The sequence below is a fragment of the Danio rerio genome, chromosome 18 (assembly GCF_049306965.1).
Source record: "Danio rerio strain Tuebingen ecotype United States chromosome 18, GRCz12tu, whole genome shotgun sequence".
NCBI lineage: Eukaryota > Metazoa > Chordata > Actinopteri > Cypriniformes > Danionidae > Danio > Danio rerio.
The window spans coordinates 35762928-35835016 of record NC_133193.1 but is presented as its reverse complement, the minus strand read 5'-3'; the positions used below and the strand labels follow the sequence as shown (position 1 = coordinate 35835016).

The following is a 72089-nucleotide window of genomic DNA, read 5'->3' as shown; positions in this document are numbered from 1 at the left end:
GTAGCAATTGTACACTTCTGTTTATCTCCTCAATGGCAAAGATCAGGATTTGTGCCAGACGAAAATCTCTCAGGTACACACTGCAATATGAAATAAGAAAAGATATATAAGGCTAAATATATAGGCTTAACTAAATAATTTGAAAATATAATTAATTATTTTGTGACTTTCCCTATAGCATATTCACGCTTGATACACCAAATTCATTTGTGGGTATTATTTTAATCCTGAAAGCATTTTTGTTTAAAATAGATATTGGATCTGCTCTAATATTTGAAATGAAACAAACCTGGAGCATGATAGAAGCTGAGGTTGTTTTGTAAATTCAAATGAAGGCAATGTTTCTGTGCTGTGGACTGGAAAAAGAGCTCCAATAGTTATGTCTCCATCTGTGGAAAGCAGTGGATATTGAGGGTCTCCCATTATTCGGCAAAGAGTGTTTCCAGCCTTAGTGTGAAGGTGATGGAAAAGCAGGAGTGTGTAAAGAAAGAGAAGCATCTTCAAGGTTTAGCTCATTCGTGACAGCCAACTGCAAATGACCTGATTGAACACTTGTGCTTTTATAGTGGTAATCACTAGGGCTGAATAGTTCAGAACACATTAAATGATAAATAAAAAAAAATTAAAAGTTCAAACCATATTAAGAAACTCAACAAATAGCTAAACTAAGCAGATCATAGTATTGTTATTTAGTATTCACACATTGCCATTATAGAGTTGGATTTGCAAGGAATTTGAGTGTGTTGAAAACTATGGGTGTGTTCATTTCACTAAATCAATAAATATTTGTATGTACTGGTGTTAAACTAACTCAGGAATTATCAGTTTTGTAATACTGTTAAAAAATATTTTTTAAATATATTTTAGGGATGTAGACAGATGTTAGAAAAGGTCATCTTTTTTTTCTTTCTTTTGCAATACAAACAAAAACAAAGAACAACAGAAACAATCAGCACCCCTCCTATACAAAAACATAAATTTGTAAACTCTAGTTCCTTTTAATCTAAGATATTGTATATATTGGTGTTTGCTTGTTTGTTTCTGTTTTGATACTAATCACAAAATAATAATAATAAAGACTGAATTACTTTAAAATTTAATGACACTTTAAACCAAAAAACTACTTCAATTTGTAACTGCTAATGTTTCTTAAATTTAATATTTTAGACAAAAAATGTTCCCTTACATCAAAGTATATATATATATATATATATATATATATATATATATATATATATATATATATATATATATATATATTTTTTTTTTTTTTATATATATATATTAGTGCTGTCAATCGATTAAAAAAAAACTAATTAATCTCACTTTTTTTTTAATTAATCGTGATTAATCGCATTTAATCTGAAACTTGTAATTTTGGCTATTCTAATGTAGAATTAAGGTAATCACAAGACGGATACTATTTAAATCCAAAATATAATTTATTATTTGAATTTTTGTTTAACTTGTAACACAGATTTCTTCATGTAAACAACATACCCACAATAAACCATCAAGAACCTGGCTTGACAGCCATATTTATTACAGAAATTAAAACACAGGCATGTTAATGCCATTTAAATTTCAAAACAATCAATGCCAATAAAGAAAACATTGATTTCCATGTTGGATTCTAAGTGGACTGCAAAAAAATGCGGAAATACAGGCATTGCAGATATGGAAAATTAAAAATTATAATAATAATAATAAAGTATTGAATACAAACAATTGTACTAATTGCAGGGCTGGACTGGGACAAAATAATCAGCCCTGGCATATAGGAAATAACGAGAGTTGACAAATGAAAAAAAAATATATATATTTTATTATTAAAATAAAATTATAATTCACACTGGAAATGTGGGTGCCTATGGGTTTTGTGGGAGCCAATAAATAATGATCATGACAAAAACTGCCTGCTGATGCACACAATTAATGTTAATTAATAAAATAAAGATAAATAATAAAAGCAATGTATCAGAGACCCTAAAAAATGTTTAACTTAACAATGAAACATCAAACGTAGCTAAAAATATTTTACATTGTCAATCAAATGATCTTAAACAATTAAAAAATGCAACAAATATTTGTTTGGGCAGAACTAATAAACTAAGTGTAAAAAAAAAGTTTCTTAATTTGTACACTAGTTTGGTCATGTATAAATATTATTATAACCATATTGTATAAATATTATTTTCACTATAAGCCTACATCAAGCTGACAATCAAAAACACAATGTCATGATATCTCATGCACTTGTCTTCTGCCCGAGTGCATCTTAAAACACATGACTGACACCCCTCATAGAGCTTGAGTAGCAGACATTCTTTATAATTTGTAAAATAAAGACTTGCAGGTTAAGGAGGGAAGTTGCCGCGGGCCGTTGTGCAGATTAAAAGTTAAAAAAATTATTTTAAAAAAGTATATTTATATGGACAGATCGGTAACTAGATAGAATAGACAGGAATTGATCTGTGGTCCGCTGCACGCTGCAGAGTGCAGAGACGCAAAAGGCTGCTCTCCGCTTCTGCTCTCTCGTGCGTAACAAACAGGCGTGACTCTTGACTATTTTGACGAATACACACCTACGTTACACAAAGCCCAACATGGAAGTTTGTGATTGAGTCAGCCCAATGCCAATAAATAAAAGGACCAATGGGCTGCAGATTATGTCACATGGCTGCTCTGTCCGGAAAAGAAACATCTTACTTTCGGAGCGTGACAGCTCGTCAATCACTTTGGGAGAAAAACATGACAGTCTGCTAAGTGTTTTATGGGCCAATCAAATCATAGGAAGATGATCAGCCCGGCCCAAAAAGTACGTTGACCCAGAGGGAAACTGCCCGTTCTGCCCCTGGCCACAACAGGAAAAAAAAACTGCAACTGCGTTAATTTTTTTAACGCATTAATTATTTCTAATTAATCGCATGCGTTAACGCGTTAATTTTGACAGCACTAATATATATATATATATATATATATATATATATATATATATATATATATATATATATATATATATATAATTTAAAAACAATTAAGCATTTTTACGAGCCATGCCTTGTATATTTTCTCTCTAAAGATCTGTCGAAAAGCATATGTAACAATAGAACAGAGCTGTTAAAATAGTTGCACATTTTTACTGACAGCAAAAAGTGACAACATGTGTACTTTAATAGGGCCATTTTTTATTAAACTACAAAAAAAAAACAAAAAAACATCATGAACTATGTGTTTATTTGCCTTTTCACAGTCTATAGCAAATTTGAGAGGCAACCACTCGTCTGTGTAATGATAATCCACAAATATTTTATATGTACATATATTTTATTACATAACTACATATATTATCAAGCTTGAGCAATTGTTTATTTAAATTAGCTGTTTTTAAATATTTCATAATATGAATTAAAAACATTATGATTTGGCTTTGTAAAATGATGCTACATAGAACACCCGAAGAAATCATTTGAAAGGCTGAATAAAAATCCTAAATGCGTTCTCTGCCAGTAGACATGGTTTATTAATCTGCTGGTGCAAGTTAAATTTTCAAATTCCACAAAATTATCTACACATTTACAAAGCACAAGTATATTGATTTAAGCCCATGTAAAGAACATGTATAGTCATAGTTTTCTTTAACTTTCAGAAAAGAAGTAATCCAATCTCCAAAACAATAAAACAAAGCTATACATTTTTTTTAACAAAATATAACAATATATTTAAAGCTGTGTTTATTGTTGGACTATTAAGAAGTTAGAAAAAAAGTGCCGTTATAGACAGTGGAATATATCTATACATTTGAAATCAGAATTATTAGCCCCCCTGAATTTTTTGCCTCCTGTTTATTTTTTCCCCAATTTCCGCTTAACGGAGAGCAGTTTTTTTCTACGCATTTCTAAACATAATATTCTTTTTATTTTATTTCATTTTTTATTTCAGTTTTCAAATTCACAGACAGATAGGGTTTTCCACAATGTATTCACAAAACAATCAAAGATTCTCAAAATTGTTGATATAAATGAAATTATAAAATACAAAATATTTCCATTATAAAAATGGAAGTTACATTATTGATTTAAGGACATTATAAGAAACAAGAAAAAAATTACACTCATAATTGCTTTGTATATCATCAAAAAGAAACATAAGAAAATTAATTTGTTTCTTTTCTGTCACAATTCAATTGTGTACTTTTTTGTTATATTGTGACATGCACGCAGTCAATCTTTTTTTTTTTTTAATTATTATTATTATTACCTGAACTATGTACATTTGTAACTATGAGGATGGTACTTTTAGGATCTTAAATGTACAATATTTAAAATAGCTAGTGTTCTTCTTTCTATCTTTCTGTTATGTTTTCTCACATTACTAGAAATAATACACAACATAAACAAAATAAAATTCACATCTTTCTGACTATTCATGCATTCTATAATAAATCTGGTCTTAAGGCAGAATATATTTTACCTATTTTCTCCATGTCTAATTTAACTCCTCAGTCTGTAAACGACGGGTCATTGTTTGCCTCTCCAGCTTATAGATTTCCTAACTTATGTCAAACCAGTCACTAATTTGAGGTATTTCAAGCTGTTACCATTTTTTGTTATGGCTTTTTTACAGGCTATCAGCAAAATTTTCAGCAGTTTTTGTCAGATTTTTCTTCTAACATAGGATGTTTTAGGCCTAAGTATAAAGTTGAGAAAGAAAAATCGATGGGGATATGGAATACATTTTCTAAACATTTTATGAAACTTCTTGCCAAAATGCCTGGGTTTTTAACATTTCCAGAACACATATAATTGATTTGATTCAATTGAACCACATAAACTCCAGCAGACTGGCTTTTTGTTCAAGTATCTCTTTTGCTCAGGGGTGATGAAAAACGAATTATGTTTTTCCAACCAAATTCCCTCTAGAATGAAGACAAATATTGATTTCCACTGTGTTTTTAAAAAAAATCTTTTCCACTCTTCCTCAGTAATTTCAATATTGCACTCTTTTTCCCATTTAATTTTTATATGTGTTCTCTAATTTATTGTTTTGTAGACTTTTATATAGTTTAGTAATTATTTTGGTTATGTTGGCTCCTTTATAAGCTGAAATAAATACTGTAAGAAGACTATTATTTTAGTTTTTATTGCCGTTTCTAATGTTTTTAATTTTGTGTCTTATCTGTAAATTTCTATGAAAGTCATGATCACTAAATTAATTTTCATTTTTGAATCCTTACATTATGTATTTTTGAACACTTCCATTATGTAGAAAAGTGCAGTATGCTATAAGTCCCTGCTTATTCCAAACATTAAAACTGGTGTCTATTTTGTTTAAGGCGAATGTGGAGTCAAATGCTGACCATCTCAGTATTGATACTGATTCTGTTAAATCATATTTTTTAAATATTTCTTGCCAATTTTTAGTGAATTTAATTTCTTTTTCATAGATTTTAACCAAATTGTCATTAGCCATTATAGCTTGAATTGGGGGTCTATTTGCACTGTAAAAAATAATACCCCATATCTACTCAATAAATTTGAGGCAACAGATTACAAGCAATATTATTAATTAAATTCAACATATATGGATTGAGTAATAATTAATCAAATTATCTTATTTAAAATTAGTCATTTAAATTGAGTAACCACAAAAAGTACTTAAAGAAATTTAAGCAAATTTTAAACAAAAATATTAATTTAATTTAACAGAAAAACCGTCAGGATGTTAATGAAAACTACTCAATGTTTTTATTTAGATTTAACATGAAATGTGTGGAGCCTGGTAATCAGAAAATAATGCTTTATATCTACACAATAAAATTGAGGCAACAGATTACAAGCAATATTATTAATTAAATTCAACCAGTATGGATTGAGTAAAACTTAATCAAATTTAGCTCAAATTAGTGGAGCCTGTTCAGCAATGTGGAGACATACAGTAAACAGATTAACAACAATCTCACAATAGATAATACATCATATAATATACAATAGAACATGTACATTTTAACAAACTGATCATCTTAACAAGGACTTTGATAATCTTTTTTTAAACAGCAGTTTCAAACAACTGGGTATTAAACAATATTATTTAATACACTTTAAGTGAAATTTATGTGATTTAATGCATGAAAGGTATTATTTGCCAGAATAATGCAGATTCATTGAAGCAAAGAGGACGGGGGCCCAGGGGGCCCTAAGCAAGATTTTATTTGGGGGCCCCTTGGTGCAAACAATATGACAAATTATCATCAATCCTTGATAATTCGCACACTATAAATTTAAAACACACATTATCGATTTTATTCGCTGTAGCTATGTTGCTTACATGATAAAATATATGTTTTAAGACAATTCTAAATATTATTCTGCCGAAACAACTTCCTATTGATCCAACTTTTTATGTGACTACTTGCCACAAATCTAAATAACTAGACACTAGGGATGTAACGGTATTGTAAATACCGTCATACCGCAATATTAAATTTTTTCGATATTACCGAAGTCGCATGACTCGGTAAAACTATAGGTCTTCTGAGAAAATTTGCTCAGGCGAATGAAGCGAACGGGAGGTAGCTGGAACTTCATTTCCCATCAGCCCCGGCGTGGCCATAATCCTTTGCGGTCTGTTGTCGCTACAGATCCAGTAATGCGGAAATGGAGTGTGCTGCTAGTAGCGGAGATGAAAAAAAGATGGAAATGATCGAACCTAAAGCGGGTGTTGTCGCCGCGCGCGTGCTGAATAGCGGTGCTGTCGCGCGCGTTCTGATCAGCTGTGTTGTGGCGCGCGTATTGTAAAGCGCCGAGGGGGGGTTGAGCGCGCATACTCAAGAGAGGTGTTATCGCGCGCCTACTGAAGGGCTGGACTGGACGGAGGTTGTGTCGCGTCGCGGGGGCACTTTTGATCGTTTTGGAAGGGCATTTTCTATCCAAGACTAAAAAGGGCATGTGCACTGCACAGGTTGAGCCCTATGTGTGCACGTGCCAGCAAGTTGGGGAATACGACTAATAACAGTCATGGGGACTGCAGAAACACAGCACACTGTTCAGATTGATGCAGACATTGACTTGTACCGCAAAGAGATCTCTATCTCACTCATGGTTTGTCCTCTCAAGTGGGGGAAAGACAATGCACAACGTTACCCCACTGCTGTCAACATGGGCCAAGTCATATCTCTCTTGTCCCAGAATCCTCAGTCCCAAATGAGAGGGGTTTTTTCTGTTGCAGGGGACATTGTAAATACTCAGAGATACCAGCTTTTACCAGATTATAGTTATATGATAATTTTCCTTTAAACCCATCTCTATCTAAGTGAGTGATTAAATGTTAAATGTGATGAATTTTTAACAATACTAAATTGAAACTTTATTTTTTTACATGGTTTAATAATTTTTTGTTATTAAAATTGAAGTTCCTGTTTCAAAGCTAACAGATAGATGGCTAATTTGTATGTCATTGACACTTTTGGCACTTTTTTGGAGTATTTTCAAAAGTTTTTTTTTTCCTGTAAATGATTCAATAAATACCGTACCGTGACATTCATACCGAGGTATTACCGTACCGTGAAATTCTGATACCGTTACATCCCTACTAGACACAAAACAATAATATGGGCTGGCAAAAACAAAAGCAGCTGGAAGTAGCCAAAAACATACTTATTTTTATTATTATTCAGGCACAAGACGCTGCCAAACAGTCAAACATAGTGACAATAAAGATAAATTTTTTATTGGATATAAATGTAACACTGAAAAAAATGTCATATTGTATTTTGTAGTTCAAATAACTTAAAACATCTATTTAAATTAAAATCAAATTAAATCAAGAAGCATTTTCTAGACACTCGCATATCAATCAAATTAGTTAATATGTACAAAAATTGTTCAGTTTTCAGAAATAATTCTAAATTAAGTGATTTTTTTTTTTGTAAAACAAATTAATCTGCCAATGAGATAAGAAAAAAAATCATATTTAAAACCTAAAACAATATTTTTTATTTAACTAATTGGCAGATTATTGAGCTTTTTTAATGAAAAATTCACAAAATTTTGAATCAAGTCTGTCTAGAAAATGTTTATTGGTTTAAGAATTTTTAGATATTGGGACTAAAAATTACACAAAAACTATAAGAAAGAAAATCATTTTTGCAGTGTATTTACCAACTGTCAATTGTATAAATCAGAGGCTTATTTTTTATCATTAAGTTCATGAAAAAGCATTTTGCTGCTGTTCCGGGCACTGCTGCTTCAATCAGGATATCAGTGATTCTGCGATATGTTGATAGATTACAAGAAAACCAGCCACAATATATCACAATTTTGGTAAATGAAGGGGGAAAATGCATCAAAAATGTATGATGAATTTCTTTTATAAACACGAATTTATAGAATTGCAACAATGTAAAACAAGTGCACATCTGTCAAACAAGCTTAAAAATGCTGATGTGCAGTGAGGAGTTTATGACTGAAGAGCATCTACCACAGCAGCAGAATCCCAATTTAGTGCAATGTGCATTTAAGAAAAAAACTGTCAAAATAGTAATTTATTGCATTCTGTAAACTTAAAACACTAATTACAACTTGACCAACTAATTTTATGTAAACATGAAAACATTTTGTGCTTAGCCCTGGTTTATTTTTAATAAAAAATGTATGTATTCCCACTATTTTTCAACTGATCAGAATGCTCTGAGAGGTGAGCACAGACTCCTCTAAGCACGTATGTTTTCAGCTTTGCATGGAGAACATTAGTTATTTACTCATCTATTTAAGTTTTTTAATTTCCCTAATATTTTTTTGCCAAAATACCATCTACAAGCCTTTGACAAGTTCTGTAAGAGTCAAATAAACATAAGGCCCTTCTAATTAAATGTTCATGTCCTATTGATATCTTTATATATTTTGGCGGAGTTAAAAAGTTTGAGCACATAAGAAGTTGCACTGGCCGCGGGCACGCGCGAGCAATATAGCGAAGTGAAAGTGCGTCTGTAAGAAAGAAACTAGTGGCAAATTCGGGAGAGCTGGATGTCTGAAATACACAAATACCTTGGCCCAGCTTGGACAGAAGAAAGTGTCTGTATGCCTGAGATTTTCACCATTGCAATGGCTCATCTGCAGTGGTTTACATGACGCTGATGTATGTCTAATGATCCGCCATTACAGGAAGCGTCACCTGGTGGCGGCGGGGTGTACTGTAGCTAAAGCGGTTATCTGCTGCAGTCAGTGTGGAAAATTGATTAATTAAATCAGATCTTTTGTAAATTTAGGTAATATCATGGCGCCTGAGTATGTATCGCGGTCAGAAATAAAACTATAAATGGGCATATATTTTGTCCCACCACTAATCCACAACTTAAACTAAAACGAAAGTCACTCAATAATTTCAAGCACTCTTGGGGGGCCCCCTGGTGGCCACGGGGCCCTAAGCAGCCGCTTAGTTTGCTTATGCCTTGGGCCGGCTCTGATTGCAGTTCATGTGAATACTACCCTCTAATATCTTCCAGTGTTAACCAGACAGTCACTTGTAAAAACACCACTCTTTGTCACAGTTAAAATGCATAGGTCAAACCCAGGTGAACACAAGCTCTGGGAATGTAGTCAAGAGCTGTGTTTTTACTCTCGCAACTTATGTAAGCGTGCCAATGCGAACCAGGACCAGTCAAGTTTCCATAGTCACTTCCGGGGCCTGATCAGATACCCTGGGCCAAAACAGCCCAGCTTGGGTTTTGGGCGGAATGAAAGCAGAATTTGCCTGAGTCTGCTAAAGTCTATAAGAACTTTAATGCCTTTAATGATGATGATGATTCCAGTATCTTTAGGCGGTCACTTGTAGAAGGCCCCTGTTCAGGTCAACATTACTGCCCTCACAAGCCGTTCAGTTCCTTGTCGGATCTTCATTAGCCGCATTTCCACTATCGGGCCAGTGCGAGCCAGGGCTTTAATCGGGCCGGGCCGGGCCAATAGCCCGGGAGGTTTAGAAATGAGGCTGAAATCATGTCGCGTTTCCATTGTCGGCTAGTAGCTCACAGCGCGTCACACAAACACCGCCCACAGAACGTCCCCGAATCAAACGTCACACAACCCGCCCACTTGAGCGGGAATGAGGCAGACAAAGCACACCATAGAATCATCACGAAACGAAACCATTAAAATGAAGACAACCGAAACAAACAAATGACACGTTACTGTACAGCAGTATATGAAATGTCTATACGCACAGACCTGTGTATTTCCATTCATTACATTTGTTTACTCGCCGACCGACTGCATTGTGCATGGAGTGCTCTCGCCACTAACGCAGGGACCCAACACAGAGAGCGCACACATCCATAATATAAAGCCACAGAAATTCTCCTTTATAACTCAATATGGCATGTATTTTTTAACATCCTCGTTTTGATAGAAGTCGTGTAAAGTTTTCAGCACAAGAGCGAGTAGCCTAATAAAATATAGCCATATTTGTTGCGCTCGGCTATTCACTAAAACTCTTCATTTAAAGTTTCATTTATAAATTTAACCACGTCATATAAAAACATAAACAGTTGTTTGAGAATATAGAACACATTTTGTGTTTGGACTTTCCCCCATATGCGTTTAAAGCAGCGAGCGCTGCGCAGGACTGAGTGACAGAAAAAAGGTATAGGAGATTCTGCTTTCACTTACCCAAATAATGCTCTGTTTGCGCGATTTGATTAATATCATCGTATCCAAATACTTTATAAATATTTACTTATATAAATATTTACTTTATATAAATATTTCAAACCTTCTCCTGTGTTTATTGTTTTTAGAAAATATCGAAAATCTTTTTTTTCCAGACAGGTCTTTGTAAAATGAAAGTTAGGCTATATGTGGCTTTAAAACGTTTTGATTTATGTATTGTATATAGGCTACCTACATTGTTATAGCTAGCTTTTGTTTATTTTATATTGGTTAATTTATTTAATGTGATATTATATATATCCGATATTTGTAATTCTTTAAATTATATTTTAATATAGTTTATCAAGATATGACAATATATTGTTTAAAGTCTACGAAAGTAGGCACGTATTTTGTTAAGTTTTATGTCTTTCTGTTGTATTTATATTGTGTATTATCTCCAAAATAAAGAAAGAAAAAAGCCGCTCGCGGCATAACAGAGCTGTGAAGGAGCGCTCTTGCCCGGTCTCACACACATATACAGGCATCTAAACACGCACAAACAAACATTTTAAACTTGACAAAAACTCTCGAAAACCTTTACTGTCTGCTGTGTTTTTAATATGGTGTAAAGATTATTATGCGCTATTGAAACATAAAGGAGGACGCAGCAAAAAACGTCACTATAAATTAAAACTAGCTACTTTATTATTTTATGCAGCAGCCTTACATTTAAAAGGGAAACGTAAGGGTGATTATACGCAAAAAGACCCCAGACTATAAGGCCAGGTGTTTTCTTTCCCTTATTTCTTTATTTGTTTGGCGAATGTACTCATGTGCGATCAGAAAACTGGCCACCTCTCCTTTCACTCCCCCCCGAAGCCCCAGCTGGCCCTCCTTGGCCCAAGGTATTCGGCGGGCCGAAAAAGGCCGGCCGCTGGCCCCAAGAAAGCCCCGCTTTGGCCCGATTAGGCCCCGGAAGTGACAGTGGAAACCCCACTGGCCTTGGCTCGCCCGCTTTAGGCGCGATAGTGGAAACGCGGCTATTGTCCAACTCCACTGAGCAACAGTAAGAAAAATATGTTAACAATCTGTTATCATGTTATGACATACAGTCAGAAACTGTAAACATGATAAACATAATTGTGGAGAGGTAAGAGTGATGGAACACCCAATAAGGGGGGAGAGCATGCTAGGAGCCCGGCGGCTAATCAGCAGGTCCATCAGAAATGATAAATAACACCTGTCTTTCTAGTGATTGGGCCGGAGAGAATCCCTTCTTAAGCCTGATTTATACTTCTGCGTCAAACACCGGCGTATGCTACGGCGCTGACGCATAGCCCTTCGCCGTGGCCATCGCCGTCACTGACGTGCACCTCTCAAAAAATGTAACTACACGTCGCAACGACGCGTAGCATAAGCTCTGTGATTGGTCGGCTTGGTAGCGCTGACGAGTCTGGGCGGGACCGAGAGGCGCGCGAATGGCGCGACGCCGCGCGAGCGATTGTTTACAAGTGTGGAGTCCCGTGAAGGAGCTCCGGATGGAAAGTTTTGTTTTGTGTTTACCTCATAGTTAAAGTTGTTGCACGTCCGCCGGTTCCTGCCTCAAAATGAGCGAGTTTGAGCCACTTGTACATCCCGGAAGTGTTCAGGAAATGCAAAAAAGTAGCAAAGAAACTCGACACAGAGGAACATTTACACCTCACTGCCAACTAGCGTTTCGGAAGTGTTAATGCAGACCGGCAGAGACAGCGCGCAGAAGTATAAATGCACAGCCACGCGCGTTGCCTGCGCCGTGGGTTACGCCGGTCACCTGACGCAGAAGTATAAATCAGGCTTTAAGGAGAACGGGAGGAGCAGTCGAGAGAGGAGCACACACACACACACACACTGCTACATGTGTGGTGGCATTTAAAAATAATAAAAGTATTTGTTTACCTAAATTGCTGACCCTGTCTTCTTCTTCCCTCAACAACAACGAACATTATTACAATAATAAACTATACCTTTAGTCTCAGATCTCTGTCTTACTCCAAGAGCTCCTTAGCAGCTGTAAAGATCCACGGTGCACAGTGGCATCTCTCTCAAATTCAACGCTCACCATAAAAAACAGAATGACAAAAAAAAAATGTTTACCTGAGTTTTATTGATACACTGAAAAATATTTGACCCAAATTAACAGTAAATTATTGATTAATAATTGTATGACTTTCACAGTAAGCCACTGTGATTTGTTTTACACTAAATAACTGTGAAATTACAGCCATATGTGACTTCAAGGTAGATAGTAAGGCCCATTTCTGTGATTTCACTGTATTCTCTTGTAGAATTAACAATATTTTACTGTGATTTAACAGTATGTTGTAGCTGAAATACTTAACTGTAACATGTATGTCCTGCTTGCAACCTAGACAGTCATCCATTCATAGTCAGTAATTTTCCTGACACACACTTGCTGGTTGATGTGTCTCCTCTGCCTCTGACACTATGCAATAAGTTCTAATTAGTAAATAATGTTAGACAATATAATTTTTGTTTTGGTTCGATAATGAGGTTCATATTAAAGTGAAGGCCAGTGCTTACCTTGCTTACTTTATTTCTTAAACCTATGTGGTCACTTTAACTCAATGCTGTGCTGAAATAGAACACACTAAGTTAACAGAAAATTACCTTTTTAAAATCTCAAACACTCTCTAATACCTCAAAATTAGCATTAACGTTTTCACTCATTATAGCGCACGTGCTGCTGATGATTTGACAATAAAGTTATTTGGTAACTTGCTTTCTAAAATGGCTAAACAGCGTGACAAAAGAAGCTAAAGTTACTTGCTGAATTACATATTATACAGAAATATATAACAATCATTTAATTAACAGAGTTGGACATTTCAAAACTTACCGATAAATCCGTTTGGATGAGACAAGTTCACAATGCGGGCTCTCTGCGTTGTTTGGTGAAGCGAGTCGGCGTTGTTTACGACAACGTGTGACTTGGATCGGATCTAGGAATTGGCTCACTTACTGTAAGTGAATTGTAAGAGTCGGATCCCACCCGAAACCGATTGCCTTTTTTGTATAATTACCAACACAACTGATTAGCATTTCTCTATAACTCAGTCACACGCACTTAAACTATACACCAATTACATGTTGATGACTATAAACTTTTGAACACGTGCGATAAAAAGATTCCCGATCTCCCAGCAAACAGTTCAATCTAAAGACGGTTCAATCCGATTCAATCTCACACTGAACAGAGCCAATACAATAATCAAATACTGCCCTAAATGTACCATGAAATAAAGTTTTAACGGTTGTTCATGCGAGAATGTAGTTGTTTAATACTCAAATTTGTGGTTGGTTTATTTCTAAAGATTGTGATTATTTTAAATGTCCTTTGACAATTGCTGAGATGTCCACCTCCAGGTCCTGACGGGCGCTCATCACTCGTGTACCCGGAGAGGGCAGCTGGTCCTCAGCTAACATACTGACTTGGCTAATTTGAAAATGCTCATTTTAATCAAGTTGGATTTAATTATTATTTTCTCTTTCTGAAATTATTCAAAAACAAAAGCTAAATTCTTATAATAAAATTGATTACATTTTATTGCAGACATTTTTAATTTATTTCAAAGCAAAAAAAAGCCTTAAAATCAGTAAATTAATTTTATTAAATAAAGTGTACATATTAATATTAATGAAATCTACAAGGCCACAAAATTACTTTTTTACAGTGTGGGGTGGCATTTTCTATTTTCTTCCATCTGGCTTTAAAATTAGGGTTGCATAAGCACAGTAATGGTCGTATTTGGGCCGCTTGGTAATATTTTTCCAAACACGGCAATGAAAATCCTCCTTTGTTTTTCTTTAATTGTAACGTTTTAAATTTTGCCATATAAAACGTGAAATTAATCTATCCCATTCTGAAAAATGCTTTTTACTTATTTCTATAGGTATTGTCTGGAATAGATATACAAGTCGTGGGATTATATTCATTTTAATTGATTCTATTCTAGAATGTAATCCTAGGTATGGTAGTAGGTTCCATTTTACTAAGTCTGCCTTTATGTTTGAATACAGTGGCCTTATAGTTTAAATCAAACAAATATGTTAAATATTTAGGAATATTGACTCCTAAATATTTCAATGAATTTTCTTCCCAAATAAAAATGTATTTTTGCCTTAAAAATTGTGATGGTTGACAATTTAAAGCTAGAACTTTTTGACCATTTAATTTATATCCTGACAATTTTCCAAAAGACTGTAATGTTTCCATAAGTACTTCTAATGATTTGTGTGGTTTACTTAAATAAATTATTTAGTGCTGTCAATCGATTAAAAAAAATTACTAATTAATCAAACTTTTTTAAATTTTAATTGTGATTTATCACATTTAAAAGACTGAAACTTGTAATTTTGGCTATTCAGGTGTAAAATTAATATAAACGCAAGACAAAAACTATTTAAATTTCTAAATATAATTGTTTATTAGAATTTTTGTTTAACTTGTAACACAGATTTCTTCATGTAAACAACATACCCACAATAAACCGTTAAGATCCTGGCTTGACAGCCATATTTTCTACAGAAATTAAAACACAAGCATGTTAGTGCCATTTGAATTTCAAAACAATCAACGCCAATAAATAAAACATTGATTTCCATGTTGGATTCTAAGGTGACTGCAAAAAAATCCCAAAATACAGGCATTGCAGATATGGAAAATTATAATAACAATAAATTATTGAATACAAACAATTGCACTCATTGAAAGTTGTATTGCTGATAGTTGAGAACATTAATTATAAAGCAGAAAAAATTTAGCTTAGCCCTCCTTTACATTCAGCCAGTTGTTAAAATAGTCCAGTCTATTGACATTATTGGGGGACAATGTGGCCCTTTTCTTTTTAATGATGTGAGCTGAGAGTACAACGCAATCTCATTCATTACTTTTTGATTTAGTGGCTACGGACAACAAAGTTTAGGAAGGTTTGTTGCTGGTAGGCTTGTCATGTGCGCGCACAGACACAGACACACACACAAACACACATACACTCACAAACACACACACACACAACGCGTGCAGAAAAGGGCAGCTGGAGCGACTCCCTTCAGATTTAACACACACATAATAATTATATCTTCCAGTAATTATTCTTCATTTAGGCCTTTTTAAGATTTGGCCTTTTTAAAATTTCCATTTCGTTCTCGCCCAAACCGAAAGTCCCTTAAACATAATAGTTTTAATAACTCTTTTCTAATAACTGTTTTATTTCATCCTTGCCATGATGACAGTAAATAATATTTGACTAGATATTTTTTCAAGACACTTCTATACAGCTTAAAGTGACTTTTAAAAGCTTAACTAGGTTAATTAGGTTACCTTGGCAAGTTAAGGTAATTTGGAATAACTTGGTTTAATTGCAGCAGTTTTGTTTTGTTAAGTGCAACAGAAATGTCGCTTAGAGAGGCTAATAATTTGACTTCAAAACTGTTTTTTTTATTTTTATTTATTTAAACTGCTTTTATTCTAGCCGAAATAAAACAAATAAGATTTTCTCCAGAAGAAAAAAATATATAATATATATAAATATATATAAATATATATATATATATATATATATATATATATATATATATATATATATATATATATATATATATATATATATTATATATAAAAATAAAAAAAAATCAAAGGTGGGGCTAATAATTTTGACTCCAACTGTTTATGAACAGAAAGCTAAAGTGGCAGTGTGTCGATTTTTTTATTTTATTTTTATCTTTATCTACTGTTTATTTTTGATCGAACACCTGCCCTTGAGAATCTTAGATGTGCGCCCATTTCTGTTTTTTGTCAACACAATAGTGTCACATTATTCTAGATAAAATAGCCTAAAATATATTAAAGGCATTTAAATAAATACAAAAATCATATATAGTAAAAATAAGTAGCCTAAAAATAAACCTATATAAAACAAACAAAATCTATAACAATTTAATTCTAACTCTAAAGTAAATTAATAAGTTTTAAGCCATTTTGAAGTTTCATTTTACAAAGGTCTATCTTTAAAAGCAGTTTGAGCTTTGCCACTTTATACAACTGCTGTCCAGGGGTCCGTTCTTCGTACGTGGATTACTTAGCTGGATTTGGATGTTGGCGATTTGACACGATCCAGGATCGTTTCTTTCTCCAAAGCTGATCCGAGAGTTGTTGTCATAGCAACAGTTCAGGTAGATCAAACCTGCTCAGCAGCAGGCTCAATTCATATAACCAGGATTAGATCGACTCAGTTCATGCAAAGAAAATACTGAAAGTATGTACCAAATGCTGATATTTTCTTACAGTAGTAGTTATATGCACTTGGGAAAATAATAACTATTTTTACCAATATATAAATAAAGTTATAGTTATTAACAAAATAAATAAAGTTATACATATTAATAAAACGTATGCAATCTGCACCCTCGAAATGAAAGTACAAAGACTGCCACCTGATGGTGCAAATAGAAAACTTATTTATATGAACTTTTTAGATCGCTTTAGAACAATTTGTGTATAATAGAAATGCACAATATGTGACTTTTTTAAAAGCAATAATACATATGCAGTCATTATGTTTTGACAGTTAATATGCCGGTGATTTGATGGTCCACAAAAGTTGCAGGCACCTTTACCAATATCAAAATGCTTTTGTAAACATCCAGTTATTCTTTACGACGATTAAAAAAAACGGCTACTATAATAAAGAACATTTTTTCTAAATGAAGAACTAAATACACTGATATGCATTGAAATACATGATGAATACTCTTGACACATAAAAGTGTAAAGCCTGCAGCTCACAACAAATGTGGAAGGTTATTGCGTGTCATATTTAACAAATTGTTTACTGCTAATTTGATGTAATTTTGCTCACATGAATAATTGAATATTAATCAGATGATGTCATTACGCTGCCAATTGTTGCATTGCTGATCATGATTTAGAGGATCGATAGATCAGTCTAGAGGTCTGCATTCCCGCGGGACCCGACCAGATTTCTGTGGCGTGGAAATACATTTCCAGATAAATCGCGGGAGCAGTCGGTAACGGGTTTAATTTGGGACGGGAACGGGCTGTCTAGCAATATCGCGGATATTGCTATGCAAATGAAAGAGAGAAAGAGCTTTGCCTGTGTGTGTGCTTGGTGCTTGTGTGTGTGTATGTTAGTGCGCGCGCGCGAATGAGAGAGAGAGCTTTCCCAGATAGCAAAATACAATCGGGTCAGTTCCGGCTAGATTCTCGCCATCAATTGGGCCAGATGCGGCGGCCGTAAGCGAGCCGACGCTGCCGCATCCGCGCCGGAATCAGCCCAAGAGTAATGTGCGCTGCGGCCCGGAGCTGGCGTGACTCAGTATTTATATACCTTTATATAAAACTTTTTGGTATTACATTGGTACTGGATACACGGTATTACTAGCCTTTTAGTTGATATAACAGCAAACACCTGTGTGTCTGCTTGGTGCTTGTGTGTGTGTGTTAGTGCGTGCGCACGTATGAGAGAGAGAGAGCTTTGTCTGTGTGTGTGTGCTTGGTGCTGTGTGTGTTTATACAGACAGCTTGGCTGTCTGGACTGTATAGCTGGGTGATTTTCGGTTTTGTTCTCCCCCGATCTTTAGCGGGATCGGGTGCGGTGGCCAGAAAACGGGGCGGGTCGGGCAGCGGGACAACAAATTCTTAATATAAGCGGGAGCGGTCGGGTTCGGGCTAAAACCTGGCGGGTGAGGGCAGGAGCGGGATTCAAAATTTAGTCCCGCGCAGATCTCTAGATCAGTCCTTCACAACACACGCAGCAATCTCAGACAATTCAGACATTCTAATTTGATGCGCGAACTTGTTTGAAGAACCAAATTAGCGAGAGATCAGTTATCGAGATGAAAAGATCCATGATCTGCCAAATCATATTAGATCATTTATGGTATGAAGGTATGGAGGTATGAAGAACAGACCCCAGGGGCCTGCAATTGATGAAATTAAGCTACATAATTAAATAAATAAACAATAGATATCGCAACAGCATCAAGGGTCTGTTCGTACCTCGCTTAAATGATCTAAGATGATTTGGCAGATCCTGGATCTTTTAATCTTGATAACTGACTTCTGGTTAATTTGATTCTTCAAACAAGTTTTTGAAGTTTTAGATTCTTCTAAAGCGATCTAAAAGGTTGAATAAGTTCAATAAGTTTTCTCTTTGCACCACCAGATGGCAGTCTTTGTACTTTCATTTCGGGGGTGCAGATTGCGTAGGTTTTATTAATATATATATAAACTGATAAACTGATCTGAGATTGCTGCGTGTGTTGTTAAGGACAGATCTATCGGTCCTCGAAATTATGATCAGCAATTCAACGATTGGCTGACAGCAAAGCAGCGTAATTACATCATCTGATTAATATTCAATTATCCATGCGAGCAAAATTACATCAAATTAGCAGTAAACAGTTTGTTAAATATGATACGCAATAACTTTCCACAGTTGTTGTAAGCTGCAGGCTTTACACTTTCATGTGTCAAGAGTATTTATCATGTATTTCAATGCATGTCAATATATTTAGTTCTACATTTAGAAAAGATTTTCTTTATTATAGTAGCCGTTTTTTAATCGGTGTAAAAAATATCTGGATGTTTACAAAAGCATTTTGATATTGGTAAAGGTGTCTGCAACTTTTGTGAAGCATACAATCACCTTAATATTAGCTGTCAAACACTGTGTGCATATTATGACTGCTTATGTGTTATTGCTTTAAAATAAAAGTAACATTGTGCACTTTTATTATACACAACTTGTAATAAAGCGATCTAAAAAGTTCATATCAATAAGTTTTCTCTTTGCACCACCAGGTGGCAGTCTTTGTACTTTCATTTCGGAGTGCAGATTGCCTACGTTTTATTAATATATAACTTTATATATAGTTAAAAATAGTTACTATTTTCCCAAGTGTATACACTACTGTAAGAAAATATCAGAATTTGGTACATACTTTCAGTATTTTCTTTGCACGAACTGACCTGATCCAATCCTGATTATATGAATTGAACCTGCTTCCGATTAGGTTTGAGCTAGCAGAACTGTTGCTATTACAAGTCTTGGATCAGCTTTGAGGAACGAAATGATCCTGGATCGTGTCAAATCGTCAACATCCAAATCCAGCTAACTGAGTAATCCATGTACGAAGAACGGACCCCTGGGGTCCGTTCTTCGTACCTCGCTTAAATGATCTAAGATGATTTGGCAGATCCTGGATCTTTTAATCTTGATAACTGATCTCTCGCTTATTTGGTTCTTCAAACAAGTTCGCGAATCAGATTAGAATGTCTGGATGAACTGATCTGAGATCGCTGCGTGTGTTGTTAAGGACAGATCTATCAATCCTCGAAATCATGATCAGCAATGCAACGATTGGCTGACGGCACAGCAGCGTAATGACATCATCTGATTAATATTCAATTATCCATGTGAGCAAAATTACATCAAATTAGCAGTAAACGGCTTGTAAAATATGACACGCAGTAACTTCACATTTGTTTTGAGCTGCAGGCTTTACACTTTCATTTGTCAAGACAAGAGTATTCATCATGTATTTCAATGCAAATCAATGTATTTAGTTCTACATATAGAAAAGATTTTCTTTATTATAATACAGTTTTTTAATCGGCGTAAAGAATAACTGGTTGTTTCCAAAAGCATTTTGATATTGGTAAAGGCGTCTGCAACTTTTGTGAAGCATCAAATCACTGGCATATTAACTGTCAAAACATGTTTATGACTGCATAAATATATTATTGCTTTTAAAAAAAAGTCACATATTGTGCATATCTATTATACACAATTTGTACTAAAGCGATCTAAAAAGTTCATATCAATAAGTTTTCTCTTTGCACCACCAGGTGGCAGTCTTTGTACTTTCATTTCGAGGGAGCAGATTGCATACGTTTTATTAATATGTAAAACTTTATTTATTTTATTAATGACTATAACTTTATATATATAGTTAAAAACGTTCGAGGTTACTAAAGTAACCCTTCGTTCCCCGAGGAGGGGAACGGAAGCACTATAAGTGGATTTGATTGTAAAATCCACGCATTGGGAGGTTCGGTTCAGAAGCTACTCGTCTGAAAGAGTATTGAACGGGCCAATTAAGAATGAATTGGCAGCGCAAGCCTGCGCAGGTGAGCGGCATAAGCAATCAACTGAGTATATAAGCTCACCTGGCGCCAGCAGACGCTATCCTTTTTAAGCTGAAGAGACTTTCAACAGCTAAGGGACAGTCATTATGGCGACGGAGTATAGTGCTTCCGTTCCCCTCCTCGGGGAACGAAGGGTTACTTTAGTAACCTCGAACGTTCCCCTTCGGGGGGAACTTCAGCACTATAAGTGGATTTGATTGTAAAATCCACGCATTGGGAGCCCATTGAAAGCGCCATAATGACTGCACCTTACCAACACCCCCGATGAGGAGATAGTCAAGCAAGCGTGACGCACCCACATCATGGGGGGCGCGGTCCTCCAACGTGTCCCTGGCCCTAATTTATCCTACTTCAACAGAAGTTTTACGGATTTATATATATTTTTTGGGAAGTCGTGAGCATCTAGATAATTCTAGGAAAATACGACAGTACGTTGGGAAGCGTGCAATCCCGATAGGGAGGACGCTGCGGAGGCCATCCGTTACCCAAGGGGGGATAGATGGCAGAATTTACATATGGACTAGCCCTAAAAAGGGGGAGTATGCATAGCAAAAGAGTGGTTAGCGGGGAGGGAAGACACGGGTCCGCCCAGGGGGGGGACTTAACCGTGGCGGAATAAGCATATGGGATCGCCTAGTGGGGATCACGCATAGCACGCACCTTTACCCAAAACGCGGGCTGACCAGCGGGCAGACCTACAACGTAGTGGGCCAGCAAGTGACTCCTCTGCTGAGTCAGTGCTGGGGGCCACGGAGGAATCTGCAGGGCTCACCTGACGGGGAACTTTACTGACAGATAAAAAGGCGCACGTATCTCCGTGTTAGGGAAAATGGCGCAGCAAGCGTGTTTCAACACCCTACCGAATTGTTTCCTCAATCACCAAGGGTTACCTAATACCCTTGAGGAAACCGGCTCCACTCGCAGATTGTAAAACCTTGCAAATGTGTCGGGTGTCACCCAGCCCGCAGCTCTACAGATGTCTGTTAGAGGGGCGCCGCGTGCGCGCGCTCGAGAGGATGTGAAGCTCCGAGTGGAGTGCGCACGCGCTCTCGGGGGACGTGGCTCAGCTGCTCAGATGATCTAAACTCTGAGTGCGGTCCGGATAATACGCAAAACGCGAACTGGACAATAAGAAGGGCTGGGTCTGCCTCCTCCGAGGGCAGCGCTTGCAGGCTCACTACCTCGTATTAAAACGGAGTGGTAGGAACCTTGGGCACATATCGCGGGCGGGGTCTCAGGACGTGAGAGAAGCCAGCCCAATTACAGGCACGAGTCACTGACCGAAAAATGCCTCCGGGTCCCCGACCCTCTAATCGATATCAACGCGACCAGCAGAGCTGTCTTCAGGGACAGAAAGATACTGAGTCGAGGATCGAAGGGATCTGACGCGGCTTGTGTAGCGAGGGCGAGATCCTAAGAGGGCATGAGAGGGGGCGGGGTGGATTAATTTGCTTAACGCCCCTGAGGAACCGGATGATGAGGTTATGCGTTCCCACGGTGCTGCCAGCCACCGCGTTATGAGAGCGGAGATGGCAGCCACGTAACCTTGAGTGTGGAGGGCGACAGCCTGCTCTCCAACTTCTCTCGGCGTAAAGAAAGCACAACACTGATCTGGCAAATTACGGGGGTCTTCTCAGCGAGAGACACACCATTCAGTGAATAGACTCCACGTCAGGGCATAGGCGCGCTCGGGGAGGGGGCTCTAGCCCGAGTGACGGTATTAGCCACCGCAATCGGAGGTTACCTAAGTCTTCCTCGCGTCTAAAAATCTCTTCAAAGATCGGCGAGGGTGCCAGGTGGTGCCCTGTCCCTGAGAGAGTAGGTGCTCTCTCGAAGGGACTGCCAGGGGAGGGCTATCGCGAGGGAGAGCTCTGACATCCAGGTCCGGTTGAGCCAGAGGGGCGCAACCAGCAACCTGTTCCTCGTCCTCCCTGACCTTGCACAGTAACTGCGCGAGCAGGCTCACTGGGGGAAACGCGTATTTGCGCGTGCCCCGAGGCCAGCTGTAAGCCAGTGCATCCGTGCCGAGAGCACTCGGTCAGGGAAAGAACAACTGGCAATGAGCGATCTCGGGGGAAGCAACAGATCGATCTGGGCTTCCCCGAATCGCGCCCATATCAGCTGAACAGACTCGGGGTGGAGTCTCCATTCTCCAGGACGTAAGGCTGCCGTGAGAGCGCATCGGCTGCACGGTTGAGCTTGCCTGAATATGAATGGCGTGCAGCGATTTCAGCCGCGGATGACTCCAGAGGAGCAGACGGCGGGCGAGCTGAGACATGCGGCGAGAGCGCATACCCCCTATACGGCTGATATACGCCACCGCCGCCGTACTGTCCGTCCTGACCAGCACGTGTTGCCGCTCCAGCACCGGAAAAAAACGGTGGAGAGCGAGGAACACTGCCAACAGCTCCAGGCGATATGCCAATGCAACTGGGTACCTTTCCACAGGTCCGCAGCCGCATGCCCGCAACGCACAGCCCCCCAGCCCGTGTTGGAAGTGTCTGCTGAAACGACAACAAGACTGGACGCCTGTTCTAGAGACACCCAGGCCTGTAGGAACGAGGGGTCGCTCCAAGGGCTGAGGGCGCGGCGACACATCGCAGTAACAGAGACTCGGTGTGCGCGCGCGTGCCATGCACGTCTGGGGACTCGATCGTGAAGCCAGTGCTGAAGTGGTCTCATATAGATCTGAAATAGTTTCAGTGGGACCACTATTTTACTGTCGAGCTCTTTCTCAGACAGTACAGCATCAGCTGAGCGCGCTCTCCGGAGAGGCGCGCTGCCATGGTGACCGAGTCCAGCTCCAGCCCGAGAGAAGAGATCCTCTGCACGGGGGCGAGTTTGCTCTTTTCTCGGTTGACCTGAAACCCCCATAGGTGGAAGTGCCAGAGCACTTTGTCTCTGTGCATAATCAACTGCTCCGAGAGAGGGCAAAAATCAGCCAGTCGTAAAGAAATTGAGTATGCAGATGCCCGCGAGCCGAAGGGGCGCTGAGGCACCCTCCGCGGGCTTGGTGAGGACCCGCGGAGACAGAGAGAGCCCGAAGGGGAGGGCTTTGTATTGCCAAGCTCGACCTTCAAACGCAACCGCAGAAACTGTCGGTGGCGAGGAAGAGTGGAGACATGGAAATACGCGTCCATCAGGTCTAATGCTGCAGACCAACCCAGAGGACGAACGCACCGGAGGATGCGCTTCTGCGTGAGCATTCTGAACGGCAGCTTGTGCAGGCAGCGGTTCAAAACGCGCAGATCTAGGATTGGCCGTGACCCACCGCTCTTTTTGGGCACGATGAAGCGTGGGCTGTAAAACCCGCTCTCCATCTCGGCTGGAGGGAGCGGCTCGATTGCATCCTTCGCCAGGAGGACAGCAATCTCCTCTCGCAAGACAGGGGCTGACCCTGGTGAATACACACCCGTGACTTGGGGGGGCCGTTTCGCGAACTGAATCGCATAGCCGAGTCTGATTGTGCGTATGAGCCACCGCGAAGAGCTGGCCCGCGCTAACCAGGCAGGCAGAGCTCTCGCTAATGGACTCATCGCTACAATCGCTGACGTACCAGCAGTGGGGCAGCACGGAGTGGGTGTGCTGATCCGGGAAGCTCGCGGGTCCCACGGAAAAGCTGGAGGTGAGATATTTGCTCTCACTCCAAACCCGAGCTCCGGAGGGGAGGCTCGAGGGGTGGGAGAAAGGAAACCGTCCTCCCAGCGCTCGTGAGCCACTGGCGAAACGCACCGAATCTGCAAGCTAGAAAGCATAGCGTCCCAGACTGGCAGATTTCGGGCTGTCACATCTGGGGAAGTGAAAAGTGCCCTTTCATAATGTTTTCATGGCAGTAAAAAGTGCCGTTGGAAATGGGGCCCCGCCCTCCAGCGGGGAAAGAGCAAGTTCCCTCTTCTCCAGATGGCCTGTCCCAGGGGCGCTTCGCGGTCCGTTGCCGGACTTAGCGGCGTTCTGGGCAGGGGGGCTGCCTGCTTCCGAGGTGCCCGACGCGCTCGCTTCGCCGGAGGCGTGTGCGGGGGCGGAGCAGCTCTCGTAGGCGGGCGCCTTCGGCGAGGAGCAGGTATGAATGGCACGGCGGGCGGAGCGGGCTACGGACCGCCGATAAGACATCACCCACCAACTGCTCTCTCACCGCCTTGAATTCCTGGGTGAATTCACAGACAGTGTCGCCGAACCTGGCTGGGGATATGGGGAAGTCAAGAAAGCGGACTTTGTCGACTTTGCGCATATCAGCCAGGGGTGGCGCTCCTGGACCACTAATGTGGACATCGTCCTCCCCAATGCACACGCAGCGGACTCAGTAGTCCGAAGAGCTAAGTCGGCGGCGGTGCGAAGCTCGTAAGCCTGGGTTGGACCCACCCTCGTGCAGCTCGGCCAGCGCCTGCGCTTGGTAGCGCTGGTAGGTGGCTATCGCATGCAAGGCGGAAGCAGCCTGGCCCGCAGCTATGTAAGCTCTAGCTCCGAGGGAGGTAGATAACTTACAGGCTTTGGATGGGAGACGAGGCGGACCCTGCCAAGAAGAGGCGCCGCGCGGATTTACCGCCATCGCGCACTCAACCTGAGGAATCGCCACATACCCCCTGGCTGTTTCACCGTCAAGAGTGGTTAGGGTGGAGGAACACGCAGCACGAGCAGAAAAAAGTGCTTTACAAGACCGCGTGAGCCTACTGTGCACCTCCGGGAAGAAGGGAACGCCCCTCTAGTCGGTCCGGCCGCGGAGCTGGGGGATAAACCATCTCCAACCCACGGCCGAAGCAGCCCGGGAAAGCACGGCTAACATGTCCGTTTCAGGATCCGTAGTGACAGCGCTCACCAGCCCGAAGGGGGCGAGCGGGTCTGGATCATCATCGGACAATGAAAGCCCACCCTCCGATGCCGCGGTGGACATCTGGTCTCCGGTGTCATCGGGCGTAAGGGCTACCATCTGTTAGACGGATCGCTTCCCCCGCCCGAAGCTTGGATGGAGCGCATAGAGGAGCGGGAGGTCAGCGGGCCCGTGGGCGACGGATTATCTCTCGCTGAAACCCTCAGATCTGCCCGAGTGCCCGCTGCAGAGCAGGGGACAACTGGGGTGGTTCGCCCTTTTGCAAAGGCTAACCGCGATCTTGCGCAACAGTCATGGCATCGCAATGACGACATGAACTGCCCGCGAGCAGCGCATTAACATGCTGGACCCCCAGACATGTAACGCAGTGCCCGCGCCCATCATCCGAGGACAGGAAACCACCGCATCCAGAAACGCACAGTCGGAGCGCCGTCCTGATAAGGACGTGCTGCACGACTGTGTTGCTCTTTCTGTGAAGTTTGCAACTTTATACGCACCGCTCTGGAGGACCGGACCCAAAGAACGCCAGGCAAGGGAGAAACCCAGCTCGACCGTCTGCCACTGCGTGTACACACTCTGGACCGGGAGAATGCTCTCGTTCGCTCAGAATCGCTGGCACAGCAGGAGGAACCCTCATCGACTCGATCAGAAAGTCTCTGAAGCGAAAAGGATAGCGTCTGCTGGCGCCAGGTGAGCTTATATACTCAGTTGATTGCTTATGCCGCTCACCTGCGCAGGCTTGCGCTGCCAATTCATTCTTAATTGGCCCGTTCAATACTCTTTCAGACGAGTAGCTTCTGAACCGAACATCCCAATGCGTGGATTTTACAATCAAATCCACTTATAGTGCTGAAGTTCCCCCCGAAGGGGAACTACTATTTTCCCAATTGTATATAACTTTTACTGTAAGAAAATATCAAAACTCGGTACATACTTTCTGTATTATCTTTGCTTGAACTGAGCCGATCTAATCCTGTTTATATGATTTGAACCTGCTACCGATCAGGTTTGACCTAGCAGATCTGTTGCCATGACAACAACTCTCGGATCAGCTTTGAAGAACGAAACGATCCTGGATCGTGTCAAATCGTCAATATCCAAATCCAGCTAACTGAGTAATCCACGTACGAAGAACGGACCCCTGGATCGTGTCAAATCGACAATAACCAAATCCAGCTAACTGCGTAATCCAAGAACGAAGAACAGACCCCAGGAATGCAACAATTGGCTAACGGCAAAGCAGCATAATGACATCATCTGATTTATATTCAATTATGCATGTGAGCAAAATTAAATAAAAAGTTATAGTAAACGGTTTGTTAAATGAAAAGTCATCATTCGGTAAATACTTTTTTAATATTACCTTTCCTTTAAATGAGCCAATCTAATCCTGTTTATATAAAATAAACCTGCTCCCGTGCAAGTTTAAGCTACCAGAACTGTTACCATGACAAAAACTTTTTGGAGAACGAAACGATCCTGGGGTCCGTTCTTCATACGTGGATTACTCAGTTAGCTGGATTTGGTTATTGACGATTTGACACGATCCAGGATCGTTTCGTTCTTCAAAGCTGATCCGAGAGCTGTTGTCATAGCAACAGCTCTGCTAGGTCAAACCTGATCGGTAGCAGGTTCAATTCATATATACACGATTAGATCGGCTTAGTTCAAGCAAAGATAATACAGAAAGTATGTTCCAAATTCTGATATTTTCTTACAGTAGTAGTTATATACACTTGGGAAAATGGTACATATTTTTTAACTATATATATATAAAGTTATAGTCATTAATAAAATAAAATTAAGTTATACATATTAATAAAACGTATGCAATCTGCACCCTCGAAATAAAAGTACAAAGACCACCTGGTGGTGCAAAGAGAAAACGTATTGATATGAACTTTTTAGATCGCTTTAGTACAAATTGTGTATAATAGAAATGCACAATATGTGACTTTTTTTAAAAGCAGTAATACATTTCAGCAGTCATAAACATGTTTTTATAGTTAATATGCTGGTGAATTGATGCTTCACAAAAGTTGCAGACGCCTTTACCAATATGAAAACGCTTTTGTAAACAACCAGTTATTCTTTACACTGATTAAAAAACGGCTACTATAATAAAGAAAATATTTTCTAAATGTGGAACTAAATATATTGATTTGCATTGAAATACATGATGAATACTCTTGACACATGAAAGTGTAAAGCCTGCAGCTCACAACAAATGTGGAAGGTTATTGCGCATCATATTTAACAAGCCGTTTACTGCTAATTTGATGTAATTTTGCTCACATGGATAATTGAATATAAATCAGATGATGTCATTACGCTGCTGTGCCGTCAGCCAATTGTTGCATTGCTGATCATGATTTCGAGGATCGATAGATCTGTCCTTCACAACACACGCAGCGATCTCAGATCAGTTTATCCAGACATTCTAATCTGATTCGCGAACTCGTTTGAAGAACCAAATTAGCGAGAGATCAGTTGTCAAGATTAAAAGATCCGGGATCCTTCAATATTCACCTACACAACACATTTACAAAATGAGAGAAGTAACCTCGTCAACCACTATATAATTTCTTTGACATAAAAAGGACAACATAAATAGCAAATAATTTTGTATGAAGAGGCTAAACAATTTTGTCTACATTTATTTATTTATTTTTAAATTTTATTTTTGGCGTCTTTGCATTTTTTGTAGACAAGAATTGGAAAACTCTTTAGAATTCAGTAAAAATTGGATAAGATTCGAATGGTGTTCTAGAAATGACGCTGTACTCAAAAAGTGAAAAGAAAACTGCTGTACTTAAATCTAAAGTGATAGAATCAATTCAAATGATAGAATACATAACAAACATTAGAAAAATAAAATAAAAAGTTTAGCCTATTAAAATCAATTTACTGATCACATCTGTGTTATTCTAAGCATCAAAGGGTTAAAAGTGTGTTAATTTGCATGTCTTTGGACACAGAGGAAACCCACATAAACACGGGGAGAACATGCAAACTCCACACAGAAAAGACAACTGACCCAGCTGAGGCTCGAGCCAGTGACCTTCTTGCTGTGAGGCGAACGTGCTACTCACTGCGCCAACACGTTGCCACCATTAAGACTTAAATTTTATTTATATATTTATATAGTTGAAAAGCCTGCAGAACCTAGTTTTGAAATACAACTTTTGATATGATTTGTCTGTGCTTAAGTTGTTTGGATAATTTTATAGTCTTTATTTTATTTAGTTTATTCATATCTAAATTGGTTGGAATATTTTATTTATTTTTAAATACTCTGTATGGTCAAAACTGATTGAATTTGTTTCAGTATTACAATGTCAATCTTGCATACCACATTGCAGCCTGCAGTGAAACAGACAGAATTTGAAAAAGGTAAACAAAATCCTTTATTAAGTAGGTCATGCCCTGTGTTGTTAAAATTAATCCCATTACAATCTGTTTAATTCATTTATTTGTTTACATATTTTAAGATTATTTTTGTTATCCTGAAAAAAAAACTAAAGGATTTAGAAATCAAACATCATTTTTACCCCAACGCAATTTAATAGGGCACTATAAAGGCTGAAGAACTTAAATCCTTTATTTGCAGACCATGGGCTATTCTTTTCACCATCTATTGTAGACATATTTTCTTTTCTAAACCATGCAATATAGTGTAAATTACTTAACAACCAAACCAAATTCTATTTTAAGCAAACACATCACATCACCTGCAGTACCTGTGTATGTGATACATGTACAGTACTGTCCTATTTTGTATTGTGAAAGAGCAAAGTTGACCACTATGAAAATTTCATGTTGATGTTGTAGCTGATGAAGACTATGGTTAAAGCGCCACCCAGTGGTCAAAAGCTACAGGTACATTTTGCAGATATTACCACCACAAAGATGGCTGTTTTTGCAAAACATAAAAAAAAAAAATTTGGAACAGTACAGCATTTACCACTTTGTAATGTTTCCATTCCTTTTCACAACACTTAAAAGACGTTTAGGGACTAAAGACACCAAAGTAATGAAGTGTTTTAGGTATAATTTTGTCCCATTCATCCTGCAAACAAGTCTTAAGGTGGGCAACAGTACAGGGTCTTCGTTATCGCATTTTGCACTTCAGAATGTGCCACATATTCTCTATTGGAGATTGCAGAAAGGCCAGTCAAGTAACTGTATCCTCTTCTTCCACAGCCAAGACACTGTAATTTGTGCGGAATGTGGTTTTACATTGTGTTGTTGCATGAGCGTCTCTGGAAAAAAAGGCAGCATATTGTGCTTCAAAATCTACTGTCATTTTCAGCATTAATGATGCCATCACATAAGTGCAAGTTACCTTTGCCAAGGGCACTGACACAACCCCATACCATGACAGAGCCTGTCTTCTAAACTTGCTGGTAACAGTCTGGATGATTCTTTTCGTCTTTGGTCCAGAGCATATGGTGTTTTTCAAAGCCCGAAAAAGTCGATAGTGCTTCTGGACACTTTTAACATAGGGCTTTCTTTTGGCACATGGCAGTTTTCACTGGCATTTGTGGATGTAACTACATATTGTGGCACTTTATAAAGGTTTGCCAAAGTATTCCTGAGCCCATATGGTGATATTGCTTTTAGATGAATGAGGATGCTTGATGCAGTGCTGCCTGAGGGATCAGAGATCACCGTTTTTCAGCTTAGGCTTGTACCCTTGTCCTTAACACACAGAAGTTCCTCCAGATTCCTTAAACCGTTTAATGATGTTATGCGCTGTTAAAGGTGAAGAATCCAAAAGTCTTCCTATTTTTCTTTAAGGAACATTGTTTTTAAACATTTTAATAATTTTCTCACTTATTTGTTGGGAAACTGGCGACCCTCTGCCCACCTTTCTCGGATGCTGCTTTTGTAAAAATCATAATTACAATCGCCTGTTGATGTCACCAGTTTCAAATCACATCATTATTAAACCAATTTACCTCATTACTACCCCTAAATTACTCCTGGTTCAATTTTTCTTTTTCTTTTTTTTGCACGAACCAAAATTGGAATAAGTGTTTATTTTGAAATAAAAAAATAAATAATTAATTAATAAAAATCACGAGGAACACATTAAATAATGTTTTGTTGCATTGTCTGCAATAGAATACAGGTGAAAGCAAATTTGGAAATCACTACATTCTTTTTTTATACTGTCCCAACTTTTTTTTTTTTTTGCGGTTGTAGTTAAAAGCTAAACAGAAATTTATTCACAAAACAAAAACTAAGCTAAAACAAAACCATAATGAATCTTGTTATTGAACTAGCCTTAGAACATTTCTGTGACAATGCGATGAATGTCTAAACTTGATATTGTTTGAATACCCTTTTTTTTTGTATTTGAAAATAAATATTTTGCTATTACAGTACCAGTACAGATGACATTTTATTTTTTTAATATGACTTTAAAGTTTTTCCCATCATATGTTGCTTTGTATTTTGTTCAGGCTTAAGCAGGATGATGTAACATTTAGGTGCAAAAATGCAAAATAGTAAACCAAAGCTAGATGACAAAATGGCGAATATCTCCACAGCTACAGTCAATTTTCCAGGAGAACTGACATAAGCTGGTATAAAAGTAATCCATACAGCACAAAATATAAGCATACTGAATGTGATGAATTTGGCTTCATTAAAGTTATCAGGCAGCTTCCGAGCCAGAAAAGCCAGAACAAAGCACAAGACAGACAGTAGGCTGATATAACCCAAAACAGCCCAGAAGCCTAATGTAGAACCCAGATTGCACTCTATAATAATCTTTTCCTTATAATATTCCATATTTTTGTAGGGAAATGGAGGAGATAGTGTTATCCAAACCACACAGATAATAATTTGTATAAGTGTAAAGGCAAGAACACTGAGTCTTTGTTGGACAGGCCCAAACCATTTCATGACATTACTTCCTGGAAGCGTAGCTTTAAAGGCCATTAACACCACTATTGTTTTCCCAAGGACACAGGAGATACAAAGGACAAAAGTGATTCCAAACACTGTGTGACGCAACATACAAGACCACTCGGTGGGTCGACCAATGAAAGTGAGTGAACAGAGGAAACACAGACTCAAGGAAAAGAGCAATAGAAAGCTTAGCTCTGAGTTGTTGGCTTTTACTATGGGAGTGTCTTTCTTCCTGTAAAACAGGACAGTCACTAGTGTGGTTAGTACTACTCCAAATAGTGAGAAAAAGACTAGTATTATACCCATAATTTCTGTGAATGATAGAAACTCTACAGCTTTTAACACACATTTATTTTTCTCAGCATTAGACCAGTATTCCTCCAGACACTGCTTGCAGTTAATTGAATCTGTAATTGAAGTTGTAATAAAAGTTAGAAAGCAAATTAAAATGATTTCACTTATATGCAATAAAAGAAAAACTAACCAATTCGGCTGAAGATTACCTGTCTCATTGCTAATTTCTCCCTCTGCGCATGGAATGCAGTCATAACAGCAGACAGGTCTTCCTTTTTGTGCAGCCTTCCTAGTACCTGGAGGACAGCTCTCACTACATACAGAATTTGGCTTCTGCATGTAAAAAATATACATAAAGATATTTAAGCTGAGACTAAAGGATAAAGATTGTTTTGTCAATAATTTTAGTTAATAAAATTATTAAAATAACGTCATATTATATGCATGTGTTTTCCTGTGATACATCATTCACAACTGTTAATAAATAAAGCCATTTGGCATCACTAAAAATGCACAGAGAAGCAGAGTGACTGTTTAATGTGATGAAACAAATAATAACTGTCCTAAATGGTGCACCTCATTTGCACTTTCAACTTAGAATATTTGCATACAGTGGCCATCATACGATTTTAGAAAGGTGCTCACAAAGCAACTTTGTCACAGCTGTTGTAAACTATTGATGTGTATTTTGCTACAGCTATTTTGCTTACTTACATTGATTTTCTTACCAGCAGCTGGCAGCTTTCTGCCTCTAACACCCACATCATTATCCAGAACCAATTCTTTATTTTTTTTACCATGTGCGTAAGCCCTACTTAGGGTCAATACGATTACCTCACGTTACATTAAATGTGACGTTAGAATCATTATAAAGTGTTGACCTACTTATATGTAACTCATTTTCTCATTTCTATTTCTTTTGATCTTTCTACATTTCAGAAAAGTCTAAATACAAGTTGTGAATGTTTTGATTACACATTGTTTTAATTTAAAATCAAATGGCAGTATAAAAAGTTTAATAGGATTTACCTTCTGCTGTCCTCCAGCCCAAATTATATTTTTAGTATTTAGCATTAAGCGTTGCTGAGGGGGAAGTGAAGCATCATAGTATCCCACTGTTTTAAACTGGAATGAACCATCAAAGTCCTGCTGCCAGTTTACAACTTCATAATGGGCCACCGTACCACCAGTGCTGTCAAACCACACCTGATCTCCCATTTGTATGGTGAAATTAACCTTTTGTAGGGCTTCAACCATCTTTTTAAAGAAAGAGACAAAGACCAATTATTTTGAGAGAATCGAAATTTATCATACTTTCCGATACCGATGTTTTTTTTTTTTTTTTACCTGTTGCGGGCGTATTGGCTTATTTTTATCACACAATCCTTGGTTTTCGCACCCCAATAGACTGTGTAATGAATGAGCTACTGCATAAACTGCTTTATAGACATTGCTTGCATATCTTTGTTCAAGCACATCTTCAGTGTAGTTTTTTAGCTCAAGTAAGTCCTCAGATCTGGTGCAACTTATTGAATATTGAGAAGAATTACCCTCAGTCTTGGTGCATGGAAAAGCTGTATCCCAGAATGCTTTTATAACATAATCTATAAACCCTTCAATATTGATTTTTCTCACTGCAAATCCCAGTGATCCCCTCAGTGAGGAAAAACTATTTGGAGTGAAGTAATTTTTTGTAGTTATCCATGATTCCACACCAATCAGCTGGAAGCCTGTAATATTCTGAATACTCAATTGATCAATAAGTAAGCCCATCTCAACAAATGAAACAAATGCAACAATTACTTTCGCTGTGCCTTTTTTAATTTCATTTACCACTTTTTTGAGTTTATCAGACTCTGTTCGGTAGAATTTCACAGAATATTCAACACAAATCCCTTCCTCCTGTGCAATTTTTTGAAATATGGCCATTCCATTGTTTCCATAGTCATTGTCACTGCTCACAGCTCCCACCCAAGTCCAGCCAAAGTGCTTGACTATGTATGCAAGTGCTCTGCTCTGGTGGTAATCACTAGCAATAGTCCTAAAGAAAGAGGGGTAATCTTTCCTATTGCTGAGACATTCACATGTGGCTGAAGGACTTATCTGAAAAAGAAATCATGAATGATGAATAATGCACTCTTCATTAAGGTGATTTGTTAATTTTTGTTACTGTTGCTTATTACCACTGGAACTTTGAAAGGTCCTGTAGTTCTGGACAAAATTACTGTGGCAGAAGACTCTGATTCACCGAGAATAGCATGTAAAGGAGGCTGATCATTGCATCTGTCTCTTGGCCTAAACTCCTGACCACTCAGTACTGCCATTGTTGCACTCATAGTAGATAGCCTTGAACCACAGGTATCATAAATTCGATATCCAATATAAATATTTGGAAGCAAACTTTTACTTTTGTTTATCTCCTCAATTGCAAAAATCATTATTTGTGCCAGCCGAAAATCTCTCAAATTCACACTGTAAAATCAAAGATTACATCAGAGGGCTCAACAGCAACTAAATTAACAGATACTTAAGGTGGAGAAATAAGTATTAAACAGTTTTATTATTGTTGTTTTTAACCATACTATATTAATTATCTTAAAACTATATCATTTAAAAAAATACAAACCTGGAGCATGACAGAGGTAGTGGTTTTTGTGCAAACTCAAAAGAAGGCAATGTTTCCTTTCTGTGTATTGCAAAAACTCCTCCAATAGTTACATCTCCATCCTTCGAAAACAGAGGATCTTTAGGGTCTCCCATTGTTTGACAAGGGGTGTTTGTATTAAGTTGATAGAGAAGCGGTAGTGTGTGAAGAAAGAAAAGCATCCCAATAATTGAGCTCCACAGTGAATGCAAAATGCAAATTACTTCAAGAACTGCCCTCTTATACTCATAATGATGATGGTTGAATGATTCAGTACGTAGCCAATGACCTCATAGAACAGCAAATTAACCAAGTTAGGCAGGCCTGTAAAAGAGTTAAGCTAATTGACCCTTCACTAAGCCACACCCAAAAAACCTACATTCTCGGCTTAGCAATAGTAGCTAAGCGCAGGGGCTCTGTCAAGCTTTCGAGTGAAAGCAACAAGCCAAAACTTTATGCATGGATTGTGCAAATCGAATACCCGGTACCTTAAAGTTTGGACAGGGTCTTGGAATTTTTTTTCTTTTTAAAAAACCTTAAAACCCAAGGGGAGAAATGGCAGCTTGGATCAAGCTCTGTGAGGGTCGCTAAAGGAGTGAAGTGGGTTTTGTTTTGATATTCCTGACACATTTAGTGATAGACCGACAGCAATAACTCACACACCTCTTACCCTAAAAAGATCTAAACTGTGTTTCCTACGAAAATACAAAGCAGGTTATGCTTCCCAGCTATCTTTATCTTTTTTTTTTCACTCAATATTATGAGCACTGCTCCGTTTAAGCCTTCATCATAGTAGTCATACTAATCGCAGTCATATTTCCATCTGTTTCAAGCTGTGAATATTTGAAATTACATGTCAACAGAACAAAACCAAGATGCGATCACAGTCTAAGCACTTGCGATCAATATACTTTACCCACAGCTGTTTTTCAGTAATTTATAACCCTCATGCCCATGTCAAAGCTAAAATGCACCAATGTTTTTGTCAGTCTTTTGGAGATTTAGTCAGTGGTGACCTGTGGTTTTACCTGTGCAGCTGCTGGTGTCTCTGGAGCAGTGCTGGATCAGGACACTTCATCTTCTTTTGTCACATATTTCAGCATTAAACCTACATGTACAGAGTACATACAGAGGAAATTAGTCATTAAAAGAAAGGTTCATGACATACCATTAAGATAATGGGTTAGTCAAGCACTCTTCATAATGTGTCTAAGGGTGCTTTCACATCTGTAGTTCGCTTCATTTGGTCCAGACCAAGGGCAATAAATGATACATTGTTGCATTTTCTGCCGTCTTTGGGTCGTTTTCACACCACACTACTGGCTTTGGTCCGAACCAGTTGAAACAAACCAATATGCAGTCATCTGACAAAATCCACATCTCTTATTGGCCAGATGTTGTTAAACATATTTCCTAAACTACTTATTGATTGGTCAGATTTCACGTGCAGGAAAATGCCAATGAAACTCCCGCAAGTAAACAAAACCGGCAGACACAAAATGTCGCTTTTTACTCTCGAGCAGGCGTGTCCAAACTACGGCCAGGAAGTGTTCAGGAAAAGCAAAACAGAAGCGAAGAAACTCGACACAGAGGAACACTTACATCTCACTGCCAACTAGCGTTTTGGAAGTGTTAATGCAGACCAACAGAGAGCGCGCAGAAGTATTTATACTTCTGCGTCAGGTGACCGGTGTAACTCACGGCCCATGCAACGCGCGTAGCTGTGCATTTATACTTCTGCGCGCTGTCTCTGTTGGTCTGCATTAACACTTCTGAAACGCTAGTGGGCAGTGAGGTGTTAATGTTTCTCTGTGTCTAGTTTCTTCGCGGCTTTTTTGCTTTTCCTGAACACTTCCGGGATGTACAAGGGGCTCAAACTCGCTCATTTTGAGGCAGGAACCGGGGGACGTGCAACAACTTTAACTATGAGGTAAACACAAAACAAAACTTTTCATACGGAGCTCCTTCACGGGTCTCCACACTTGTAAACAATCGCTCGCACCATTCGCGAGGCTCTCGGTCCCGCCCAGACTCGTCAGCGCTACCAAGCCGACCAATCACAGAGCTTACGCTATGCGTCGTTGCGACGTGTAGTTACATTTTTTGAGAGGTGCACGTCAGTGATGGCGACGGCCACGGTGAAGGGCTATTTGTCAGCGCCGTAGCATACGCCAGCGTTTGATGCAGAAGTATAAATCAGCCTTAAATGCACAGCTGCGCACATTGCCTGCGCCGTGAGTAACGCCGGTCACTTGACGCAGAAGTATAAACCAGGCTTTAAGACTATTCCTGCCTCTATGTCCCATGTGGAGAACCCCCTCTGGTAACAATTTTCAGTGTGTGTTCTCCAATGTCTTGCTGGTCTATTTCCCCATTAGCATCCTGAAACAAAACAATACAACAAAATGTATATTTTACATAATTTCTTGAAAAAGTCATGCAGAGCCAAGTAAAAAAATAAAATAAAAACAATCCTAAGGGACAAGGTAGAACTTAGCTTTACATTTCAACATTGCTTCTTAAATGAATAGATAGTTCTCGGATATTTATACCAAAAGGGGTAACTATTCATTTGCATAATTACTTTGTACATGTGTTTCATTGTATTTTGAGGCTAATTGGAGCCATCCACTCAGTCATTCAAATGTAATTTGACACCATCAGGCCACCTAATGCCTGTTTCACACCGCAAGCGTCAGTAGAGCGTGAGCAGCGCATGCTTTTTTGGCATCCAAGAGCTTTCATACCGTACACAGCAGCAGCGTGTCAGCGCGAGCGTCGCTGAAGCAGCAGTGCAGCGATAGTTTTGGCGCTGGGTGTATTTTTGCCGCGCTGCTCACGCTCAATTAAAGTGACAATTCATTGATAATGACCAAAAACACAATGAATGACAGTAAAAAGTAGCAATTTAACCCAATAAATGCGTTAATAATGTCAAATGGTTTATATATTGTCATTCAAATTAACTTAAAACAATTAAAAACGGCAACAAACATTTATTTAGGCCAGAACTACAAAACCAAATGTAAAAAATTTTAGTATCAGTTTTGCTTTAGTTGCACGCTAATGTTTCAGGAGAGGGGAAATAAGAATATTTAGGGGAGTTGTAGTCCATAGCGGAGTGTGGGTAGTGAAGTTCGACATGCATGCTGGATTATGTGAGCTGTCTGTGTGCTGTGCAGCTCAAGCAGAGGAAGAAAGTTTTATTCGGCTTTGTTTTATGTTCACTCAAGTTATTCCTACCGGAAGCTGCTGGCACTGTAAACCTGACAACACGAAAATAAGTAAAAGAAGGGCAGAAATGAATTACTTATGTCTGTCTCATCCTCTGCACGAGCATGAATTAACGTGCTGTTACTCTGCCTACTGGACATCACTGAAGCGGAGAAAGTAACACTAGTTTGATCATGTATAAAAATCATTAGAACTATATTGTATAAATATTATTATAACTAGGCCTACAGAAACCTGACAATCAAAAACCAACTGAAATGATATCACAGGCGATTGTCTTCTGACTTTAGACACTTCTCATCCCAGATAGCACACATGCGTCGCAGAGACGTCTGCTGGACATCCGTGTTTTCATCTGGGAGACGTCTTATTCAGGGCGTTTGCTCATCTGGAAAACGTTGCATAGACGTTCTTGTCATACATTCAAACAACGTCTATGCGATGCATTACAGATGTTCATTTTTAGAATGTTAGGTCTGTGAGACATCTTATTTATGTAGCATAGACGTCGTTTTTTGATTTGTTTATTTAGACATTCCCTCATTCATACTGCTATAAATAACAGTTACAGGTACTTTGATTATACCTCCGTCTCCACATATATGATAAGCTCAAGTATATCCACTCAAAAAGAAAAACACAACGGCTGAAGAATCATTTGTAGAATTTTATTATATTATAATTGATTAGAATTCATATTTTTTGAAGCAAACAAAACCAATTGCAGCAAAAAAATAAATAAAAAATAGCAACTCGCTTAAGAGGCCATTCTTCCTGGGGCCAAGCGGAGAAAGTCTTTCAAATATTTTTCGGCTTCTGCCTCTGTTGGAGACGGAAGCACGGGGTTCCTCATAGCTGCACCTGTTGAAAAAGAAGAAAAAAAAAAGAAATTAAAATAAGGCGGTTTTAAGGAGGCTCAAGGGGTGTTTTATTTATTGTGAGCCTTTTATTTTTTATCTGACCAAAATTAATACACACCATGTTAATTATTGCATTTGACTACATAATAATAATAATAATAATAATAATAATAATAATAGAGTGGAAGAAATAATACTATGATTGTTTGAAATTCGTTTAGCTAAATTGTATATAGTCTATTTTTGATAATCGTTAACACCATTTTTTAAATCAGTTTAGCCTACCTTTGTTTGATTGCTGTTCATTTGTTTTTGAAATACGGCTTAGATTGCAAATATTTTTACTCATTGCTATTCGATCATGCACCGTCCTCATGTAATCAATATAATATTCTTTAAAATGTTACTCTCAAATAAATTAAGCTATAGCTTTAAAGATTTGATGTCAAAGAGAAACGAGAGGTGCAAAAGCTTAAATCCGCCATAAAATGAATAAAGAAAAAATAACAACAACAAACACAAGTGTACTTGCATTAGTATGCACTTGGACAAGTGGTCAAATTCAAGGAATCGACTCTTTTGTGTTCGAAACTTCATCACTATTGCGCATGTTTCCCCAAAGCATCACACTCAGCACATAGAAGACACCAGTCCACGTGGGAATACTGAGGTAAGCAGTCTGATTCATTGTTATTGATATGTGCGGTCAGTAAAATACTTATTCCATTTTGTTTGTAGTAAATTTAACAAGGTAATAACTTTTTTAGACGAATAAAGCTATGTTTAAACACGTTGTGATGACAACTGACCAAGCAGCAGTTTAAGTGGATTAGGGCTAACTTAAATTTCGGAAAATCTGTTCCTTAAATTTATTAGATTAATATCATACGACAAATTGACTGCAAAATAATGAATACTGTAAAAGTGTACATATGCATTATACAGTAGTGCTGGGAGATTAATCAAAATCAAAACCTAAACCCATAACCGACATATATCCCCACGTGGCGATTTAAATTCAAGTTATGTACCATCCACATGTACTTCAGCAAAGCTCAAGCGAATGCAGGCAATATGATTAAAGGGCCATGAAACCCCCTCGTTTCAGCAGGGTGTTTTCACACCTCTACTTTGGAAAAAGTCCGAAAAGTGGGCGTGTCCAGCTCTGTTTAGGGGGGAGTGTCGGAGGAACTAAAGTGGGATGGTGTGGGAGTGTCTATTTGGGCACGCGCGAGTTTCAGTCAAAATACACACACATGAGAAAGTGATGGTGTTTAACCTACATTGACATCTGTAGTCGAATTATTTGCCAAATTATTAAATGGTGGACTTTAACTGCAGTTTGGCTCTTTCATTCAGGGAATTCATTCATGCCCCTCGCGACAAACACGATATTTGATTCGAGGATCTGCTCTAAGCGTGTATTTTTCATGCAATGTTTGATACCGCACGGCGAATGAGAGAAAAAAAACCCTCCGCATTTCCCAGAAACTTAGATGCACACGGCAGGTAGCGTCAGAAAGCCGCGTGTGTTATTCCGGTCACAAAATGCGGTGCTATGTTTGCACTCAGTGCAATAGTTAACTTAATTCAATACGAACAAACTGAATAAACAAAGAGCCCTGGTCGCTCACTTACCAAATCTGTAGAGACAGGACAATCACCAGCAACTAGAGCCGCGTCTTTATGAAGAGGAGACTAACGTTACAAGCGAATCCGGATTTCAGCGTTTGCAGATGAGAACAGCTCTCAGGTAAACAACGTTCCTCCTTAGACACGTAAGTTATTGTTGTCGAGCGTCGCGTGCACTGTTAATCCACACGTGATCCAGCTGAGCTCTCACAAAGAGAAAATGAAAACGAAACTTAATGGCAGCAAACTATAAAAGCAACACTTCACGCTTGTTTTGCCAACACAACGTGGCGTCTCTGTGGCGTAAACACGGTGACACTAATGAATATTAATGAAGTTGCACAATAGAGCGTGCTAATTGGTTTGAACCAAGCCTTACTCATGCATTAATGCATCACACTGTAAGACGTAATAAGACTCACTCTGGCACAGACGCCCAGTCTGCACGCTGGAATACACGCTATTATGTCATGACCGTGACGCAGCTTCAAAAATTCGTTTCAAACAGGAAGTACGAATTTGCTTGAAATAACGCAAAAACAACCAATTTACACTTTTTAGTGAAATATAGGTGTCCTAATAGTGTTTTTAGCAGTGTGGGACTCATATACGACTGTAAACAGCTTAAAAAATGTGTTTTGGTGTTTCGTGACCCTTTAATGTTCAGAGGCATGACAGATTTTCTTTTTCATTATTATATGACCTATAATGTGTGAAGCATAACTCACTTTTCTTTAACCTATATTAATAATCAAATCGACTGAGATTTTTTTTTTTATGATTTCTAGTTATCACATACAACGTAGGTGCAGTAATCAGCACTATCGCCTCACAGCAAGAAGGTCGCTGGTTCGAGCCTCGGCTGGGTCAGATGGCATTTCTGTGTGGAGTTTACATTTTCTTCCCGTGTTCGCTTGGGTTTTCTACGGGTGCTCCGATTTCCCCCACAAGTCCAAAGACGAGGTATTGACCTTATTCTAAAATGCGCAAGTGCGCCTGTTTTTGCGATTGTCTTAGAACTTCCGTTTCAGTCGCCTATGGAAGAAATGACAAGGAATTATAAACGGCAAAAAACGGTCAAACTACTTGCTCTACAAACAAATGTTTGCATGACTATACAGACCAAGTAGAATAATATAACAAGGAAATATCAGTTTGCAACATCAAACAGCGAAACGAGCAGTTTTTAATGTATAAAAATGAATGGAAGTGAATGAGACCGGAAGTCTCGTGCCAAAAAGATTCAAATGGCAGCACCCACTCGTTTGCGAAGAATAAGGTCAATAGGTGAATTGGGTAAGTTAAAAAAATGGTCCATAGTGTATGAGTGTGTGTGTGTGTGTGTGTGTGTGTGTGTGTGTGTGTGTGTGTGTGTGTGTGTGTATCCCAGTGATGGGTTGCAACTGGAATGGCATCCACTGCGTAAAACGAATGCTGGATAAGTTGGCGGTTCATTCAGCTGTGGCGACCCCAGAATAATAAAGGGACTGAGCCAAAAAGAAAATGAATGAATGAACAAACAATGTAAGCTGTCTTTTCGTAAAGAAAAGCATGCACACATACGCACTTAAAATATTATTGTGAACAGCAATGTTCACATTATGTACTTTTTCACATTGCTTTATTATTTACTATTTTCCAGACACAAGTTATGCTTGTTAAAGATACGAGTCATTTTCCACTTTTGACATGGAAATATTTCTTTAAGGAAACTTTCTTTTAACACTAAAACTAAAATGTTTAGTAAATGAATAAATGGAACTTGATTAAGTAGCAAAAAATACTTGGAAAAAAATATATATAATGATTCAATATTTCAAAAGTAGGTAAAGTGTTCAATCAATCAAGGTTTTGATTTAAGGTTTAATCTCCTCACCCTAATATACAAGAATGAACAATTCTCCACTTAAAATAATGATCTAAATTTTATTTCTAAAACACTCTTGTGTATTAAATATCATAGTACAATATACGAACAGCATATGCTAGCTCGTAAGCTTATAGCACACTGATAACTATATTATGTGTGTACAAGGTAATCATGCTATAGAGATATACTGGCAGTTCTGTCTTTAAAGGGATTGTCTAAATTGCAAGACAATTGAACATACCTATCACAAGTGTCCCAATATTTGTGTTTTTTAGGCCTCTTTTATCTCCTCTTCCACACCAGTTGAGCTGTTTGGCCACTGGACCAAACACTTTGGAGCATACACGCCAAATGTTTTTTTTTAGAGTTTGTCCTCCTCTGATGGATAACCTCTTCATCTTAAAAATAAAAGGTAATATTAAATCTTTACAGATAAAGTGCAAGGACTATGGCCCAGTTTTACAGACAAGGATGAGCTTAAGTCTTGGTTAATGTTAGATATAAAACTTCTTTTATAAAAATGCATGTGAAAGAAAATATAAGCACGATACTAGCCTGGATCTGGTAACAAAATAATGGCAATGAGATATTGTAAGGCATCACACAGCTCACACATACATTTTTAGTTTGGGACTAGCCTTAAGTGTTGTCTGTGAAACTGGCCATATAATAAAGATTTACTTAACAACAGCTGTAAAACCTTTAAATCTTAAATATTCGTACCATCTTCTCCATCATTGGTTTTTCAGCTAATTGCCTTTTCAGTTGTTCAAGGTCCTCCATTGTTTCAATAGGAAAGGTGTCATCCTCAGTGTCCACCTCCATTTGACCACTTTACCGAGGGGCAAGGGACTGGACCACTGAAGTTAGATGGGTAATCTTCACGTCCAGCTCATTAAGCTTCTCCAAAATTACCCTCTCCACAGCTGCAACACAGTAAGTGGGTTAATCTCTATTCAACTATATGTAAATATTTTTAAATTATTATTATTATTTTTTAGCACTTAAATTTCACTCACGTGTGTATTGACTGGAGATGCAGCTCCATCAGCTGATACCAGAAGCATCTGCAAGCAAAATCATTTTTAAACGATTCACAAAAATGTTATGAGGATATTATAATAATATGCTTGAAACCTTAAACAATAAAAAAATATATATCCTTCTGAATACTCATTGTTTTTCTATGATTAAAATGACTTAAACTATTCACAGAATTCAAAAGCAAAATTGCAAAACCTAATTAAGGGGAAATAAAACTGAATTTAAAAAATCAGACAGAAGCCAACCCCCTCTTGGTCTGTGCTTTTACGTATAATAGTTTTTATATTAATTTTTCTGTGCATACAAAATTGTTAGTTCCCCAAAGTTATTGAAAGCATAAATGAACAAAACACTTCAAAATAATTTTCAAACTATTAATTTATAGGTAATGATAAATTATATATTGTACTCTAATACATTAATATTCTGAATACAGTGAGTTTTTTTACTGTCACTATAATTAACTAAAGTGTTATTGATTTATTAGGTTACAAGGAAATAATTTGATGTTTTGCGAACAGCTTATTAACCATGTAAAATTTTCACAGAAAATTGGAAAATGTCATTGATTAGTTGCTTTGAACAAGTTTCATATTCAGTGTTGATTAATATGTTTACAAATAAATTAAAGGGATGTAAATTTACTTACGTTTTACAGACCATTAAGTGGTTATAAACATTTGAAGTTTTTTTTCTTCTGCTAAACACAAGGAAGGTATTGTGAAGAAAGCTGAAAGCCGGTGACCATTGAATTCTATAGTAGAAAAAACAAATGCTATGGAAGTCAATGGTTACTGGTTTCCAACTTTCTTCAAAATATCTTTATTTGTGTTCGGCAAGAAGGAAGAAAGTTTGACTCACACTGAATCAAGCATTTAGCATTAGCAAATTGTTAATTAATTTGTAAGAAATTTAATTCATTTGTTAAGATTTAACTACATTAATAGATGTTGGTTAGCAGTATATAAATACAACTACGAATACTGTATAAAAAACATAATAATAATAATGATAATTCATAAGAAGTAACTGTCAATTAAAAAAAAAACAAATTACTTACTCTTCGCTCTTGCCTGGGTACTTGAGGGTCTCAGCTCAGAAGTTGTGTCTTCTGTGTGATTGTACAGACAATGTAACATTACCATGTTAATAATTAAAAACTAATTTGCTGTGTATTTTTTATTGAATGTTGTTGCACCTCGATAGCTCGATGGGTGGTCCCCCCAAGCATTTTCTTGCTCATTTACATGGGACATGCTTATTGGAAAAACTGGTGCTGAGAAAGGTCAAGTTGGTAAGTTGCATTTGCTACTATGACACTACATAAAATGTATATAGTTTATTTATTTTTTACACTTACTCTGCATTTTTCTTTGATCTGCTGATGGCTTTGGATCTTGGACAGAGTATGTTGTCTAAATAATAAAAAAACAAACAAACAAAAGTATAAAAAGGTTGCAAAAATTACAATAAATGTGTTTAGGATTTCCTCTGTATACTTTATTATTGTTTTATTTAATCATGATGATCAGGTCACCCATATAGAAATCTGATGCATGTAAATATACAGGGTGACTCAAAAAGAATACCACAACTTTTAAAATCAAGAACTCTACAAAGAAGAGGGGGTCATATTGAACATCTATGAACTTGTTTACTACTAAAACTTTTAAGGACTTCACACTGATTATTTACCCAAGGTTCCATCATGTTTCTTTGATTAAATACAGATTTAGAAATACAGAAAGTTCATATTTAGACTTCACATACAATATTTGTCGTTGACCACTTATTGTTAAACAATTAGAATGACAAATATGTATAGATATGTCAATTTTATATAAATAATTAATATTTTTTGGTTTTAATAATTAAATTTAATAAGATTTTTTTATTATATATATTCGTGGTCTTACCACCCAAAGAGCCACTGTTGGCTTTGACAGGCCCCAGAGAGATAGAGATAAGCCCAGATACACTAAAGATGGTCAGCCTATTTGTTTAAAGTGTGAGGGAGAAGGACATTTAGCCCGCCAATGCACAGCACCACGCAAGTCGGTAGGCTAGGTAGCGATTCCTGCAGAAACACACGTGACGGGAAACGACAACCCTCCATTGCGCGGAGCCGAGCAATGAGAGGGGTAGCTCATGGCTCAGTCAGTGATACTCTGACCAAAGAACGATTCTTAGAGCGGGCACTGGGTCCATGCCCTGAAGTGGAAATTACTATAAGGGAAATACCTGTCAGGTGTCTTTTAGACACGGGTAGTAATGTCAGTACACTCGCTGAAAGTTTTTTTCAGGGAACACTTGCATGGCGAGGATAGAGATATGCACAGCACCTCCAAGTGTTACGCATTACCGCAGCTAATAAATTGCCTTTGCCATATTTAGGATATGTAGAGTTGGATATCCAGGTGATGGGTGTAACCATACCGGGCTATGGATTTTTGATTGTCCGAGACCACCTGGAGGAAGAATCTGATCTTTCACCTCCAGGTATTCTTGGAATGAATATTGCACAGCGATGCAGACAGCTAATCTTAGTTGAATTTGATAATGCGCTAAACGGAGCATTAAACTCAGATTGGCGGTATGCATTGAGTAAAGTTCAGGAAGCGACATCTGAAGGGTTGAAATCCACGGTTCGAATAGCTGGAAAGTTAGAAACGCATGTACCTGCAGGCTCTGTTACAACAGTACAAGTTCGAGTACATAAAGAGTTGCCTAAGGCTAATGGGGTGGTCATATTTGAACCGGGGAAGATGTCATTGCCGGGGGTTTTAGTTCTCTTGCCTATGATAGTGCCTGCTAAGCGAGTGTTTCCTGTACAGGTCTTAAATCTGGGGTCTGAGGACCTGTGGCTGCCGCCAAAGGCGAGGTTGGGGGTTTTATCCCAAGGCTATCAGGTGGAAAGTGATCCCTGCAGTGTTGCTTTTCAACGTATTTCTCAAGACCATGAGGAAGTAACAGTTAGCTTGAGGTCAATGACAGACACATGGAAACTCACAGGGTCCTTTAGATAAGGTGCGAATGGGGGGAACTCCAGAGCAACAGGCTGAATTGCAAGCATTTTTGAACCAGTATGCTGATGTGTTTGCAGTAGGTGACGAAGATCTCCCGGTAACTGATGATGTGCCCGTCTTCCAGCCCTACCGACGTATTCCACCAAGTTAAGGAGCACATTTCTGGACTGCTCAGGAAAGGAGTCATTCGGGAAAGTTCCAGCTCTTATGCGTCACCAGTAGTCTTAGTGAGGAAGGCTGATGGAAGCCTACGGCTATGTGTAGACTACCGTAAGCTGAATCTTAAGACCCGGCGCGATGCATTTCCCTTGCCAAGAATTGATGAAAGCCTGGATGCATTGTGCAAGGCTCAAGTGTTTTCTACCATTGACTTGGCAAGTGGCTATCATCAGGTGGCCGTTCATGAAAAGGACCAACATAAGACCGCCTTTGTCACACCATTTGGTTTATTCGAGTAATCACGGATGCCCTTTGGCCTCTGTAATGCACCAGCAACGTTCCAGAGACTTATGCAGGCTGTAATGGGTGATTTGTTGTTCCAAATAGTTCTCGTTTATCTGGATGACTTGTTGGTCTATTCAAGCACGTTCAAAACTCACCTGGTTAATCTAGAAGTGGTACTACGCCGCCTGAGGGAGTCTGGATTAAAAATAAAAGTGGAAAAATGCCATTTCTTACAAACAGAGGTGAGGTTTCTTGGACACCAAATATCAGCTCATGGTGTTGGTCCTGATCCTGACAAGGTCAGTGCAGTAGAGAAGTGGCCAGTGCCAAAGACAGCAAAGGAACTGCGGTCCTTTTTGGGGTTTTGTAGTTACTATCGGCGATTTATCGCAGGTTTTGCTAAGGTGGCCGGGCCTCTGCATGATGTCGTGAATGAATTCACCAAAAAGGGAAGTGGGGTTCAGAGTGATCAGTCCTTTCAGGCTGCTTGGACGTCAGAATGCCAAAAAGCATTTGAACGTCTTAATACAGAGTTGACCTGTGCTCCGGTGCTAGGATATGCCGACTTTTCACTTCCATTCGTATTAGAGACAGATGCAAGTAGCTGGGGTTTGGGTGCTGTCTTATACCAGTATCAGGGTGGGAAGAAGAAGGTAATAGCTTACGCTAGTAGGAGGCTGAGAGGTGCTGAACGCAATGATCATAATTACAGTAGTCTGAAGTTGGAGCTTTTAGCTTTAAAGTGGGCTGTAGTGAAGAAATTTAGGGGCTATCTGCTGGGTTCCTGGTTCATGGTGCTTACAGACAACAACCCATTATGCCACCTCAACACGGCTAGGTTGGGGGCGGTGGAACAGAGATGGGCAGCCAAGTTGGCTGTGTTCAATTTTGAAGTTCGCTAACGACCAGGACGGTGTAATACAGCAGCGGATGCTTTGTCCAGGAGAGCAGGGTTGGAGGAAGAGGAGGAGCCATCTGAAGATGCCGAATTTGATCACTGTGTGGCCATCTGCAATGGGGTACATTGTGGTACCACTGTAGAACCAGACCTTGGCACAGCTGGACCAGTCTTGGGAAGGCCTCTGGAAGAGGAAGTTTGGCCAAATTCTGACTTTGGAAACACCCCAACATTTCTGGGGTATTCTAGGGAACAACTCTGTCAATTTCAGGATGCCGACCCCTTCCTAAAACTTGTTAAACAGTTTTGGCGTAGTCAAAAGAAACCTTCCTCCCAAGAGAGACGAGGGCTACCCCGGCAAGTGAGATCATTACTCAAGCAATGGGATAAATTCAAGGAAGATAGAGGACTGTTGTATCGAGTGGTTGACGATGCTTTTCTGGGAGAGTGTCAACAACTGGTACTTCCTTCTTGCTTAATTGAAGCAGTGCTGCAAAACGTTCACGAGCAAATGGGGCACCAAGGGATTGAAAGAACGCTGAGTTTACTTCAACCAAGGTGCTACTGGGCAGGAATGTATGAAGCCGTAAAGACATGGGTGAAGAACTGTCAACGGTGTGTGCTTGCTAGAATGCCACAGCCTAAAATTCGACCATCTTGGACACCTTTCTTGGCTTCTAGACCATTGGAAGTGGTGGCTGTTGATTTTACTACACTCGAGCCAGCTTCTGATGGTCGGGAAAACGTTCTAGTGATCACCGATGTCTTTACTAAATTCAGCCAAGCATTCCCATCCAGGGACCAAAAAGCTGATACCACAGCCAAAGTTCTTCTAAAAGAGTGGTTTCTTAAATATGGGGTTCCAGAGAGACTACACTCTGACCAGGGGAGAAACTTTGAGAGTGCAGTTATAGGTGAACTTTGCAAATTGTATGGGGTTCGGAAATCAAGGACCACCCCATATCATCTGCAAGGAAATCCCCAGTGTGAGCGATTTAATCGCACCTTGCATGACTTGTTACGCTCGTTGCCACCTGAGAAGAAAAGGAGATGGCCTGAGCATCTGTCAGAGCTGGTATATGTTTACAATGTAACACCACACTCTTCAACAGGATACTCCCCATTTTATATGCTGTTCGGGACACAACCACACCTTCCGATTGATGCGTTGTTGGGGCGGGAGCCTGACGAAGGCACACAATCAAGTTGGTTGTCAATACACAGAGAACGACTCCAAGAAGCCCATCTGAGAGCAAAGGAGTACGCAAAGAAGAGAGCGGAAGAACGAGCTGCTAGACATGAGAGCGATGTCTATTGCCCTGAAGTCGAAGTTGGACAAAAGGTGTACTTAAGACACCGCCCTATGGGAAGACATAAAATCCAGGATGCATGGGCACCGGATGTTTATATCTTGAGAGATGTTCAAGGAACTACGCACGTAGTAGAACCTGAGGGAGGGGGAGAGCAAAAGAGGATACATCGGTCTCACCTGCGACCTTGTCCATCACAGATTCCAGTACCAAAGCCACGTAGCAAGGTACCTCCAATGAAGAAAAGGGTGGGTCAACGTGATGTGGAGATTCAGTTGCCACCAGATGTTGAGTGCGTAGTGGTGGAAGAGACATGGCCAGCCTTGGAAGAACCGTCAGCAATGTTAATGAAATACATTGAGGAGCGTAGTTCACAGGTGGAAGATTTAGAGGAATCAAGGTTGAATGAACTTGAAAATGAGGAAATCCTTGTGTCTGAGAATTGTGGTGTTGATATCCTACCTCCGAATCCCAGTCCAATGACAACTAGTGAATATCCAGCTCCTGCTCCTAGGACTCGTTCACTTCCTTAAGTGGAGCAGAAAGTACCTCCACCAGTGCCGCGACGTTCTCAAAGATCAACTGCCGATCAACATAATAATCCTTACAATTTGCCTAAGTCAGCTTGCAATGCAGTATTGTTTAGCCCTGACATTCTGTCTCAGGTTTTAGCAGGCATAGTGATGTACACATCTGAAAAACTGAAAGGTGCTGTAGATACTTAGTAAGAAGTCCCCTAAGACATTGACTTGGGGCAGGGGAGAGTGAGGCCAAGTGAAAAATAGCTGGTAATGATGCCTCCCTGCCACTAGAGGCTTATTGGTGCGTTCATACAGAGTCGTTGTGAAAGAAGTGTGCCCTCCTGAGAGTTTAGCTACGGTAATCTGTTGTCTTTTGGGCCTGCAAGATAGGTACTGTAACAGTTTTATTTAGAGGAAAAAGAGGAAGTCCTCGCTGCAGTTTTGAGAGCAGCTATTTCTCTTCATGTTTGACTGGTGATCGGTGGGATTTTGCATGCTTTCGGGTGCAGAAATATTCACGTGGTGAGACTGTGTAATCTCCAGCAACAAAGATTGAGTGTGAGTAGTTATTGATGCTGTTCTTTTACTGGTTAATGATCGTATGTGAGTGTATTATTTGAGTAAACGTGAGGTGATCGTTTATTGTACCTCTCTTTATTTTTAGGCCTAATTATATCAGAGGGGAGAGCGAGTACACGCGAGTGCGCACGTGATCGGAGGCTTTGTGGATCATTCAGAGTGCGGTTCAACATTCAACAGAGTGAGTTCCACTGTTGGAAAATGCAACTTTAATGCCACATTTTTCTATTTAAACGTGGTCACTAATAAATAACCCTTTGTTTATAGATGACTGAGGATGCTTGATTTATTTAATTAGGAAGAGCAGTATCCCGGCCACATATATATATATATATATATATATATATATATATATATATATATATATATATATACAAAAAACTTCTAAAATACAGGAAAAAATCAAGAGAAACTTAAAATAATATTACATTTATTATTATTATTATAAATTTAAAAAAATGTAGTTTACTTTTTTGTGCAAATACCAATTTGAATTTAAATGTTTTGTTTTTTTTATTCCTAAAGATGTTATGTGGCCAAACTTGTATTTTAGTGCACATAACTGTTTAATAAACATCTTTTATTTAAATGAACAAAAATATTATCTCTGTTCACTGAAAAATAGATGACAATATTCCGATTCAAAAGGTGGTGTACTCATATGTGCTGAGCAGAGTGTGTGTGTGTGTGTGTGTGTGTGTGTGTGCTTGCGTGTGTGTGAACATATCTGTACATATAATTCCAATAGTTGAAAAACAATATTTGTAAGCAGCACAGCCATTTTTACAATATTTCAAAATGTATATTGCATAAATAAAATATATTGTATTTGTAAAATCCAAATAGGAACTTGCATGGCATATATGTAATTTGCGTAAATTTAAATGCAACAGATTTCAATATGGGCAGGTATCGCATTGGTGATCTGCATATGAGAAGCTCTGTCTTTATTGAGCTTTCTTGACATTTGACAAAATGGTACTCTTTTTTTACTGTTGTAAATGAATTGTGTTCTCTTTTTTTGTATTTTAGTCTTAGCTTTACAGTCTTGTTTAATCATTTTCTTTTTTACAATACAGCTAAATTAAATGTTACTGTAATTACCCGAAGTGAGACATACAACTTACGTGGTGCTCTGTCTTGTAAAGGCCGCAGCACAGAAAATGTGTCCTCTGTTGGATTGTACAGAAAATGTTGAGTTACCTAGTGTGGGTATGTGCAGCAATTTTCCTTCTGGGTTCTTATTTCAAATACCAATGAATCTGTTATTTATTTTGTTTTTTACCTTAATTTTCAGGTTGGGGTTTATCCCAAGTGTCTTGGTGCTCCACTTCCTGGCAGAACCTCACAGGTACATCTGGAGCTGAAAATGCAATTATTTTCTTTGCAATTATGAAATGTTATTTGACATTTTCAATTGTAATACCTGGTTCAGAGAAGATTCAGTCTTTAAAGAGGCTTTCATCTTTTGGCAGAATAAGCAGATCATGAAACATACAATTTGTGCACAATTATTATGGAAGTCGATATCTGGTTATACTGACAGTGATAAGGGAGTCATAGTTTTACCTGCTAGTAACAATGAAAATTTAAGGATAGGAGAAGGATTTACAAGATTCTGAAAGATAATATCTTTTAACATTTACAAGAAGAAGTGGTCCTGTCCTTCTAGACCAGTTCTCATCTTATGCCTATGAAGTTCTCAGTGTATTTCAGCTTGTGGTTATTTTTGAGTGGATACATTTTGAGACATTGTATCCCATTGTGTCATTCTTTGACACAGAAGCTGACACATTGTACTTGCCAGTGACTAAAGGGTTCCTGATGCTTTCAAACCTAACTCTTTCAATGATGAAGCGGATGAATCTTTCAGTAAAGGAAATTGATTTTGAAGTGAGCACTGAAAACTTCTGGAAGATAAATTCTTTAAACAGATACAAAGGGAGTGGTGCTTTCAACCTATGCCTATAAAAGTCTCAGGGCATTTTACAACATTTCTGCGTGTGATTCTTAAGTGGGTACAATTGATACATTGAGTCAAATTGTGTCATTCTTTGACACAGAATCTGACACATTGTATTTGTTTTGGCTCTGGCAAACTGGGTTTCCTAAACTATTCACCTTAATTACTGAAATCCTATTTTATAAAATTATTTTCTTCTCGGCCAGTTTATTGTGACCCATTATGTTTAAATGTTAGTTTCCCCTATGAGCATTTCTTGTCCAGTGGACTCAATTTAAAAGTTAGCTTGTGTTAGACTTTCTCCTAGCCATATAATATACAGTTGAAGTCAGACATATTATCCCCCCTTTGAATTAGTTTTTCTTGTTTTTAAATATTTTCCAAATGATGTTGAACAGAGGAGGAAGGAAACAAGGAAACAATCCTTTAACAAGGAAATTTTCACAGTATGTCTGATAATATTTTTCCTCTAGAGAAAGTCTCATTTGTTTTATTTCAGCTAGAATAAAATCAGTTTTTAATTATTTAAACCCATTTTAAAGTAAAAAATAATTAGCCCCTTTAAGCTTTATTTTTTTCTGATAGTCTACAGAATAAACCATCATTATACAATAACTTGCCTAATTAACCTAATCTGCCTAGTTAAACTAATTAACATAGTTGAGCCTTTAAATGTCACTTTAAGCTGTATAGAAGTGTCTTGAAAAAATATCTAGTCAAATATTATTTACTGCCATCATGGTAAAGATAAAATAAATCAGTTATCAGAAATGAGTTATTAAAACTATTATGATTAGAAATATGTTTTAAAAAATCTGCTCTCTGTAAACAAAAATTGGGGAAAAAATAAACTGGGGGGCTAGTAATTCTGTATAATATGTATAATATATAACTGTATATATTATTTAAGTGACTTTTACTTAAACTAAATATATATATATATATATATATATATATATATATATATATATATATATATATATATATATATATAGATTGATTTGGAAGAGGTACAATGTACTTCTATTAAAAATAGGTTCAGAATATTACATTTATTTATATTTGTGCACAAACTGTAGGTGAGTGATGTCTATTCAGCAATCGGAATCATGAACGAGCCTGTAATTGAGTCAGCTTTTGAGTCATGAATGCTGTGAAGCTTTTACAGTTTGTTGTTACAGTATTCATGTAAAGCGAGTTACCTTGACTAGTGGAGGGAATTTCAAAACAGGCCTGCTGTTGCTTTTCTGTAGCTTTTTGGTGGTCACGGACAAATGCTGTTGAAACATTACAGATGAAACAGATGTTATATCTGTCTAACAAACAAAAATTACATTGTACTGCACAGATCTTTATAGCTTGAGAGTGCTGTTGCTTCTAATTAGCAATTAAAAGTTATGTGTGCCTCTTAAAATGTAATACTCAATTTATGAATGTAATAACAGTAGTTTTTTTTGCAAAATGTTAAAATAACAATATTACTGGATTCAGCTGAAAACATTATGGTAAAGCACATGTCACAAGAGCTTGTGCATTACATTTAATTTACTGTTATTAAGGAACATTTTTGAGCATATCACAATGTACTTAAAACATCAAATATCTGTTTTACTAATTAAAACTTACAATTACATTTACATTTACAGCATTTACATGATGTTAGCTAAGGTCGTACAAAAGGACCTGAAAAAGAAAAAAACTGCTCAGTGATCATACATACACTTTTGTCTGGCAGTAATACAAGTGGTGTATTTTTACCTTTTGCCCTGATATGTTTTCGGGGTGTTGGAGCTTTTGGTGCAGGTGGGACCCTTGGTGTTGGTAGACTTTTTTCTTTATTTAGTTTCTTTTTTTTTGTAGGAAGTATCGCAAGGCTCATCATCTGATGTGTATATTTTCTTTCTATGATCACAATCAGGGTAGTTAATTTTACAAAGCATGATTGGATTATAACAATGTCTTGTTTTTTTTAAATGTAAGAAGAAGAAAACACAAACAAACTTAAAAATAAGTTCAATATAATTTTTCTAGTAAAAGTTTTTTTCCATCATTCTTAAGAAAGTTAGGAAATGGCCAAAATATAATAGTAAAAATAACGAAACCTTTGCTTGTTTAAATCTGGCATAATTGTGTATTTTTTCATGTTGCAAAAATACAAACAAACAGTTGATGATACATTTAAAACTAAACATACCCGATTTACCTGATAAGTGTGATTGAGATGTAAAAACTACGGCTGAATTTAATATTATAATTAAATATATTTACTTTTGTTACTCACATGAACTTTGTTTAGCTTCAGAAGACTGAATATTTTTGTTAAAAGTAAAATGTGTGTTTTGACAACTTACTTGGGAATTCTTTTTGCAGGCATTTCAGATTCCGAGATGTCAGATGTGTAGCATGCCTGTTTCCATTTCTTTGAAATCTTGTCAAAAGATGCTGAAAGAAATAGAGTATGTAACAATTCATGAATGTAATAGTCTATGGAATGTCATGTATTATTGAATTCATCCATTGTTTAATATTGTTTATTTACAATTAACTTCTGTGTACCTGACTCGTAGAATTCTGGCCTGATGCTTGGTCCAACCTTTATCTGGTTGTGGTGCCTCCATCAACCGGACACTCTTCAATCTCCTTGTATGGAGGCCACCACGAGTGACCCTCTGAGTACCAAGACTTTGCGACAGGTCCGGTACTCCCTTCGTGAATGAACTCCACTATCAGGTAATTTTTTTTTAAAGCTGCAAGAACCTAGAGCCCCATAATGTTGAATGACACATATTAAATTTCGGTTGTTTATGTGCATGATTCAAATACACAAACTACATATTATGCAAAATAATGATGCAAGTTAATATTCAGATACATTGAACCACTGCTACTTTTGTATTTATCATTCATTATTGATTTATAATTTTCTGAATACACTCAAAGTGAAAAATGCTTTAAATTAAGGTGTTTTACTGATAAAAATATAACTTGGACTGAAAAGTTGCAAAATTATTAAATGACGGTGAAAAGAAGGCAATACTAGAAATTGCAAAGTGAAGTAATGACAACTATTTTGGACCATTTGAATCAAGCGTTTTTCACTTTCTGCCTTCATATAATATTACATAGTATTACATAGTGATTATAGTTGTGATTAGGGCTTGACATTAATACTTACCAAACCACCAAATGCAGGTAGATTTCAGCTGTGGCGGGTAAAGACAGCCATTCCCACTAGCCACTTTGGCTGGTTGAAAATATTTTTTTAATTGTAGTTTTCTTAAAAGCAGGGTTCAGCAATAAGGATGTCCAGTTATTGGGACGGTAGACATGATTGTCAGTGTCCTGACCAGGTCAGTGCTGGCTTATTACTGAAGATTATAATTTTAGTTTTTGACCGTTTGTCAATATGCATGCAAATGCGATTTAAAAAAAAATAAAAAAAATTTTCAAAGTTAGTTGTATACACAGTAATGAGTGGAACAGCAAATGAGATTTTAGAATCGAGAAGCAGCATGATTGACAAAAACAACTGTGTTTATGCAAAACAAAAGATAGCAGATGAATACCAAATGAGAGCTTGATCATACACACTGTGAGACACAGGCTATTCTTACTCACTGAGAGCTGTTTTTGAGAGCCGAGTGTTTCAAATACTTGTGCACTACAGTTTCCTTGCATGTAGCAACCCTGCTTGGAAATGAAACGTTCGAGGTTACTAAAGTAACCTTTCATTCCCCGAGGAGGGGAACGGAAGCACTATAAGTGGATTTGATGTTCTAAATCCACGTATGGGAGGATTCGGTTCAGAAGCCGCTCGTCTGAAAGAGTATTGAACGGGCCAATGAAAGCAATGAATTGGCAGCGCAAGCTTGCGCAGGTGTGCTGCATCGCCAATTAACTGAGCATATAAGCACACCTGGCGCTAGCAAATGCTATCCTTTTTAAGCTGAAGAGACTTTTAACAGCTAAGGGACAGTCATTATGGCGACGGAGTATAGTGCTTCCGGGTTACTTTAGTAACCTCGAACGTTCCCCTTCGGGGGGAACTTCAACACTATAAGTGGATTTGATGTTCTAAATCCACGTATGGGAGCCCATTGAAAGCGCCATAATGACTGCACCTTACCAACACCCACCATGGGAGGGCAGTCAGGCAAGCGTGATGCACCCAACGCGGTCCTCCAACGTGCCCTTGGCCCTAACTTATCCCCACTTCAAAAGAAGCTTTACGGAATAGGTATATTTTTTGGGAGTCGCTAGCGTCTAGATAATTCTAGGAATATACGACAGTACGTTGGGAAGCGTGCCATCCCAGTAGGGAGGACGCTGCGGAGACCATCCGCACCCAATAGGGAAACAAATGGAAATACATATGGACTAACCCTGAGAAGGGGGAGTGCGCATAAGAAGGTGGTTAGCGGATAAGGAAAGCACGGGTCCACCCGGGGGGGGAACTTAACCGTGGCGGTAAAGCATATGGGGATCACCAGCGGGGATCGGCCATAGCAGGCACCTGTACCCAAAAACGCGGGGCTGACCAGCGGGCAGACCTAACGTAGTGGGCCAGCGAGTGACTCCTCCGCTGAGTCAGTGCTGGGGGCCTCGGAGGAATCTGCAGGGCTCACCGAATGGGGAACTTTACTGACAGACAGGAGGGTGCACATCTCTCCGTGTTAGGGAAAAAAGGCACCGCAAGCGTGCTACAACACCCACCGAGTTGTTTCCTCAATCACCAAAGGTCCCTAACACCCTTGAGGAAACCGGCTCCACTCGCAGATTATAAAAATGTGTTGGGTGTCGGCCAAATGTTCTACAAATGTCTGTTAAAGAAGCGCTGCGCGCACACGCCCAAGAGGATACAACGCTCCGAGTGGAGTGCGCACGCACTCCCGGGGGGCGCGGCTGACCTCTGCTCAAATATGCATATGAAATGGCCTCCACAATCTAGTGGGATAAGCATTGTTTAGACACGGCACTTCCCTGCTGCCGTCCGCCATAACAAAGAGCTGCTCAGAAGATCTAAAGTACTGAGTACGGTCCACATAAATGAGCAGGACGCGAACTGGACAAAGTAAGGAAAGGGCTGGGTCTGCCTCCTCCGGGGGCAGCGCTTGCAGGGTTACTACCTGATCTCTAAAGGGAGTGGTAGGAACTTTGGGCACATAACCCGGGTGGGGTCTCAGGATAACGTGAGAAAAATCCGGCCCGAATTCCAGGCACGAGTCACTGACCGAAAATGCCTCCAGGTCCCCGACCCTCTTAATGGAGGCCAATGCGACCAGCAGAGCTGTCTTCAGGGACAGAAATCTTAAAGATACTGTATCGAGTGGCTCAAAGGGATCAAATCGCAGGCTCGTGAGAACGAGGGCGAGATCCCAAGAGGGCATGAGAGGGGGGCGAGTTGGATTAATTCGCCTAGCACCTCTGATGAACCGGATGATGAGGTTATGCTTTCCCACGGTGCCGCCAGCCACCGCGTCATGGCAAGCGGAGATGGCGGCAACGTAAACCTTGAGAGTGGAGGGCGACAGCCTACTGTTCAGCTTCTCTTGAAGGAAAGAGGGCACAACACTGATCTGGCAAGATCGGGGGTCTTCTCTGCGAGAGACACACCATTCAGTGAATAGACTCCACTTCAGGGCGTAGGCACGCCTCGTGGAGGGGGCTCTAGCCTGAGTGATGGTATCAACTACTGCGGGCGGCAGGTTACCTAAGTCTTCCTCGCGTCTATGGACCACACGTGGAGGTTCCAAAGATCGGGGTGAGGGTGCCAGATGGTGCCTTGTCCCTGAGAAAGTAGGTCCACTCTCAAAGGGATCTGCCATGGGAGGGCCGTCGCGAGGAGGGAGAGCTCTGATATCCAGGTCCGGTTGGGCCAGAGGGGCGCAACTAGCAGAACCTGCTCCTCGTTCTCCCTGACCCTGCACAGTAACTGCGCGATCAGGCTCACTGGGGGAAACGCATACTTGCGTATGCCCCGAGACCAGCTGTGGGCCAGTGCATCCGTGCCGAGAGAGCCCCCGGTCAGGAAATAAAACAACTGGCAATGAGCGTACTCGGGGGAAGCAACAGATCGATCTGGGTCTCCCCGAACCGCGCCCATATCAGCTGGACAGACTCTCCAGAGTCTCCATTCTCCAGAGTGAATCTGCTGCCGTGAGAGCACATCGGCTGCACGGTTGAGCATACCTGGGATGTGAATGGCGCGCAGCGACTACAGCCGCGGGTGACTCCAGAGGAGCAGACGGCGGGCGAGCTGAGACATGCGGCGAGAGTGCATAACCCCCCAAGCGGTTGATATACGATGCTGTCGCCGTATTGTCCGTCCTGAAGAGCACGTGTTGCTGCTCCAGCACCGGAGAAAAACGGCGGAGAGCAAGGAACACTGCTAACAGCTCTAGGCGATTGATATGCCAACGCAGCTGGGCACCTACCCACAGGCCCGCAGCTGCATGCCCGCGACACACGGCTCCCCAGCCTGTGCTGGAAGCATCTGTTGAGACAACAATATGACTGGACGCCTGTCCCAGAGGCACACCGGCCTGCAGGAACGAGGGGTCGTTCCAGGGGCTGAGGGTGTGGCGACAGCGTAGTAACAGAGACTCGGTGTGTGCCCGCATGCCATGCGCGTCTTGAAACTGGATCTTGAAGCCAGTGCTGAAGTGGTCCCATATGGAGCAATCCGAGCGGCGTGACAGCCGCAGCGGAAGCCATATGCCCCAGGAGCCTCTGAAAATATTTCAGTGGGACCACTAATTTGCTGTCGAGCTCCCTCAGACAGTTCAGCAGCAGGCGAGCGCGCTCTCCGGAGAGGTGCGCTACCATGGTGACCGAGTCCAGCTCCATTCCGAGAAAAGAGATCCTCTGCACCGGGGTGAGTTTGCTCTTTTCCCAGTTGACCTGCAACCCCAATAGGCGGAGATGCCGGAGCACCTCATCTCTGTGCGCAGTCAATTGCTCCCGAGAGTGGGCTAAAATCAGCCAGTCGTCGAGATAATTGAGTACGCGGATGCCCGCGAGCCGCAGGGGCGCTAGGGCACCCTCCGCGAGTTTGGTGAAGACCCGCGAAGACAGAGAGAGCCCGAAGGGGAGGACCTTGTACTGCCATGCTCGACCTTCGAACGCAAACCGCAGAAACTGACGGTGGCGTGGAAGAATGGAGACATGAAAATACGCGTCCTTCAGGTCTATGGCTGCAAACCAATCCTGAGGACGAACGCATTGGAGGATGCGCCTCTGCGTAAGCATTCTGAACAACAGCTTGTGAAGGCAGCGATTCAAAACGCGCAGATCTAGGATTGGCAGTGACCCACCGCTCTTTTTGGGTACGATGAAGTATGGGCTGTAAAACCCGCTCTTCATCTCGGCTGGATGTACCGGCTCGATTGCACCCTTCGCCAAGAGGGCAGCAATCTCCTCTCGCAAGACAGGGGCGGACAAGGGCTATTGACCCTGGTGAAATACCCGCCCGTGAACTTGGGAGGCCGTTTCAAGAACTGAAGTTAGTAGCCGAGTCTGATCGTGCGTATGAGCCACCGCGAGGGGCTGGCCCGCGCTAACCAGGCAGGCAGAGCCCTCGCTAATGATGTCATCGCAGCAATCGCTGACGTACCCGCGGAGGGGCAGCGCAGAGCGGGTGTGCTGATCCGGGGAGCGCGAGGGTCCCACAGAAGAGCTAGAGGAGAGCGATTCGCTCTGGCTCCGCACCCTGACTCCGGAAAAGGGGCTTGGGGGCTGGGAGAAGGGAGACCTTCCCCCCAGCATCCATGAGCCGCTGGCGCAGCATGTAGACCCTGCGAGCTGAGAGGCGGCGCGTCCCAGACTGGCAGGGCTTGCAGTGCTCGTGAGCCACTGGCGGAGCGCACCGAACCTGCGAGCTAGAGAGCACAGTGTCTCAGACTGGCAGATTTCGGGCTGTCAAATCCGGGGAGGTGAAAAAGTGCCCTTTCATTTCATGGCAGTAAAAGGTGCCATTGGAAATGGCGCCCCGCCCTCCAGCGGGGAAGAGCAAGTTCCCTCTTCTCCAGATGACCTGTCCCAGGGACGCTTCGCGGTCCTTTGCCGGACTTAGCGGCGTTCTGGGCAGGGGGAGCTGCCTGCTTCCGAGGTGCTTGACACGCTCGCTTCGCCAGAGGCGTGTGCGGGGGCGGTGCAGCTCTCGTAGGCGGGCGCCTTCGTCGAGAAGCAGGTATGGATGGCACGGCGGGCGGAGCGGGCTACGGATCCGCCGATAAGACATCACCCATCAGACTGCTCTCTCACTGCCTTGAATTCCTGGGTGAATTCACAGACAGTGTCGCCGACCAGTTTGGGATATGGGCGAGTCAAAAAAGCGGACTTTGTCGACTTCGCGCATACCAGCCAAGTTCTAGTCAGGGGTGGCGCTCCTGGATCACTAGTGTGGACATCGTCCTCCCCAAAGCACATGCAGCGGACTCAGTAGTTGTTGTTAATTTTGACGTCTCATCAATTACAAATTATCAGACCAGAGGTTTTGAATATCAGAAAATAGACTTTATTCTCCATAATAAAGCCGAGAAAGAGCAGAGCAGACCCCAGAGCATTCTGAAGTCTCTCCTGGACACCTTCTGAAGTCTCTCCTGCACCTTCTAAAGTATCTGTGTTTGTTACAATTTTTATACAGGATTATTTGAAACACCCCTAAGTCTCTTTTTAACTCTTGACCATTTTTGAATAGGTTTTTAGTCTAAGGGGTTCTGCTATTCTTGGCTCTCAGCCCACTAGCTCATGTCAACAGAGATGTTACAGGTCTATGTCAGCAAAGTATAGATGCAACTTATGCAAAGGAACTAAGTGTTTACATACAATGTTATGATAGGATAATAACTTGATAATATGTTACTCATTCTAACTTCTGACACATATAGCTTCATAGAAGTATTTAACATATATAATCAGTGCTTTACATATTCAGTTATTCTACACAATCAGTCAGTCAGCCTTCTCCTAGTGTTGCTCCTGTGCAGGCATACTCATCTTACACAGACATATCACTGTATTTTTAACACATGCTGGCATGTTTGCTGCAAACACTACATACATTTTGTGAAGAGAAAATTAACTGCTTTACACTTAGAAAATACTTCACACTGAGAGAATAGAAATCTTCTTCATAGTCCGAAGAGCTCAGTCGGCTGCGGTGCGAGGCTCATAAGCCTGGGTTGGACCCACCCTCGTGCAGCTCGGCCAGCGCCTGCGCTTGGTAGCGGTGGTAGGTGGCTATCGCTTGCAAGGCGGAAGCAGCCTGGTCCGTAGCTTTGCAAGCTCTGACTCCGGGGAGCAGAAACTTACAGGTTTTGGATGGGAGACGAGGCAGACCCCACCAAGAAGAGGTGCCGCGCGGACTAACCGCCCTAGCGCACTCAACCTGAGGAATTGCCACATACCCCCTGGCCGCTCCACCACCAAGAGTGGTGAGGGTGGAGGGACACGCAGCACGAGCAGAAAAAAGTGCTCTTTAAGACCACGTGAGCCTACTGTGCATCACTGGGAAGAAGGGAACGCCCCTCTAGTCAGTCCGGCCGCAGAGCTGGGGGATAAACCATCTCCAACCCACGGCCGAAGCGGCCCGGGAAAGCACAGCTAACACGTCCGTTTCAGTATCCGTTTTGACAGCGCTCACCTGCCCGAGGGGGCGAGCGGGTCCGGATCATCGTCGGACAATGAAAGCCCACCCTCCGATGCCGCGGGGGACATCTGATCTCCGGTGTCAGCGAGCGTGAGAGCTACCATCTGATTAAACGGATCACTCCCAGTACCCGAAGCTTGGATGGAGCGCTTGGAGCAGCGAGAAATCTCTCGCTGGAACCCTCAGATCTGCCCGAGCGCCCGCTGCAGAGCAGGAGGCGACTAGGGTGGCTCGCTCTCTTATGAAAGCTAGCCGCGATCTCAACCGCGCGACGGTCATGGCATCGCAGTGACGACATGAACCGCCCCCGAGCATCACATTAACATGCTGGACCCCCAAACATGTAATGCAGTGAACGTGCCCATCATCCGGAGCCAGGAAACCCCCGCAACCAGAAACGCACAGTCGGAGCGCCGTCCTGAAAAGGACGTGCTGCACGACTGTGTTGCTCTTTTAGCTGCAACAATACGCACCGCTCTGGAGGACCGGACCCAAAGGGACGCCAGGCAAGGGAGAAACCCAGCTCGACCATCTGCCGCTGCGTGGACTCGCTCTGGACCGGGAGACACTCGTTCGCTCGAAGTGGCTGTAGATCAGCAGGAGGAACCCTCATGAACTCGATCAGAAAAGTCTCTGAAGCGAAAAGGATAGCGTTTGCTGGCGCCAGGTGTGCCTATATGCTCAGTTAATTGGCTATGCAGCACACCTGCGCAGGCTTGCGCTGCCAATTCATTGCTTCTGAACCGAATCCTTCCATACGTGGATTTAGAACATCAAATCCACTTATAGTGCTGGAGTTCCCCCCGAAGGGGAACTATAATTGTAGTGTAACCCATGTTCTGTTGTCATTGATATTTAACTTTAATAGGTAGAACTGTCCGAGATATGAACAAAAGTGAGAGATGCATCAAAGTTTGATTTAAAAAATCTTGAATAGTTATAAAACTTTATAATCATTCATTAATATTCTTTTTGGCTTAGTTCCTTTATTAATCAGGGGTCGCCACAGCAGAATGAACCGCCAATCTATAAAGCATATGTTTTATACAGCGGATGCCCTTCCAGCTGCAACCCATTCTCATTTACAACAGCAGACAATTTAGCTTACCTAATTCACCTAAAATGCATGTGTTTAGACTGGGGAAAACCAGAGCATCTTGAGCAAACCCACGCAAACACGGGGAGAACATGCAAACTCCACACAGAAATGCCAACTGACCCAGCTGAGGCTCGACCAGCGACCTTTTTGCCTTGAGTCGAGAGCGCTACCCACTGCGCCACCCCGTCATCCAACTTTGTAATCATAATAAATTATAAAAAAAATTAAAAATTATTCTTTTTAAAATCTTTAACAATATTAATGATATGACGTAGTTTCGGTCTGACTTTACGGTGGGATCCTTTTGACTGGCCCCTGATGTTTTAAAGAATATCATAACGACAAACGTGTCCAGTATTAAAGCATCGTCCATTTCGTGAGGTGCGCGCACAGTCAGCGGAGGTGTGCAATGCGGAGCCAGACGAAAGTTTAAATCAGCCTCAAAATGTTTGATTCTTTGTTTTTTTCTTCCTGTACTTCAATAGTGCATCTAACCTGTCTTCAGTACTGTTCAATGTAATTAATTTTATTTTACCACAAATTTTGAGTTTTTGCATTTTTTCTTGTGTGCTTTTGATATTGTGATATAGTTCTTAATTGAATACTTTATGGTCTTAAAGAGTCTTAAATTTGACATTATGATATCTGCAGAAACCCTGTTACAAGACTTCAGTCTATAATCTAAAAAAACACATTATGGTAAGAAGACATAATTTCATTTGTGTGATATTTAATTTATTGTTAAGGCACTAGGCAGTGTTGTTCTGTGGTTTCTGACGGTTCAGTTTGTGAATTAGATAATTAACAAAGTTTCTCCATAATTTTCAAGTGTTTTTTTTATTTTTATTAAATCATCTATTGACCGTACATATAAGAAAGGCATAATTTGAAATTATAAAAAGTCGATTTTTATTTGTGCATATTTCTGTTGTCTTTATACTCAAAATAAAAAAACATTGTTTTTGTCAAATAATCATGGTGCGCAGTGGGTATCGCTATCGCCTCAAAGCAAGAAGTTTGTTAGTTCAAACCCTGGCTGAGTCAGTTGGTGTTTCTGTGTGGAGTTTGCATGTTCTCCCCATGTTGGCGTGGGTTTCCTCTATAGGTGCTCTATAATTATGATCTATAATTAATGCTGTATACACAGTTTTAATAGAGTTTATAGTATCTTTAAATGTGTTATGTAAAATGTGTTTTACTGCCTGGATCTTGACTGACTCCGCATTTATGGATAATTGCACCAATACCGAGAGCTAAAAAAGTAATTTGTAATTTGAGTAGTTTTTATGAAGAGTAATTTGTACTTTTACTTGAGTACTTTTTAACACCAGTACTTTTACTTGTAATTGAGTACAATTTCAGCAATGTAACAGTACTTGTAATTGAGTAAAAAAATGTTGTACTCTTGCCACCACTGCTTTTATATTAGTTAACATCAGATACCTGTCCTGATCCCAGGGGTTTTGTGTATGATCACTTTTATATACATTAACATCAGATACCTGTCCTGATTCCAGGGGTTTTGTGTATGATTACTTTAAATAAAAATAGAAAATAAATATAAGTTATGTTAATTAACTAAGATAGAGAAAGAAAAATTAACCACGGTTTATTACAGAAAAATGTGGTATTAATTTGTTTAAACATGACTGAATACCATATTTTTGACTACAAAAACACAGTTAATCTTACCACAGTCATTATTATTTGGCTTAACATGGAAATATAAAAGCCCAGCTGTTTTTGCTAATGAAATCTTTAAAATATAAAAATAACCTGTATGATTGTTTTTTTCCTTCGTTATCCACCGCGGTAGGTTCTTTATCAATAATCATCCTGTTTGGGGGCGTTTCCCAAACACCGACCAAGCCACGCCCATTTTTCGTCGTGGTAATGAAACCCCTGGAATTTAGTGCATGCCGTGGACAAAACATGGTTGGGCACATCTGTGACTACACCCACATGTGATGTCATAGTAATTCGAAATAAGAGTTCAACAGTGATTTTATACAGGCATATATGAGTAAAGGGGCTCAGATAAACTACCACAAAAGATTATCATTAATACATTATTATTAACAGGATGGTCAGGCAGTCAAACAGATGTTTATAGACAATTCAGAGTTGTAGTCATTAAACAGGCAAATGGAAGGGGAGTCACATCTTCAGTATGACATCAGAAGAGAGGAGACAGATATGACAAATTAACAGATGCAACAGTTGAGGAAGCAGAGGAAAGACAATTTTCAGACTGCCCTGCACCCCTTCAAACAAATGTCCGGATAGGCAATTTCCCAGATCTGAGATGAGTAACAGGCACTTTTCAAAAGCCTAGGCAAGGGAAGGCAAGGCAAACTTTATTTATAGAGCACAATTTTACACAACTGTGGTTGATCCAAAGTGCTTTACAATAAAATAAAATAAAAAAATATTGAGCGAGACTGGTTGTTATACTGCAAAAAAAAAGAAAAAAGCAAATCAAGTGTATTGCTTTGCATGCACATCATTTTGTGGAGCCAAAGCAAGTGACAAATGTCCTGTGCTTGGATACAACTGGCAGTGTCTTTCAAAAACACTATATAGATGCTTATCTTTCTGGGAAGGAATTAGCAAGTCACTTGCATTTAGGTAAAACAATTCGCAACAGAAAAGTCATACTAGAGAAATGTACTGACCGGAGTGATTGACTGCATTCTTTTTTTTTAGCTGAAATTAAAAGAACAGTTAGGGAATCCTAAAAATGGCAGTTTTGCTGGCTTAACTAAGCTGCTAGCAAGTTACAGTGTTACAATGGCAGAGCATCTAAGATAAATATCGTCCACTTATTCCTCACAGAAATATCTTTACACAGCAAAATATTTTTTTGTTGAATTTGATTGTGCTCCTGACATTTTAAAACAATATTCTGTTATTATAACTATGTCCACACAGATTAGGAAAAAGCCAGTGTACATGAATAATTTGTTGAATCCACTGCTGTGAAAGACACAACTGGTAAAGGCTTAGCCATTATCTAATTCAAGTAATTGAGCATAATTGGAGTTTGGAGTTAATTAACTGCTGTGGGCAGTTACGATAATGCCTCCATTTTCAGCAGAATTCAAAAATCGGTCCAAGTCTTAATTCTAGAGAAAAATCCAGAGGCATCATTCCTTTCTTGTTGCAGCCACAACCTTAATCTGCTTTTATGTGATGCAGCATCCTCTATGAGAGACTGTTTTACTTTTTTGAGGACTTGTTGGAGATTGTAAACACTCTATCAGTCAAGAGATGGGACATTCTGAAAAAAAAATTGTGGAAATTACACTGAAGCCACTGAGTGACACCAGGTTGGAAGCCAAACTTAATTCTGCTAAAGCTCTGCACTTTCAGCCTGGCTGAGATGACACATGTAAGCAAGGCACTACAAGCTGCAGATGAGTCTTGTGACACAGCTGTTATGCTGATTAGTTCTCTCAAAGACTTTTAGGTACAGTGTTGAGAAAAGGAATTTCAAAAATCCATGTCTGTAGCACACAGAATGGTAAAGTCCTGCAACTAAAATAACTCACGTTCCCTAAAGAAGGGAATGGAGACATGTGTCTATACACTTTTGGGAGCTCGCTAAGTGACTAATCACCATGAAGAGTAAGAAACCAAGCTAATGAATTCCAATGAGCTTGCAGGACTCAGCTCTGAAGGTGCAAATGCTTAATAGAGTTTAGTAGATTAGACTAGTAGAGTATATAGCTAGCATGTGCTGAGCAAGCAGTTCGATTTTTAGCCTGCTGAAGAGCAGAACACTCAGCTATCAGCTAAAGATCCCCTTCTTTAAGGAACGTGGGTTACTTTAGTAACCAGGACGTTCCCCTTCAGGGGAACTTCGATGTGTGTCTTCACACTTTGGCAGTGTATGGAAATCGCCACAATAGTTGAGCCTGTCGCACCTCTAATGCGAAGTTTGCCAAGCATAGCATGAGCGCACAAGCATCACCAAAGGAGCAAATGGGACAAAGCAGTGAAAAGGCTGGGTCTGCCCAAGGGGTGGTAGTAACCTTAGGCACATAGCCGGACCAGGGTCTAAGGATAATGGGAGTAGGTTGACCTGGAGTTTAACTTGATCGATGCCAACATGACCAGCAGAACTACCTGTGGTTCGAACTAAGTGGTTCAAACCGAACTTTCTGCAGGCCCATCAGGACAACAAAAAGATTCCAAGAGGGCATGGGATGGATTTAATCTCAGCACGCCTCTGAGGAACCAAATGATAAGATTATGCTCCCTGAGCATCATGTTGAGTGGAGATGGCTGCAACCTACACCAGTATGGAGGGTGACAGCCTACACTCCAGCTTATCCTGAAGGAAGGATAACACAATGTTAATCTGTTAAGTTTGGGGGTCTTCTCCACTCAACTAATAGACTTTACTTCAGAGCATGGGCATGCTTTGTAATGAGTGATCTGGCCTAAGTGATGTTGTTAACCACCAACACTGGTAGGTCACCTAAGTCCTGTGCGCTCTGTCCAAAGACTACATGTGGAAGTTTTAGAGATCTGGGTGCACGTGTCAGAGGCTCACTGCGGGTAATGCATACTTCACAGGTGTCAAACTCAGTTCCAAAAGGGCCGCAGCTCAGCACAGTTCAGTTCCAACCCTAATTAAACACACCTGATCAAACTAATTGAGTCCTTCAGGCTTGTTTGAAACCTACAGGTAAGTGTGTTGGAGCAGGGTTGAAACTAAACTGTGCAGGGCTTCGGCCCTCCAGCAATTGAGTTTGACACCCCTACTTGCATCCATTCCAAGGGGAGCCACGGTCAGGGAATAAAGCAACTGGCAATTGGCCGTATAGGGAGAATATATAGGCAGAAATTTTCTCTAATGCCTCCCTATTGCTATAGTATGCTGCGACCTTAGTCGCACAACAGTCAAGCCCTCACAGTGAGGCCAAGAGCTGTCTATGTTCATGGCCTCAACATGCTGGACCCCCAGACATGTGATGCAGTACTTATGTCCATTATCGAGGGCAAGGAAACCACCACATCCAAAAACGCACGGTCGAAACGACAACTTAAAAAACATGTGCAGCTCGACCGTGTTGTTTTCATAGACAATCTGCTCTTTCAGCTATCATCCAGGGAATGGGAAAGCAGCCCAGTTCAACTGCTGTTGTCACCTGCACTGGTAGGAAAACTGGTTTCTGGTAGAAATCAGGTTAGCAGATTTCTACAGTGTGAGGCTTAGCTCTCAGTTTAGCTGCATAAACTTCTCCATAATTATTATTCTAAAAAATATGGTTGGGTAACGTAACTTGGTTTCACAATTTTTGTTCAAGACCCTTGAAAGTGGAGTAAATAGTGCAGGCTAATAGGGCTTTTCTGCATAAATTTAGCAGAATTCAATTCTGCAGAAAAAAAGTATAAAACAGTAACAGTACAAACTACACATACTTTACAGTTTAAAGGGCATCTAGGTTACCCCTTTTTTCAGATTTAATATCTCTCTTTTTAAAGTCTTTTGCGTCTTTAGATTGTGTATATAAAGTTTCAGATCAAAATACCCATCAGATTTTTCATTATACCTTTTACAAGAGGCTGTTTTATACTGATTTCCAGCAGGGGGTGGTTTTGTCGTACTGTGCCTTTAAGCCGAGTTCTGCCCGCCCACTGTTTCTACATGTCTCCTCCCTCAGCTGCGTCAGACAACAGACAGACTTAAAGAAAGGAGGTCTCACGTAGCGTTTGTGAGATACTACAGTAAGAACTAACTTTTACTAATCAGTATTGTGAAGTTGCATTGATGAGTCAAACACAATATCGTTGCGCGCGCACACACACACACACGCACATCGCAGATGACACACACACGCACGCAGGCAGGCAGACAGACAGAGCGCGCTTAGCTTAGTTAAGGCTAACCTCAAGTACTGTGTGGATATCTGTTATGCTAATGTACAAAATAAACCTGATTTAACTTCCACAAACCGGGATTGAAGCGTCTTCTTTCATAATTGTTCTGACAAGCGGCTGTGCTGATGAAGTAAAGCTGAAGTAAAACGCTGTAATTAATTACACACATACTCTGTTTTAAAACACTTTAAACATGTGAAACTCACTCTTAATCACATTTGATGATGATTGCTGATCCTAGCGAACAGAACAGACCTTTTATTCCCGGTTGCTTTGCGTATGTCTGTCTGGTCTTGTTGACATATACACACGACTACCGGAACATGTTAATGCGCGCAGCTGTCAATCAATTCGGTGGGCGGGGGGATCGCAAACCTACGTAATGGTGCGATCGATTTGAAAACAGCTCCAATTGGCCGACCCTTTTTTTGTAGTTAAATTGAAAAAAAAGCACTGGGTGTGTTCATATAACCCCAGTATGAAGGTCTATACACTATACCAACACACAGATCTGTCCAAACAGCTTGAAAAGTAGATTTTTTACCATAGGTGCCCTTTAAAATAATAAAAAATCGGTACTCACACTTTTCTTGCAATCCATGTCGTCCATCTTATTAGAGCATATATAATCCAATCTGTTAGGTGGCACTGTGCGATGTTGTGAACCCATAGTGGGCCCACTAGGAGGCTTGGGAGGCCTGAACACCACAATAAACCCCTCAAAAAAACAATGGCAAAAATCCAAAAATAAGTGTGCCATCCCTTCGCTCGGCTTGGCCGGTCTCGCGCGCAAACCCCCTAGACAAACAAACAGACAGACAAACAAACCATGCAGACAATGTGTGTGTGTGTGTAAGTGTATGCTTTGTGTGAGACTGGAAGGGAGAAATGAAACTAGAGGAATGACTGTATGCTGATGAATGGACGCGTGCACTCATGTTTTCACAGCTGACGGAGGAGAAATGAAGGTAAGTGGTGTATGTGTGTGTGTGTGTGTCGGTGCGGCCGTCAGAGACGGAGGGGAGAAGTCTCACTTCTCCACATTATCCTCCCCCTCTCCAAGCTGCGTACTGTCCAGAAACCTGGACAGGAAGTCGGCTACTAGATTTTTCCTCCCAGGGCAATGACTTATCTTGAATTGGAAAGGTTTTAATGTCAGGTACCACCGGGTCACTATGGCAATGGTATCTTTCATGGAGTTTATCCAGGTAAGTGCTCGATGGTCCGTTTCCAAGTCAAATTCCCACCCCAGGAGGTAGTAGTGGAGGGATTCCAGGGACCACTTAATTGCTAGACACTCCTTCACTATTGTAGAGTATCGAGACTCCCTAGCCAACAGCTTCCTACTCAGAAATACCACAGGTTGCTCTTGTCCAGCTGGTCCTTGGGCTAGTACCGCGCCAATCCCTCTATCCGATGCGTCCACTCGCACCACAAATCTCTTTTTCAACACAGGATGTGTACATAGCCTCTCCTTCAAAGTATTCCACGCCTGTTCACAGGCATCAGTCCATACGACTGGATTCTTTATTCCTTTAGTGAGCAAGTCTGTTAGGGGTGCTGCTGTTGATGCGAAGTCTGGGATGAAGCATCGGTACCAGCCCATCAATCATAGGAAGGAACGTACCTCCTTTTTGGTCCTAGGTTTTTGGCTCCTCCGAATCGCTTCTACCTTGTCCACCTGTGGTCTGAGTCCACCATTGCCCAGTCTGTATCCCAGGTAGTTGGTTTCTTTCTGGCCCCACTCGCACTTAGTCACATTTAAGGACAGACCCGCTCCTTGAATTTTCTTCAGGGCCTGTTTTACGTGCTGCAGATGTTCCATTCACGTGTGACTGAATATCACCACGTCATCTAGGTAAGCAGACGCAAAACTTTCCCAGCCCTGAAGGACACGGTCCATGAGGCGCTGGATAGTTGCAGTTGCCCAATGTAACCCAAACGGAAGTATCGTAAACATATATAGGCCAAGAGGGGTCCTGAAGGCAGTGAGGGGTTTCGATGAAGGATGGAGGGGCACCTGCCAGTAACCTTTGCACAGATCCAGTGTGGTTATGTAGCGAGCCTGCCCTATTCTCTCCAGCAAGTCATCAATCCTCGGCATGGGGTAAGCATCAAACCTGGATTGAGCATTAAGTTTCCTAAAGTCAACACAGATCCTTAAAGATCCATCCTTCTTAGGGACGATGACTATGGGACTGCTCCACTCCGATGACGACGGTTCAATTACCCACAGTTGCTTCATGGTTTGAACTCCTGGAACAATGATGGGTAAGCATCGAGTACCTCCTTTAACTCATATTTCTTGCCCTCCTCCAGGTGATCCAGCTTTAGCTAAGCAGCTTGTCTAGGTGTAACAATCTCCTCAGCATGATCGTCTTAATCCTCCTTCACCTCTCTCACCATCAATACTTCTTCAGCTTTCTTCTTCGTCTCTTTCCACTCTTTCAGTAGGTTGATGTGGTAAACCTGTCGACTTTTCTTCTTCTCTGGATGGAGAATCTCATAAGTGACTGGCCCCATCTTCTTTGTCACTTCATATGGCACCTGCCATTTCGGCTGAAGTTTGTTGGTGGAGGTGGGTAAAAGTAACAGTACCTTTTGTCCTGGCTGGAACTGGCGAAGACGACTTCTTTGGTCATACCATGTCTTCTGCTTTGTTTGTGCCTCTTTAAGGTTTTCCACAGCCCTGTAGGTTTCCAGCCTGTCTCTCCCTGTAGGTTTCCAGCCTGTCTCTCATCTTTAGGATGAAACAGACGATGCTGCTGTCCTCCACTGCTCCAGAAGGTCTCGTCCATGCCTTCTTCAGAATATCCAGCGGTCCTTGGACTGGCCAACCATACATTAGTTCAAATGGTGAGAACCCAGTTGACGCTTGTGGTACCTCCTTGTATGCAAACAGCAAGAATGGCAACCATTTGTCCCAGTCTTGTCCTGTATCAGACACACACTTCCTCAGCATGTTCTTCAAAGTCGCGTTGAAACGCTCCAACAGCCCGTCTGTCTGAGGATGGTATGGTGTAGTTCTCAGTTGCTTGATGCCCAGCTGCTGCTGGAATATTTTCATCACACGTGACATGGAGTTTGTACCCTGATCGGTAATGATCTCGTCCGGGATTCTTACTCTGGAAAACAATGCAGTAAGAGCTTGAAAAATTTTAGTGGCAGTGACTGTGCAAAGTGGGAATGTCTCGGGGTAACGAGTGGCGTAATCACAAATTACAAGAATGTAGCAATGTCCAGCATTACTCTCCAGTGGTCCCACGACATCCATGGCAATACAGCGAAAAGGGGTTGAAATAATGGGGAGTGGTTGTAATGGAGCTTTGTCTCTATGACGAACCGCACTGGTTGTCTGACAGATGTTGCATGTGTTTGGACATCAGAGTACATGGTTGGCCAATAGAAACGTGTACTGATGCGGGTGTATGTTTTCTGGAATGCCAAATGTCCTGCCCATGGAAGTGTGTGTGCAAGATGTAACACAAGGGGATTGACAGACATGGGTACAACCAAAC

The 72089-nt window shown here is 40.2% G+C and overlaps 3 protein-coding genes across 6 annotated transcripts in view; all 3 read right to left on the bottom strand.

Moving 5' to 3' along the window:
• Positions 1-533, bottom strand: part of olfcg3 (olfactory receptor C family, g3) — a 5424-nt gene extending 4891 nt beyond the window's left edge. Inside the window, exons 1-2 of one of the 2 annotated variants that reach the window (XM_009293668.4) lie at positions 290-533; positions 1-80 (exon numbers count right to left, since the gene is read on the bottom strand). The exon at positions 1-80 is cut by the window's left edge and continues 209 nt beyond it. In XM_009293668.4, coding sequence (XP_009291943.1) covers positions 1-80; positions 290-498 — 289 coding nt within the window. In that variant the 5' untranslated portion in view covers positions 499-533. The remainder of the gene's footprint in view (positions 81-289) is intronic. The other variant, NM_001109942.1, reaches the window with a different exon arrangement.
• Positions 534-31111: 30578 nt separating this feature from the next.
• Positions 31112-34735, bottom strand: olfcg2 (olfactory receptor C family, g2). Its single transcript, NM_001110289.1, has 6 exons — positions 34536-34735; positions 34093-34381; positions 33257-34012; positions 32939-33166; positions 32119-32242; positions 31112-32022 (listed from the first exon to the last, which is right to left on the bottom strand). Exons 1-6 carry the CDS (start codon positions 34733-34735, stop codon positions 31112-31114), a joined length of 2508 nt encoding a protein of 835 aa, NP_001103759.1.
• A 3706-nt stretch (positions 34736-38441) lies between these two features.
• LOC141378706 (uncharacterized) lies at positions 38442-57759 on the bottom strand. Of its 3 annotated transcripts, XM_073929800.1 has the most exons (13): positions 54491-57178; positions 54286-54376; positions 53693-53836; positions 53137-53211; positions 51257-51334; positions 51099-51143; positions 44554-44608; positions 44392-44469; positions 44254-44304; positions 43169-43216; positions 42873-43075; positions 42391-42547; positions 38442-38648 (listed from the first exon to the last, which is right to left on the bottom strand). In XM_073929800.1, exons 11-13 carry the CDS (start codon positions 42972-42974, stop codon positions 38545-38547), a joined length of 363 nt encoding a protein of 120 aa, XP_073785901.1. In that variant the 5' UTR covers positions 42975-43075; positions 43169-43216; positions 44254-44304; positions 44392-44469; positions 44554-44608; positions 51099-51143; positions 51257-51334; positions 53137-53211; positions 53693-53836; positions 54286-54376; positions 54491-57178; the 3' UTR covers positions 38442-38544. The 3 variants fall into 3 exon arrangements, 2 of the variants coding, with proteins under 2 accessions (XP_073785901.1, XP_073785900.1); XM_073929799.1 differs by lacking the exon at positions 44392-44469; XR_012393938.1 differs by lacking the exons at positions 38442-38648; positions 42391-42547; positions 42873-43075; ... (6 more) ...; positions 53137-53211; positions 53693-53836 and having other exon boundaries at positions 54491-57759.
• Between the last annotated feature and the right edge of the window lie 14330 nt (positions 57760-72089).

Bases quoted from the DNA above. Each gene is read 5' to 3' on its own strand.
- olfcg2 (NM_001110289.1), bottom strand. From the start codon at position 34,735: ATGCTTTTCTTTCTTCACACACTACCGCTTCTCTATCAACTTAATACA. The intron at 34,382-34,535 runs GTTTGTATTTTT...TTGATTTTACAG, and splicing joins CTACCTCTGTCATGCTCCAG to TGTGAATTTGAGAGATTTTC. The intron at 32,243-32,938 runs GTAAATCCTATT...TTTTACATGCAG, and splicing joins GGGCTGGAGGACAGCAGAAG to AAGCCAAATTCTGTATGTAG.
- LOC141378706 (XM_073929800.1), bottom strand. From the start codon at position 42,974: ATGGAGGTGGACACTGAGGATGACACCTTTCCTATTGAAACAATGGAG. The intron at 42,548-42,872 runs GTACGAATATTT...TTTATTTTTAAG, and splicing joins AACCAATGATGGAGAAGATG to ATGAAGAGGTTATCCATCAG. The intron at 38,649-42,390 runs GTATGTTCAATT...CTTTTTCAACAG, and splicing joins TATTGGGACACTTGTGATAG to GTGCAGCTATGAGGAACCCC.